Here is a 72,089-nt window from a genome sequence, read left to right as displayed (position 1 = left end):
ATTACATACATATATAAATATATCTTGTAATCAAGTGGACACAATCAATTCCATAATGAATCGAAAAATAATACATTCCATTCATCAATTGTATAATGCTTTAATAATAATATTCAGATAAGGAACCATGACATTTACAATCCAAAATTAGAATTTGCTATGCTAGGGCACACATATCCTAACAACTCTCTCTCCATATACAAATATACATATATTTATACATATATGTTATACATATATTTTTTGGGGGTTAAATTTTATTATTTGTTATCCCAGCAACCAAGGGATTAAGCCCTAAAAAGTTGATAATTTGCACTTTCGTTTGTTTGGGTCTTGATTTGAGAATAATTTACTATCCCGGTAGCCAAGGATTAAGCCATATATATATATATATATATATATATATATATATATATATAGATATCGCTAACGGACAGGAGCGGGGGCGATGATGGGTGTAGTCATTTCCCAACGTGGCGGGAATGGATTAAGAAAACGCAACCCGTCATGGGTATGTGCGTGGGGATGGGATTTCCAAAATTCCAACGGGGCGGGGACGGGTTTAGGCAAACCCGCTCGTTGCCATCCCTAATATATATGTCTAAATATCTATAGTTATGTTAGAGAAAGAAAGAAAAGATTGGGCTAGTAGTAATTAAATAGGTCTTATAGGGGTAGTTGTGTCATTTAATACATAAAATATTCCTTTAGTAAGTCCATACAAAGTCAAAAGGGTAATAATGTAATTTTTGTTAACCCTAAAACCAATTTTGATGATCATAGAACATTAACTGTGTTTTAAGGACTAACATTTGCCTTGAAAACACATAACAGGTTTGTTACTTTAAGTCTAAAAGCGAAGTGGAAATCAAGGAAAGGTAAAGCCAAGCAAGATACATACTATACACTCCAAAGACAAAAGAAAACGAGTTATTCACATCAAACTTCAAAGGTGAAACACGGAGAAGAAAAGTAATCAAGTCTAGCTTTTCAAATGGGGTAGATAGGTTTAGAAAGTGCCATAGATTCAAATGTTAAAGTAATGTATGAATGTCATGAAACTCTCACATCCTAGGATCATTCATTCTTCATATCATGATAGCATCATGTAATTATTCATATATCTTTGAAGCCTAAGAAAAAGAGGAGGATAGAGGTTCATTTTAAGTTTGGTTTGGCCAAAAAAGTGTTTCAGCCGATCGAACATGAAGTTTCAGCCGACCGATAAGGGTTTTCACAAAATTATATATGTATCAGCCGACCGAATATTATCCATCAGCCGACCGACAAGAAGCTTTTATGAAGTCCCGAGAGCAGTAACTTTTAACAATCGTTTCGGCCGACCGAAGATTGGGGATGAGCCGGCTGATGAAAGGTTTTCAGCCGACTGATGATGCTTCATTAGCTGACCAATGTATAGTCAATTTCAAATAAAACAGCTACCTGCGAACTTGGATTATTGACACATCATCTCCAACAGCTATATTGACTCATCTTTCTATAAATAGGAGCTGCAGCTTGTGTTATCACATACATCTATGGAGAGCAATTTGAAGAACATTCAAGAACGTCATTCTAGAGCATTCAAGGCAATCATTTGATTACTCATTCCATATCTCTTATTCTCTCATATCATACTAGAGTTTGAGCTTCATTTCATTCATATACTTACTCTAGTTATGAGCCTACAATTGTAAATATATCTTGAGAGTGAGAGATTCAATCTTGTATTTCATTTACATACTTGTAAAGGTTGGTGTGACCCAAAAGAAGCCTAGGAGAAAGGTGTTCTCCTAGCTAGAAAGAGGAGCAAGGGCTTGTTTCATGTGATGGTTTGTTCTCCACCATAAAGGAGAAGCTCTAGTGGATTGGGAACTCTCAAAAGGAATCTTGAGCCGAGGAGTAGGAGTTTTCGAACCTCGCTAAAATCATCGTGTCATTGTTTGCGATTTTTTATCTCTATCTCTCTTACATTTATGCTTTGAATTATCATCTACTTTAATTGATTATTGCATAATTGTTTATCTCTAGTTGAAATTGTAAATTATTTTTTAAAAATTGGCCATTGACTCTATTCACCTCCCTCTAGAGTCAATTAGTGTTTAACAATTGGTATCAAAGTCTAATCTCTAATTAAAGATCTAATCATCTTAGAGAACGATCGTAGCCAATTTTCATCAAGAAGGTCAATCTAACAATAGACCTCCTTGGTTTGATGGAAATGGTTATAATTATTGGAAAATCAAAATGAGAGTGATGAGCGCTAAAAAGTGCACTTTTAAACCCCTTACGCTCGAGTATTCTAGGACATTTATCTATCTTATTTTCCCGTTTTAGACTAATTTCGTGTTATTTTCCTTTTTAGGTCAATAATGTTAAAACGAGCTAAAAATGGCTTCTTAAGGTCTTTTTGGAGTCAAACTATGTCTTTGTGAGAATTTGGAGCAAAAAGAGGCTGATTTGGAGCAAAAGGAGGCTGATCCTGAAAAACTGCCAAGTTGGATAGATCTGAGAAAAGTCTGATAGATCTAAGAAAAGTAAGATCGATCAGAGTTAGATCAATCGAACCCAGATCGATCAGAGTTAGATCAATCGAACCCAGATCGATCAAAAGTTGGATCGATCGAACAAACTCTGATCGATCGAAGAAAAGTTTGATCGATCGAAAATGTGCTGGCAGTAAGCTGTCTAATTCTCGAGCGCGTTGATTTCCACCTACCACATAGTACGGGATTAGATATTTTTGGGGCTATATTTCTGACTTAGTGACTAAGAAAAAGACCTTCTATTTAAAGGGAAGTGACCCATTTTATAAAATTGCTTTTTATCATTTTTTACTTTTACATTATAATTTTATATTCTCTCTCTAGAAAAGTTAGAGATTAGGGTTAGAAGAAAAGATAAGAGTGGAGGTTCCAAGAACACACACTACAACAGTTTTGGCTTTTACCAGCGCTTTTGAAGCGTTGGTAATTGAATTACCAGCGCTTTACCAGCGCTTTTTCAAAAGCGCTAGTAAAGCCTGCGCCGATAGGCCTTTACCAGCACTTCTTCAAAAGCGCTGGTATATACCCTTTACCAGCGCTTCTGAAAAAGCGCTGGTATATTGCCCTTACTAACGCTTCTTGAAAAAGCGCCGGTAAAGGGTCATTTTATGGTTTTTTTTTTTTTTTTTTTCTTTACCAACGCTTCTTAAATAAGCGCTGGTAAAAGGGTTATTTTCTGTTTTCTTTTTTTTTTTTCTTTATTGTTTTTGGAAAAATATCTTCTACTTAAATATCATCCAATATAACACAAGTTGGCAATAGAAAAATACCATCCAAATTGTTTTTACATAATACAACCACAAATTAACATGTAATCAAACATCAAGTCCATTCATAAATAAAATTTACTAACAAGATAAACATAATCCACATCAAAGTTTAAAAAAAAAAAAATTTTTTAAAAAAATGAATTACGGTGCAATAATGAAATTTGATATAGAGTGTAGCTAAGAAACTCTAGCTTCAATTGTATCTCCAATAGTTTTGAATGGTGTAGAAAAGCTAGTCGTAATGGTTCTTCTCGCAGATTGGCATGGTAACACTTCCTTCCCAATTTGTACATGCGTCTTTACTCAAAATAGTTCTTCGGGCTACAATGACATCGGGTTTTTTGAGACTTAACAAAAAAACTCTCACTCATGCCCTATAAAAACAAACCAAATATTTGAGTTAATAACAAAAATGACAAGATAAACCTAATACATGTCAGGAATATTGTAATGGTTAATTAAATGCATCAACCAGTCTAGGACTTGCAATTCGACTAACATCAGGAGGCTCAACAATAATGGTTTTGGTACTTCGAGAATGTCTTTTTCGTTAGTAAGATTTCAAGGTAATAACTTAGGGAATTGATTTATTTATTTTGATAAGTGAGATCTTTTCATTTTATATTTTTCATTCATATGTAATCCTAGGCAAAAAAAAAAAAAAAAAAATACAGAAGAATACCTTTAATACTCTTTGCAATAATAGATAATAACGCATTTCCAGATTTGTACTCTTAATGATCAGGGTCTTTCTCCTGAACAGTAGTTTCTTCAATGGTTAGAATAATTCAAATCCTCTTTACAATGTCAGGAACTGAAGAAAAATAAAATAAAATAAAAATAAATTGCAATAAAGCAAAATGAGCTTTAGATATAATCATAAAACAATATTTCGTATTGAATCTACTAAAATATACCACAGAGAGGGAGTTCTAATGATTCAAACAGAGGAAATGAATGATAATGATTATCTTCCCCTACAGCTCTTAAAGTCCTAATTTTTTGAAAAATACCACAAAGTTCATGTATTCTAAATTCAAAAATGAAATATGTGAAAGATAACCTAACAGCATACTGTACAATACATATGCACATAAATATAATATAGAGACAAAAGATATAAAAAAGAATATAAAGAGAGATTCACGAAACCATCTCGGATTGTACTGATGTAACTAACTATGGATATGTAAATCTTTCCTAAATTAACAAAAAAAAACAAAGAAGTAACTAAAATACACTTAAAAGTTAACTACAACATTTCATAATCCGAAATAGCCGAAAAGAATTAATATATATAATTGTGTGTGTAGTGTGTGTGAGAGATAACTTACACCAAATCTGAGAAGAATACAAGATTTTCCGACCAAGTAATCTCCAAATGATTCATAGATTTCTGAATGATAATATACAAGTGAGTGTGTGTGTATGTATATATATATGAACGATTTCACAAAAATCCTTGCCGTTGTTAACGACTTCCATCATGGTGATGCAGTGAAAGCTCTCCAAGTTCAAAGCCGGGTGTGGGACGAATTCACCTGCCACCCACAAGCTTCTCAAATTGTATGCGAAACTAATTCGTGACTGTCAATTCCAGCAGATTTTATAAATCCAATTAGTTAAAATGTGTTCAGAAAAGTGAAAATTACCTTGTCCAGATAATTTAAGTAATCAACAGCTCTTTCTCTCATGTGTTCAGAATGTGTATATTATAAGCTGTAGACTACAGAGTAGAAACAACCTTTATAGTGTCATTAGAAAAGCACAAACAATTTAACATGGTTAGATTGACAAAATTAAGCATATGCAGCCAACAAAAGAAAGAAAAACTAGAGAGAATATAAAGGTCAAATAAGAATTATGGCAAGGAAGAATATACTTGAAATCCATTGGAAGATGCAAGAAGTCAAAAGCAGACACAATCTGTTCTTCAGTTTCTTCATGAGCGTTAAACTTGTTCGTCTTTTCATTCTCTAACATACAATGTTGGTCTACGAATTTCAATAATAGTCGACGACAGCAATCAAAGCCCCAAAAATGAAGGAAAAAAAAATATTAATCAGAATCAAAACAACATTGTATGTCAGAGAATGAAAAGATGAATCAAAAACCTCCTGTCCTTCCCATTCACAAACCCTAACTCGGCTTGCTGCCTACCATCATCACTTCCACCACATACTTCTCTTTTTCCACCGACTTTCCTCCAAAATCCACTTCTTCGAAACCCTTTCCTAGTAGGCATCCTCTTCAAAAATTGAAATCCCTAACCTATTAGTAGGCATCCTCTTTAAAAATTGAACTACTCTGCCCAACTCTAACATCAAAATCGCATATTTGAGTCATATATTCATCAAATGAAAAATAATAATAATAACAATAATTAGGAACAGCGGCTGTTAAGAGACAGCGGCTGAGGCTTGCGAACGGTTGGGGAAAAAGATGCACAAAAATATATTACCTTCGTAATGACAAACCAAATATCTATGTTTTCTTCCCATGATTCATACAGTCTTTTCAACCGACCAATCTAGAATGGAAAACAAAGTTTTACAAAATTTAGATATGGCTACGAACTAAAGGACATTACTAGAAAAACCCACAAAATAGAAATGGAGAAAATTGAAGGACAGAGGACACACCATGGGATTAGTGAGAGCATTTAGTGTAGATGGCCTGTTGAGTATAGCTGTTCCTGATTTAACACTTCCCTCAACTAAAACTTGAATTTACAGTCAGAATAAAGAACATTTCTTGGACATTGAAAGACGATATGGCTTTCTTCAAAGACTAACTTGGATACAAACAACTATAAGAGAAAGCTAAATGGGTTTCAAAATACTGACCAATTCAAATGCGCAGACACACATATACATATATATATATAGAGAGAGAGAGTGTGTGTGTGTTCAGATAAACTTGCCTGGTCTTGAAGATCATCATGTTGGGCGCAGTTGGGTATAAACTATCTCCCTTCAAAGTATTTATCTCAATAATTTACGTATCATTTATTAGTAATAACAATCATACACTTTTATCATTTTCCGAAACTAAATTAAGAATTCAAGTAGCTTTAAAATGTTCATTTTGAAAATGTTCATTTTCAAAATAAAAATAAATAAAAAATTCTAATAATACAGATTTGAGGTGTATAAAGTATAATCTAAAATGAATGCTAATAGACAGTTGTGCATGTGTTGCAATGGAGACTCTTCACTTTGAATGATGAGGATCTCACTTCACCAAATGAATGATGAGGATCTCACTTCATCATATGTATCTGGCAAAAGCACATAGCATCCTTAATACAGGCGACAAAACATGAACTAAATTGTGCTTTACAATGTTGTTGAATCCACCACTTTTTGTTTTGAAAAGTGTGAAAAAATATCATAAGAGCACATGTATTTGGTGACAATTCTGACAATTGTCTAGCCCCTCCCAATCAAAAGACAACCTCAATGAGTTGGAACAATCTCACTTTTGCCAGACACATGCAAATAAGTTGAACAGTTGATAACTTATTCCTGATGCGTCAACTTATTAATTTAACTTATTTTAAAAGGCTAACTTTTCATCTTTCACTTCTTCTTTTTTCGATTAAATAAACTTTACCCATTCAAAAATGGGAAAGTTTTACACTTTTAGTTAAAGACACAATTGTACAAGCAAAATTTACAAAAATCACTGTCCCATCATTACCCTTTTCGACCATATTGCCTAAATTTTTCCCATTTCACATTGTCTATCTCTATTTCAACATTCCACTTTCTCTCTCTACCTTCACATTCCTCTTGTTCCATAAATAACCCCTAAACCTTGTAATCTTTTAAATCCTTTAATGTCAGTTGCTATATATAAAAAAAAATTAAAAAAAAAAATTCTTGTATCATTTATTGCCAAGGACAAAGACAAATCAAGGTGTTTCCGACCCATTTAATAACCCATTGCTCTCTCTCTCTCTCTCTAGACAGCATTTCCTGAAGTTGGTTGAGCTCCTCAACCAAACACCCATTCCACGTCACATTTCAAATTAAACATACAGTTAGCCAAAAACTTAAAAAAAAAAAAATAAAACAACAAGCTTAGGAAATTCTTAGGAAATTGTTTTTTTTTTCTTTGTTTCAAGAAGGATGTCTTTTTTAATAAACTTTTAACTCTTAAAGAAGAACGTTTCTTTTAGGAAATTCTTACTACAAACTTCTTCTGTCCTAAAAAAAGATTACTCTTTTAGAAAACTGTGCAGAAAAAGTATACAGTAAGACAATTTTTAAGCCCCATATTTTTGTATCCTTAATTGTCTTAAAGAATCCAATTTCGATTCCCAACTAATCATATTGAGATTTGTTTGAATTTTAATTGATATTTATAAACAGTATTATTTTAACAACCAAACATTAAAAAATAGTAATAATAATACTATTATTAATTTTAATTAACGACAAACTGTATATTATTTATATATTGTTTTCTCAATGTTGGAACACAAAAAAAAAAAAAAAAAAAAAAAAAAAAAAAAAAGAAAAGAAAGAAGAAAGAAATTACCTGAAAAACGAAATCAGACTAATCAACGACAAAACTTGTTCCAACAATCCAAGCTACGATCGATTATTTCCTCTGTTACAAAGAAAAAAAAAAATTGAAAGCAACAATCTTAGGTACAGAATGAGATCAAATAGTGGTTGTAGAATCATTGAAATTGGGAAAATGCGTTGTCGGGTGAACTAAATTCCAATCTCAAATCAAACCCACCTGATCTTGTTTACTGCTTTGGATGTTTCCGTATTCCCAGCTTGATGACGGCACTTCTTTCCCTACGCACTCGAAGCCGAATTGCTTCAAAATCTACTTAGATGATGTCTGGAATAGGAATGGTTGGGTTGGGAATAGGAAGACAGAGAGAGTGATGGTTCAAGCTTTCACTTGAAGAACTTACATTGTGAAAATGAAGTTTGAATCGTTGACCGATGATGGAAGGGTGCGACCGGTGATGGAAAGGCGAGACCATGATGATGGAAAGAGAGCTGTGATGGAAGGCGAGAGAACGGCTGAAGGATTAGGGCTATTGCAAAATGAAATGGGAAAGTGGAGAATACAATGTTAATTCCCCACAAAATGACGTAGTTTTAGGGCCCAAATATTCTATATATATAAATCAACGGAGGGAAAAAATGGAGGGAAGGGAAAAAAAAAATGGAGGGAAGGGGAAAAATGTGGACACCTATACTAGCGCTCCTACAAAAAGCTCTGGTACTATTACACATATACTAGCGCTTTTTCTAGGAGTGCTGGGAAAATGAGGACACCTATACCCTACTATTACACCTATACCCGCACTCCTACAAAGAGCGCTGGTACGATTACACCTATACCAGCGATACTAAAAAAAGCGCTGGTACGATTACACCTATACCAGCGCTCTTAGGAAAAGCGTTGGTACTATTACACCTATACGAGCACTTTTAAAAAAAGCGCTGGTAATATTAGTCCTATACCAGTGCTTTTTTTAGAAGCGCTGGTAAAAACCTAATATGTTGTAGTAACATCTCTAGATCTACACACACTCTCTCTCTCTAGAATTCATCAAAGAAGAAGAGGAAGAAGATGGAGCCATATTTGGAGCTTACCCTTGAGGGTTTCATGACCACATCTACCTCCTCCATGATTGGCTAGATCTACACTTAGGGCTTGGATGAGTCCTAAGTCTTGTGTAATCTAAACCCTTGTATTTCTATTTTTGGGGATTTATATATATTTTTGTGATTACTATTCTAGCCTTGTTAATTTAATGAATCTTGGTATATTTTTATGATTTCTATGATTTAATTCTTCCTATTAATTCTCTAGTTTATTTACATGTCTATGTGTCATTAAATTAGGAATTATAAACTATATCCCTTCAAAGTATTTATCTGAATTATTTACGCATCATTTATTAGTAATAACAATCATACACTTTTATCATTTTCCGAAACTAAATCAAGAATTCGAGTAGTCGCTTATCTACTTTTGAAAATGTTCATTTTTAAAATAAAAATAAATAAAAAAATTCTAATAATACAGATTTGAGGTGTATAAAGTATAATCTAAAGTGAATGCTAATAGATAGTTGTGTATGTGTTGTAATGGAGACTCTTCATTTTGAATGATGAGGATCTCACTTCACCAAATGAATGATGAGGATCTCATTTCGTCACGTGTATCTGGCAAAAGCACATAGCATCCTTAATACAGGCAACAAAACATGAACTAAATTGTGCTTTACAATGTTGTTGAATCCATCACTTTTTGTTTTGAAAAGTGTGAAAAAATATCATAAGAGCACATGTATTTGGTGACAATTCTGACAATTGTCTAGCCCCTCCCATTCAAAAGACAACCTCAATGAGTTGGAACAATCTCACTTTTGCCAAAAACATGCAAATAAGTTGAACAGTTGATAACTTATTCCTGATGCGTCAACTTATTAATTTAACTTATTTTAAAAGGCTAACTTTTCATCTTTCACTTCTTCTTTTTTTGATTAAATACACGTTACCCATTTAAAAATGGGAAAGTTTTCCACTTTTAATTAAAGACACAATTGTACAAGCAAAATTTATAAAAATCACTGTCCCATCCTTACCCTTTTTGACCATATTGCCTAAATTTTTCCCATTTCACATTGTCTATCTCTATTTCAACATTCCACTTTCTCTCTCTACCTTCACATTCCTCTTGCTCCTTAAATAACCCCCAAACCTTGTAATCTTTTAAATCCTTTAATGTCAGTTGCTTTATTTTCCCAAAAAATAAAAAAAAAATAATAATAAAAACAATTCCTGTATCATTTATTGACAAGGACAAAGACAAATCAAGGTGTTTCCCATTGCTCTCTCTCTCTCTCTAGATAGCATTTCCTGAAGTTGGTTGAGCTCCTCAACCAAACACCCATTCCACGTCACATTTGAAATTAAACATACAATTAGCCAAAAACTTAAAAAAAAATTTAAAACAACAATCTTAGTAAATTCTTGGGAAATTTTTTTTTTCTTTGTTTCAAAAAGGATGTCTTTTTTAATAAACTTTTAACTCTTAAAGAAGAACGTTTCTTTTAGGAAATTCTTTCTACATACTTCTTCTGTCCCGGAAAAAGATTACTCTTTTAGAAAACTATACAGAAAAAGTATACAGTAAGAGAATTTTTAAGCCCCATATTTTTGTATCCTTAATTGTCTTAGAGGATCCAATTTCGATTCCCAACTAATCATATTGAGATTTGTTTGAATTTTAATTGATATTTATATACAGTATTATTTTAACCACCACATATTAAAAAATAGTAATAATAATATTATTATTAATTTTAATTAACGACAAACTGTATATTATTTATATACAGTTTTCTCAATGTTGGAACACACAAAAAAAAAAAAAAAAAAAAAAAAAAAAAAAGAAATTACCTGAAAAACGAAATCAGACTAATCAACGACAAAACTTGTTCAAACAATCCAAGCTACGATCGATTATTTCCTCTTTTACAAAGAAAAAAAAAATTTGAAAGCAACAATCTTAGGTATAGAATGAGATCAAATAGTGGTTGCAGAATCACTGAAATTGGGAGGATGTGTTGTCGCATGATCTAAATTCCAATCTTAAATCAAACCCACCTGATCTTGTTTACTGCTTTGGCTGTTTCCGTATTCCCGGCTTGATGACGGCACTTCTTCCCCTACGCACTCGAAGCTGAATTACTTCAAAATCTACTTAGATGATGTCTGGAATAGGAATGGTTGGGTTAGGAATAAGAAGATAGAGAGAGTGATGGTTCAAGCTTTCACTTGAAGAATTACATTGCGAAAAGGAAGTTCGAATCGTTGACCGGTGATGGAAGGGCGCGACCGGTGATGGAAGGTCGAGACCGTGATGAAGGAGAAAGAGCTGTGATGGAAGGCGAGAGAACAGCTGAAGGATTAGGGCTATTGCAAAATAAAAGGATTAGGGCTATTGCAAAATGAAATGGGAAAGTGGAGAATACAATGTTAATTCCCAACAAAACGACATAGTTTTAGGGCCCAAATATTCTATATATATAAATCAACGGAGGGAAAAAATGGAGGGAAGGGAAAAAAAATGGAGGGAAGGGGAAAAATGGGAACACCTATACCAGCGCTCCTACAAAAAGCGCTGGTACTATTACACCTATACCAGCGCTTTTTCTAGGAGCGCTGGAAAAATGGGTACACCTATACCTTACTATTACACCTATACCAGCACTCCTACAAAGAGTGCTGGTACGATTACACCTATACCAGTGCTTCTAAAAAAAGCATTGGAACCATTACACCTATACCAGCGCTTTTAAAAAAAGAGCTGGTAATATTAGATCTATACCAGCTCTTTCTTTAGAAGCGCTGGTAAAAACTTAATATCTTGTAGTGACATCTCTAGATCTACACACACTCTCTCTCTCTAGAATTCATCAAAGAAGAAGAGGAAGAAGATGGAGCCATGTTTGGAGCGTACCCTTGAGGGTTTCATGACCACATCTACCTCCTCCATGATTGGTTAGATCTACACTTAGGGCTTGGATGAGCCCTAAGTCTTGTGTAATCTAAACCCTTGTATATCTATTTTTGGGGATTTATATATATTTTTGTGATTAGTGCTCTAGCCTTGTGAATTTAATGAATCTTGGTATATTTTTATGATTTCTATGATTTAATTCTTCCTATTAATTCTCTAGTTTATTTACATGTCTATGTGTCATTAAATTAGGAATTATAAACTATCTCCCTTCAAAGTATTTATCTCAATAATTTACGCAACATTTATTAGTAATAACAATCATACACTTTTATCATTTTCCGAAACAAAATTAAGAATTTGAGTAGTCACTTTTTTACTTTTGAAAATGTTCATTTTTAAAATAAAAATAAATAAAAAAATTCTAATAATACAGATTTTAGGCGTATAAAGTATAATCTAAAGTGAATGCTAACAGACAGTTGTGCATGTGTTGCAATGGAGACTCTTCATTTTGAATGATGAGGATCACACTTCACCAAATGAATGATGATGATCTCACTTCGTCACGTGTATCTGGCAAAAGCACATAGCATCCTTAATACAGGCAACAAAACATGAACTAAATTGTGCTTTACAATGTTGTTGAATCTACCACTTTTTGTTTTGAAAAGTGTGAAAAAATATCATAAGAGCACATGTATTTGGTAACAATTCTGACAATTTTCTAGCCCCTCCCATTCAAAAGACAACCTCAATGAGTTGGAACAATCTCACTTTTGCCAAAAACATGCAAATAAGTTGAACAGTTGATAACTTATTCCTGATGCGTCAACTTATTAATTTAACTTATTTTAAAAGGCTAACTTTTCATCTTTCACTTCTTCTTTTTTCGATTATATAAACTTTACCCATTCAAAAATGGGAAAGTTTTCCACTTTTAGTTAAAGACACGATTGTACAAGCAAATTTATAAAAATCATTGTCCCATCCTTACCCTTTTCGACCATATTGCCTAAATTTTTCCCATTTCACATTGTCTATCGCTATTTCAACATTCCACTTTCTCTCTCTACCTTCACATTCCTCTTGCTCCTTAAATAACCCCCAAACCTTGTAATCTTTTAAATCCTTTAATGTCAGTTGCTTTATTTTCCCAAAAAATAAAAAAAATTTAAAAAAAATAAAACCAATTCCTGTATCATTTATTGCCAAGGACAAAGACAAATCAAGGAGTTTCCGACCCATTTAATAACCCATTGCTCTCTCTCTCTCTCTAGACAGCATTTCCTGAAGTTGGTTGAGCTCCTCAACCAAACACCCATTCCACGTCACATTTGAAATTAAACATACAGTTAGCCAAAAACTTTAAAAAAAAAAAAAAAAAAATTGAAACAACAATCTTAGGAAATTCTAAGGAAATTTTTTTTTTTCCTTGTTTCAAAAAGGTTGTCTTTTTTAATAAACTTTTAACTCTTAAAGAAGAACGTTTCTTTTAGGAAATTCTTACTACATACTTCTTCTGTCCCAAAAAAAGATTACTCTTTTAGAAAACTGTACAGAAAAAGTATACAGTAAGAGAATTTTTAAGCCCCATATTTTTGTATCATTAATTGTTGTAGAGAACCTAATTTCGATTCCCAACTAATCATATTGAAATTTGTTTGAATTTTAATTGATATTTATCTACAGTATTATTTTAACCACCAAACATTAAAAAATAGTAATAATAATAATATTATTAATTTTAATTAACGACAAACTGTATATTATTTATATACAGTTTTCTCAATGTTGGAACACACAAAAAAAAAAAAAAAAAAAAAAAAAAAAAAAAAAGAAAGGGAAAGAAATTACCTGAAAAACGAAATCAGACTAATCAACGACAAAACTTGTTCCAACAATCCAAGCTACGATCGATTATTTCCTCCTGTACAAAGAAAAAAATGATCGAAAACAACAATCTTATGTACAGAATGAGGTCAAATAGTGGTTGCAGAATCATTGAAATTGGGAGGATGCACTGTCACGTGAACTAAATTCTAATCTCAAATCAAACCCACCAGATCTTGTTTACTGCTCTGGCTATTTCCGTATTCCTGGCTTGATGACGGCACTTCTTCCCCTACGCACTCGAAGCCGAATTGCTTCAAAATCTACTTAAATTATGTCTGGAATAAGAATGGTTGGGTTGGGAATAGGAAGACAGAGAGAATGATGGTTCAAGCTTTCACTTGAAGAACTTACATTGTGAAAAGGAAGTTCGAATCGTTGACCGGTGATGGAAGGGTGCGACCGGTGATGGAAGGGCGAGACGGTGATGGAAGAGAGAGAGCTGTGATCGAAGGCGAGAGAACGGCTGAAGGATTATGGCTATTGCAAAATGAAAGGATTAGGGCTATTACAAAATGAAATGGGAAAGTGGAGAATACAATGTTAATTCCCCACAAAACGACGTAGTTTTAGGGCCCAAATATTCTATATATATAAATCAACAGAGGGAAAAAATGGAAGGAAGGGAAAAAAAATAGAGGGAAGGGGAAAAATGGGGACACCTATACCAGCGCTCCTACAAAAAGCGCTGGTACTATTACACCTATTCCAGCGCTTTTTCTAGGAGCGCTGGAAAAATGGGTACACCAATACCCTACTATTACACCTATACCAGCACTCCTACAAAGAGCGCTGGTACTATTACACCTATACCAGCGCTCTTAAAAAAAGCGCTGGTACGATTACACCTATACCAGCGCTCCTAGGAAAAGCGCTGGTACCATTACACCTATACGAGCACTTTTAAAAAAAGCGCTGGTAATATTAGTCTTATACCAGCGCTTTTTTTAGAAGCTCTGGTAAAAACCTAATATGTTGTAGTGACATCTCTAGATCTACACACACTCTCTCTCTCTAAAATTCATCAAAGAAGAAGAGGAAGAAGATGGAGTCATGTTTGGAGCTTACCCTTGAGGGTTTCATGACTACATCTACCTCCTTTATGATTGGCTAGATCTACACTTAGGGCTTGGATGAGCCCTAAGTCTTGTGTAATCTAAACCCTTGTATTTCTATTTTTGGGGATTTATATATATTTTTGTGATTAGTGTTCTAGCCTTGTGAATTTAATGAATCTTGGTATATTTTTATGATTTCTATAGTTTAATTCTTCCTATTAATTCTCTAGTTTATTTACATGTCTATGTGTGATTAAATTAGGAATTATTTCTTACATGATTCATATGGATTAATTCTTTCTATTGATTCTCTATTTGATTACATGTTGTATTATGTGTGATTATTTGGGGAATTGATTTCTACACTAGATTCTCTATGTTGGTTGCATGTCTATGTGTGATTAATTAAGGATTTAGTGATGGCTAAGCATGGGTTTTCATTAAATGGGTTTGTAGATTAATTTGATGGATTATTCTTATACTTGATGGGTTGTTCTACAATTTAATTCATGCTTGTAGGTAGGTAGACAATCTATACTTGGTTTGATTTTCCATGGCTTATTATTGCAAATTCCATTATTCTCTAGATTGATGTGCGCTACAATTGTTACTAATTTCATGTGTCATGCTTAAAATTGATGGGTTGTGCTACACTTAGTTTATTTGTTGGTTAGGTAGACAATTCATACATGAATTTGATGGTTCATGCTTAATATTGTAATTGGTAGTCGTATTTTGTTCACAAAAATGTATTCCCCATTAATGGAAAACAAGTGGTTAATTACATGAGCTTAGTGGTGATTCCAACACCCTAAGACCTTCCTTCATATCTCTTAAATCCCTATCTCTCATCAGTTTATTTTAATTGCATTTTAAGTTCCTTGCATCTTTGTTTAATCAACCAATCTCTCTTCGCAATCAATTGATACATTAGAGTCGAAGTTAACTTCTAACACTTTTAATCCCTTGGGACGATCCCTACTCACTCTTGCTACATTAGTAGTAGTGGTGGTAGTGATTTTTATAAATTTAAATTTGACCTAAAAGGCTTTTATTGAACTGCACATTCACTACATTATTTTGACGTATACAAGCAGTCTCGTCAGAGAGCATTTCTAAGAGGCTTTGACATCAATGCTTAGAAAGCCACCTAACAAGGTGATCATATTCCAACCAAAGTTGTTGATGGTCAAAGAGTTCCAAAAACCGATGATGAGTGGACTCAAAATGAGCGTAGGCTTGTTTAATGTAATGTCATGGCTATCGTAAATCTCTATTGTGCTCTAAGCAAAGACAAATTCAATAGAGTTTCGGATTGTGAAACGGCCAAAGCGATTTGGGATAAACTTGAAATTACATATGTTGGCATTAGTTATATTAAGGAATCTAAAATGAGCATGCTTATCCATAAATATGAATTATTCACCATGAGCAACAAAGAAACGATTAGTGAAATGTATTCTCGCTTTACTAACATTGTCAATCCTATGAAGGCTCTTGGAAAGTCATATACATTTTCTGAAAATGTGAGAAAAATTCTTAGGTCTTTGCCTAAGAATTTGGAAGCTAAGAAGACCACTATTCAAGAAGCCAAAAATCTTAACACACTTCTTATTGATGAGCTCATTGGTTCCTTGATGGCATATGAGCTAGAAATAAATGATGGAGATGACAACAAAGAAGCTCATAAGAAAGATCTAGCTCTTCAAGCCACTACCAAAGAAGTTGAAGTTGAGAAAGCTCATGATAATGAAGAAGAAGAAATTGCACTTATCACCAAAACCGTGAGAAGAGTCCTTCAAATGAAGAAGTACCAAAAGAGTAATAATCTCAAAAGAAGTGGTTCCATAAGTGAGCAAGGAAAAAGAAAAGCACCTACTTGTTTTCATTGTGGAAAACCAGGGCACTTCAAATCGGATTGCTATGCATACAAAAATGAAAAGGAACGGAAAAAGAAAGCCCAAGCCATGCGTACTACATGGGAGGATAATGATTCAAATGGACCCAGAAGTGATGATGAATTCAATGAATTGGTCAATCTTTGTCTCATGGCCAATGAAGATGATATAAACTCTAACTATGACTCATTTGATTTAAAAACTACTTATGATGAATTAGTTGATGCTCACAATTATTTATTTGATGCTTTTAAAGAATTGCATGATGAATTAGGCAAGATGGTTCAAAAGTGTGCTAGTCTTAAAAGAGAAAAATACATTATCTCTCAAAAGCTTAAAAAATCTCTTCTTGAAAATAAAGCATTGAAAAAGGAAAAAGAATATGAGTTAGCTAAAGAATTGGCATCTATTGATTTAGTTTCCGAAAATGAGTTCTTGAAAGACATAATTGAAGATCAAATTGAGACTTTAGATAAATTCACAAAAGGTAGAGAGAATTTAAGTCTTATGCTTGGCAAGCAAAGAAATTTTTATGCTAAGGATAGGCTTGGATATGATCCTCACAACAAAGATTCTTATTTAATAAAGAAGAGAAAACCTTTGAATGACTATTTTGTTAAAAATTCCTCTCAAAGTCCAAAATGCAATTATTGTAAAAGACTAGGACATAAGATTAATCATTGTCCCATTAGGCCATGCAAAACAAAAGAAATTTGGGCTATTAAAGGAACATATATGCCTCTTCCTAACTCCCATGGACCCAAGAAAATGTGGGTACCAAAAGAAGATTACTTAAATTCCTTTTGTAGGTTTGCTTGAAGACTTCATCATCATCCAAGGACAAGTGGTTCCTTAATAGTGGATGCTTAAGACATATGACGAGAGATCGTTCAAAATTTCTCTCAATCAAGCCTCACAAAGGAGGAAGCGTCACTTTTGGAGACAACTCAAAAGGCAAGGTCATTGGTATTAGATCTATTAGTATCTCTTCTTCCCTATCTATTGATGATGTGTTACTTGTCAAAGGCTTAAAACATAACTTGCTTAGCATTAGTCAACTATGTGACAAAGGTTTTGATGTGCTATTTAAATCGGATAAATGCATTGTTAAAAAGAAGAACAATGAAGTGTTTCATGCTCTTAGAAATGGTAATGTGTACACCTTGCTTTTAAGTGAATTGCATGATCAAGATGTTAAATGCCTTGTATCTTCAAATGAAAATAGTTGGTTGTGTCATAAAAGATTAGGTCATGCTAGCATGGAATTGATTTCAAAATTATCTAAGCATGACTTAGTCAAAGGCCTCCCAAAGACTAACTTTTCAAAAGATATAAATTGTAGTGCATGCCAAATAGGCAAACAAATCAAGTCGTCATTTAAAAGAAAAAAGGATATAATGACTACAAGACCACTTGAATTAATTTATATGGACTTATTTGGTCCGGAGAGAATAGCTAGTTTAGGTGGAAAACTCTATGCTTTTGTCATTGTTGGTGACTTCTCTAGATTCACTTGGGTATTTTTCCTTACACACAAAAATGAGACTTACACAATTTTCTTTAAATTTTGTAAAAGAGTCGAAAATGAAAAGAAGTATAGGATTAAAACCATTAGAAGTGATAAAGGTAGAGAATTTGACAACCAAGACGTTGAAAGGTTTTGTGATGAAAATGTATATAATCATAATCTTTCGGCTCCTAGAACTCCTCAATAAAATGGAGTTGTTGAAAGAAAAAATAGGTCTCTCCAAGAAATGGCTAGGACTATGTTGAATGAACATAAGTCCCCTAGATCTCTATAGGCCAAAGCCGTTAGTACCTCGTGCTATGTCATAAATAGAGTCATCATTAGAAAACTTCTCAATAAAACTCCTTATGAAATTTGGAACAAAAGGAAGCCAAACATTGGTTATATTAAAGTTTTCAGATGTAAATGCTTTGTATTAAATGATAAAGACAATCTAAGGAAATTTGAACATAAATCGTATGAAGGTATTTTCCTAGGATATTCTTCTCGTAGCAAAGCATTTAGAGTGTTCAACAAAAGAACACTTATTGTTGTGGAATCCATACATGTTGTATTCGATGAGTGTAATACCCTAATTTTAAAAGGACAATTCTGGAATTTAATTATTGTATTTAATTGCATTTTATTTGATTAGGTGTCATTGTTTTTAAATTATTTGTTTGTTTGTTGTATTTAAATTACTTGTGGGTTATTTTATTTAATTGTGTTTTATTTTAATTAATTGGATTTTGTTTTTCTTTAGTGACTTAATTGTATTAATTGTTTTAAATAAAACTATTTTTTGTTAATTGGTTATTTAATTATGTTTCTTAAGTTTGGTTATTTACGTGCTTAGGTGAATTAACTGTTTAAGAATTTAGGGTTTTGGTTTTAGCCGACAAAGGTTATAACTTAGGTTTTCTTGGGCCGACTAAGAGCTGCATTAGGGCTCTAATTATACAAGGATTAGGGTTGGAGTATTAAGCCTATAAATATAATCTTATGTAGGTTTAAGGGTTTTAGAAAATACAAAACTTTGTTCACGATACAGAGAGAGCAACAGAGAGCAAGAAAGAGAGATAGGAGAGGAAGGCTAGGTTGGACCAAGAAGGAGGAAGGAGAGGTTGCTCATAGGTGAAACCATTAGCAAAAGAGCTGGAACTACAGTCTAGGATATTAACGGAGCATTCAGAGACAGAGGATTACAGTTTCAAAATCTGGAATTGCAGGAAAGTTTCTGTTTTTCTCTTTCCCGTTAATTCGTGTTCTGTGCATGCCTAGTTAGACTCTAGGGTATTATTAAAGGCTAAAACGGATTGAAACAAACATAATTACATGTCTTCCATGCATATATGAATTTATTTGATCTCATTGTATTAACTATTTTTCATAATCATGGAAATTCTGTAATATGTTCCTTTTATGTTTACAATTAAGCATTGTTCTAATTGAGCTTAGTATTATAATTGGATGCCTCGTAATTAATCTAGGACCGAGTTTGAACTTTAAAACAAGTCCATAGAACAGTATTTAATTGCACAAAATTAATTGGAATTAAATCTGTAAAAACTTGCTTAAAAATTTCTAGCAGAGGTTCTGTGTTCGTGGCTTTAAAATTAGATCCTATACATGTTGGGATTGTATCTAAGAGATTTAAGATGAAACTAGGACTGAGTTGGAGCTTAGAACAAGGATTAAAAACATCACAGAGGGTTCTGTAAATCACCAGAATTGAAGCAGTTGAAGCTAAAACGGACGAGGACTGCTAAGAGGAAGGAGAGAAGGCTCCAAACCTCTTAGAGCCGGCTCCCAAAGGGGAGAGCCAGCTCTAGGTTGAAAAATAGAGCAGGCTCCCATTTTAAAAGCCTGCTCTATCTTGAAATGCACTGTAACGTGGGTTTTTTTAAAACTGTTTGGTTTTTTTTGGGTTTTTGCAATCAATTTAAATTGTTTAAATGATGTGTGGGACTGTATAAGGCTGGAATTATGATGGAAAATTATAAATTCACAATTGGATTAAAGAATAGAGCAAGCAAAACCCAAGAGGAAATTTGTAACTTGCTCACTGTTATGCTAATTTTATTTACTGGAATTTGGCAAGAGTTTTATATATAAACTAAATATATATAATCATATATTTTTCTTACAGTGTTCTAAGTATGGTGACTTAATTCAACTCAACTATACTTAGATTGTGTTTATTGGTACTTAAACCGTTATGAAATTTTATCAATTCATGGATAATATCGAAGGATCTGCTAGGTTTATATTCTGAAGCTTAGCAAGATTGTTATATATGGTTTAACTATAAATATAAATCATATTTCCATAGTATTATAGGTATAGGGAATTAACTAAAATTTCCTATGCTTAGGTTGGATGTAATTGATACTTAAAATCCTATTAGCGGTATAAATTCCTGGACTGTGTTGGTGAATGTGATCGCTTAAATTTATTGTAGCAGTTTACATTATTGGATTTGGATTTTTGGGCTCTATAATGAATGCCTAACATTTATGTACACGCATTAAATTTATCTTGTGCATATTCTAGAGTGTGGTTGATAACTATTTAATATTGTTTTGTTAACTGTGTTCACTGGAGGATTGTATGTACTGGTATGGAACGATGACATACTAGGTATGGACTAGTTCAAACACTAAGTTCTACCTAACTTGGATTAAGGTATGGATTAATCATAAAAGTTAAGTCCATCACCTACATGTGTCATATCAATTGTGAATTGAATGACCTACTATGGTTTCAGGATGGTTTTGTTATACATATATCAGACCACTACACAGATGGATGATATTTTGTATTAGGATGAGTACGGACTTTATATTTATATTATAGGGTGCCGTGGTATGTGTTTGAGTCTCATGACTACGGTTAGGGCACGTATATCGCCTAGAATGGATAACTGGACATAGGTGTTGTTCCATAGTAGGTCTAGGTACTCATGCCCACCCTCGGGTGTGTATTTGCATGTTGTCTCCTATTCAGGCTGAGACAGACCTACTGGACTAACGAGCGTCCTATAGTGTGTACTATATATACATCTATGGACTTCTTTAGATATTGTTGAGTCTTCCTAGGATGTATCTGCGTACCGGATTACTATTTGGATCGTAGTAGAATAGGACTTGTATGTGGGCCTGACCTACTCCTTTATTTTTCAGGTGTTCATCAGTTCCAGGGTTAAAGCTTAGACGAACAGAGCAGATACAGACTTCCACTCTACCGATGACGTAGGATTTCTTTCCAGATGTTCGATTTTGATTTTATCTTCAGTTTTTACTTTCATTTCAGTTTGGAGTTTCAGTATGGGTCCACTACAGATGGATTCCCGAGTTGTATGGATTGGAGGAGTTTGAATAAGTTGGTTTTCAATTAGTTTAAGTTAAGGATTTTTTTTTTTTTAATTTAGTATTCTTTCAGTTTTTAACTTTTATTTCTTATTCACTTTGTATTCCGTGTTCAATTTAAAATACTTTAATTGTTTGATATCCCTCGGGTTTGGGCTCGGACCTGATCAACCCGCGTCTCGGATCCTAGGGGTATCACAATGAATCACAATTACCCCCTCCTACATGTTCATTAGATGATAATGAGGATATAATTGAGATTGAAAAGAATTGTGAGAATCTTGATCCATACAATTCATCTCTCGAAGATCTCCCTAAAGTTGATCCAAAAGAAAGTTATCCTCATAAAGACACTTCTCCTAAGGATTGGAAGCAAGTGCCAAATGATCCAATAAATCAAATCATTGGCGATCCATCCAAAGGAGTAAATACTAGGTCTCAAATTAATGATATATGCAATTATGTGGCTTTTGTTCCTCAACTTGAACCAAAAAATATTCATGAAGCCGAAAATGATGAGTTTTGGATCTTAGCTATGCAAAAAGAACTTAACCAATTTGAAAGAAATAAAGTTTGGGAATTGGTTCCAAGACCTAAAGATAAGACTATCATTGGAACTAAATGAGTATTTAGGAACAAAAAGAATGAATTGGGAACAATTGTGAGAAACAAGGCAAGGCTTGTTGCTCAAGGGTATAACCAAGAAGAGGGAATTGACTATGATGAAACCTTTGCTCCCATAACTAGGCTTGAAGCCATTAGAATGCTCCTTGCATTTGCATCCCATTAAAACTTTAAGTTATATCATATGGATGTAAAGAATGCCTTCTTAAATAGCTTTATTGAGGAAGAAGTGCATGTAGAACAACCACCGGGATTTGAAAATTGTGATTGTCCTAACCATGTTTACAAATTGTCAAAAGCATTGTATGGTTTGAAACAAGCTCCAAGAGCTTGGTATGAAAGACTAAGTGGATTTCTACTTGAAAATGGTTTTATTAGAAGAAAAATTGACAACACCCTTTTTACTAAAACCATTGATGGCAACCTATTGATTATTCAAATATACGTTGATGATATCATTTTTGGATCCTCCAATAGTGTGCTTTGTGAAAAGTTCGCTTTTAGCATGCAAAAAGAATTTGAAATGAGCATGATTGGTGAACTTACCTTCTTTCTAGAATTGCAAATCAAACAAATACTTGATGGCATTTTCATTTATCAATCCAAGTATGTTAAAGATTTGCTAAAGAAATTTGGCTTGGAGAAAGTCAAATATGCCAAAACTCCCATGAGTTCATCTTTGAAATTTGATAAAGATGAGAAAGACAAAGATGTAGATATCAAGAAGTATTGAAACATGATTGGTAGTCTTTTATATTTAACCGCAAGTAGACCGGACATAATGTTTAGTGTATGCTTATGTGCTAAATTCCAATCTTGTCCTAAAGAATCTCATTTGTGTGCCGTTAAACGTATTTTTCGCTACTTATGTGGTACAATAAATATGGGTCTTTAGTTTCCTAGAAATAATTCTCTCAATCTTGTTAGCTATTCGGATGCCGACTTTATCGGATGTAGAGTTGATAAAAAAAGTACTAATGGCACTTGTCACTTCCTCGGTCAATCACTAGTATCTTGGTTTTGCAAAAAGCAAAATTTTGTGGCTTTGTCAACGGCATAAGCCAAATATGTGGCTACCAGAAGTAGTTGTGCCCAAACGCTTTACATTAAGCAACAACTTGAAGACTTCGGACTAAAATTTGATCACATTCCCATAAAATGTGATAATACGAGTGTTATTTGCATTTCAAAAAACCCTATCTTGCACTCAAGAACGAAACACATTGAGATACGATATCATTTCATTAGAGATCATGTTTTGAAGGGTGATATTGAATTAGTCTTTGTCAACACCGATAAGCAACTAGCGGACATCTTTACCAAACCTCTTCAAGAGGACACATTTTGCTTCATTAAGAGGGAAATAGGAATGGCCTTTGAAGAAGATGTGTTGGCCTCTGTCTAAATATTCTACAAAGTATTTCGGCCGATCGAAAATTCTTATTAGTCGACCAAAAGGGATAGGTTCGGCCGACCGACATTGTCTTGTCAACTGATCGAAAGTCAGATCTGTGATCATTAATTAGGGTTTCACGCCATTTTTTTTATTTCATTTTTCATTTCTAGGGTTTCTCTCTCTTCCTCACCGCTGGCTCACCTATTCTCTCCCCAAGCTCTTTACTGAATCTTAATCTCATCAAATCATCAAATTCATCTTCTTGGTAAGTTTATCTCTCTATAATTATCTCATCTTGTTCGTAATCCACTGTTTATATACATATCTATGTGAACTTTCCATAAATCTGTCAAGCTCGAATCTTAAATTTAATTTGTGGGTTAGCTCTATGAAATTCGAAATCTCATCCTATGCGCTTATCTTAGGGTTTCAATTTATCTTAATCTCATATGTGCAAAACCCTAATCTCATTCTTTCAAAGTTTCTATTTGTGCAAACCAGAAATCAAATTGGGGGTTCATCATGTCGTTTTAAAATTATTTAGTTGTGGGTATCACACAGGTCTAAATCAACTTGGGGTTTCAAAATTATCGTGATTTCAATCCTACTGTGATTTCATCTTGCTAAACCCTAGGATTCTATTGCCCAAATTTGAGGATTTTCTGTGCTGGTTTGTCAAAATTGAATTGGGAGTTTTCTTTCTGACCAAATAAAATTAAAATTTTCATTCGAAGGTTCTCTAAAATCTCTGTGATTATTCTTGAAATGGAACTCTGTCATAGTTGATTTGGGTTAGGGTCTCAAATTCTTATCAAATCATGTCATCCTTTGAGCCTGGGAGAAACCCCCCTCACCCACCTACCAAACGAAAGAAAGCTAGTCATACTGAACAAGCTGAGGCTAGTAACACTGAGTGCCTGCCAGTGTCCAACCTTACTCTCTTCAAAAATCCAGCCATGAAAAATCTAAATGATACAAAATTCCTTTATAGAAAAGTTGCCTTTGGGAAAGTCTTGTCTAAATTCGAATGTGAGGCCCTTCATCTCAACACTTACGAACTCTTAGATGCCATTGGGTTGGGAAATTTTGTATCTATGGATGTCCCTTTCTACCCTCGCTTAGTTCGTCTCTTTTATACACATCTTGAAAGAATTCCACACTCTTTGAAAATGGAATATTTTGTTGGGGGTACTTCCTTCACTCTAGACATCCCTACATTTCGCTCAATTCTTGACTTGCCTGAGGGTTCCATCAAATATTTTACCACATTCACGTGGTATCAAGGGGAGGGATTCAATGAGCTTGAGGCCGTACGGCAAATGAGCTACAATAATCAGATCACAAATACTCAAAAAGTTCACGCCAAACAGTTTACTTTGGAAGCTCGGGTTATTTACAACATCATCATGTATAACATCCTTCCAAAATCCAGAGGCCGCTCGGATGTCTCATATATGGAGGCTTTCCTCATTTGGTGCATCCTTAACGGTAAGGATTTTGATCTCGCTTTTCTCATGTTTCATCATATTCTTGATTGCTAGCAGAGTGAAGACAAACACTTGTTTTATACTATGCCCTTGAGTTATGGCCTTTATGTTATGGGGGTATCGGTTGGAAGGGAAGTAAAAAAGGATCAAGGGCCTAGAAACAAACTTAAATCCACCACTCTTAGGTTAATGGGGTTTAAAAGGGACCGTGATGGGCTGTGGTACAATCCTATTGAGAAGGCTTGGAATGAGGCTTTAGAGAGGGGAGAACTTGGGGATGATAGGGAATTTTTTATCCCTCCTAACATTCCAGCCCCTGCCATCTATGAAGATGATGATAATGATGACCCTCCTCCAGTTGATCTTCCTATTCCTATGCCACCTCCACAGACCGATCCGGCTATTCTCAAGCTCCTCACGCAGCAAAATGCTCTTCTACATGAGTAAATCAGCATCTCTCGCCGAACTGAAGCTAAAGTCAATGATATGGTTGGACGACTAGACACTATTGAGGGTGATGTCGACTCCATCAAGAAGAATCTCGAGGAACTGCGTATGGCTGCTGATCTTCCTCCCTACTGAGGATTTATCTGCATTACTTTCCTTTATTTTGTAGTCTTTATTTTTCCTCTTTATGCTATGTTTTCTTTTTGAGGATGACAAAAAGGGGGAGAAAATGTATTTGATGTTTGATTGACAATTGGTTTATTTTGGTGGTGTTTGGCTGAAGCTGTGTTGATGTGTTGTTGATAGTTTCTAGTTGTAGTTGTTGACATAGGATTATTCTGGATAGACTGTTTTAACTTTGGATAGACTATTGTACTCATTTTTCTAAATATCAATGTTATTCTCTATATAATTCTCTGGATATGTCTACTTGTCAATTTTATATATAATGCATAAAAATTGGGGGAGACTTATATGAAAAATGCCTATTTCCAGTTGCAGCCTTAAATTGTCTTTAAGTACCTGCTATGAAGTACAAATGAGCATAATGATAGGGGGAGCATGTTTAAATGTAACTCCACTTATTTCTAAAACACATCAATGTTTTGTCATCATCAAAAAGGGGGAGGTTGTTAACCTTAAAACCAATTTTGACGATCACAAAACATTAACTGTGTTTTAAGGACTAACATTTGCCTTGAGAACACATAACAAGTTTGTTACTTGAAGTCTAAAAGCGAAGTGGAAATCAAGGAAAGGTAAAGCTAACCAAGATACATACTATACACTCCAAAGACAAAAGAAAATGAGTTATTAACTTCAAACTTCAAAGGTGAAACACGGAGAAGAAAAGTAATCAAGTCTGGCTTTTCAAATGGGGTAAATAAGTTGGAGAGTGCCATAGATTTAAATGTTAAAGTAATGTATGAATGTCATGAAGCTCTCACATCCTAGGATCATTCATTCTTCATATCATGATAGCATCATATAATTGTTCATATATCTTTGAAGCCTAAGAAAAAGATGAGGATGAAGGTTCACAGTAAGTTTGGTTTGGCCAAAAAAGTATTTCGGCCGACCGAACATGAAGTTTCAGCCGACCGATAAGGGTTTTCACAAAATTATATATGTATCAGCCGATCGAAGATTATCCATCAGCCGACCGACAAAAAGCTTTCATGAAGTCCCGAGAGCAGTCACTTTTAACAATCGTTTCGGCCGACTGACGATTAGGGATCAGCCGACTGATGATGCTTCATCAGCCGACCTATGCATAGTCAATTTCAAATCAAACGGCTACCTGCGAACTTGGATTATTGACACCTCATCTCCAACAGCTATATTGACCTCCTCTCTCTATAAATAGGAGCTGCAGCTTGTGTTATCACATACATCTATGGAGAGCAATTTGAAGAGCATTCAAGAACTTCATTCTAGAGCATTCAAGGCAATCATTTGATTACTCATTCATATCTCTTATTCTCTCATACATACTAAAGTTTGAGCTTCATTTCATTTATATACTTACTCTAGTTGTGAGCCTACAATTGTAAATCTATCTTGAGAATGAGAGATTCAATCTTGTATTTCATTTACATACTTGTAAGGGTTGGTGTGACCCAAAAGAAGCCTGGGAGAAGGGTGTTCTCCTAGCTAGAAAGAAGAGCAAGGGCTTGCTTCATGTGAAGGTTTGCTCTCCACTATAAAGGAGAAGCTATAGTGGATTGGGAAGTCTCAAGAGGGATCTTGAGCCGAGGAGTAGGAGTTTCCGAACCTCACTAAAATCTCCGTGTCATTGTTTGAGATTTCTTATCCCTATCTCTCTTACATTTATGCTTTGAATTATCATCTACTTTAATTGATTATTGCATAATTGTTTATCTCTAGTTGAAATTGTAAATTATGTTTTAAAAATTGGCCATTGACTCTATCCACCCCCCCCCTCTCTAGAGTCAATTAGTGTTTAATAATTTTACATGTAAAAAGTGATATGACACAATTGAAAAGTGACATTTGGGGTGTGAGTGAAACACAGATTAAATATTTGTAATTTGAGTGATAGTTATTTTCAAAAAGTGTTTCAATGTAATATTTGGCCAAAACTAAAGGGATTTCAGTGAAATTAACCCTAAATCTTTTGATGTAAACTATTTTAAATTTAAATCTAAATTTTGCTAATGGAAAAAAAAGTTTTAGATCTCATTCAAGTGTACCACATCTAAATTTTCAGAAGGTGGATGTATTATAAGTTATAACCCTCTGAAAATAGTTCCCAAATCGAATACGACCATGGTTTGTATATAAGGCCCTATTTGGTATGTGTTTTGTCCTGTGTTGTTTTGTAGCAGGCCCGCTATAGTAGCCCAAACTCGGCCCAACACATGTTTGGTTGGTTCTGTTTTGTTTTCAACAGCTGCAAAACATTCCAATTAATTGGCCCAAAATTTTAAACACCAAAATGATGTTTTATGATGTTCTGTGTACTGTTGGCCCAAGTTTGGTACTGTAGCGGAAGGAACAAACCTAACTTTTCTCTCTATAACCTTCAGATGCAACCTCTTCGCCCCTTCTATTAAACCCCTAATTGCAAAACCAGACCCAGTTTTCAATTCCGTTAAGTCCTTTACACTAGCCACGGTCGCTAACCTCGGCCCCAGCTTTAACTTCCTCGGTTGCGCCGTTGACGTCATCGGCAACTACGTCACTTTGTGAGTCGATCCCGACGTCCATCCTGGAGAAATCTCCATCTCCAAGAAACTCAGCAAAAACCCTCTATGGAATTGTGCCGGAATCACCGCCATTTCCGTCATAAAGATGCTTAACATCTTATCGGTGGGCCTCTCTCTTTCCCTCGAGAATGGTTTGCCATTGGGAAGCGGCCTCGGATAGAGCTCCGCCAGTGCCACAGCGGTAGTAGTCACGGTGAATGAGCTTTTTGGTGGCCCGTTGTCTATATCAAATCTCGTCCTTGTCAGACTCGAATCGGAGTCCAAGGTCTCTGGTTACCATGCCAAACCTCTGTATCAAAATGTTTAGCTCACAAAGTGGTCTAAGGTTATTAGCCAATGAATGGTTAACCTAAAACGCAGGTGTGCTAGAGTCTTAATGGACTCGAATATTTCTTGCCAAACTATTCCTATCGGGTCGGGTTGCCGACCTAATGTGATTCAGGCGAAAGTTGGAGAGTAGGAATGACCCTCTCCTTAAGGTTGCTATTACCTTTAAGAAAAGACTTTAAACATTCAAGATAAATATCAATTAGAAGCAAATTAATTGAACAATAAATATATCTAAATCTGCAAACCTTTCGTCATTGAACTTGACTGATTACAATGATGAATGAATTACAAACTCTTGATTGAAATGGAAACTAAAGTATTGAATGCTGAAAATGAACTAAGTACTAAACTGATAGTGCTAAACTGAACTTGATGAAATAAAAGCTAAGTGATAAGTGATATGAATGCTAAAGGCCCTCCTTGTGAGACTTGAGTGGGTACTTATAGAAGTCTCCACCTAGTGTTGTCCCTTTCAAATAGTTTCTCTAGAAATTAATTGGTTATAAGTTGAAAATGACTTTTCCTAACCATCTTGCTGAGCTGGTCAGGTTGACTGACTTGCACATCTCTCTATGGGTAGATACAAATGTGTCTGACATAGTATTTTTGACTAAATGGTGCATATTCTTTCATGCTTGATGATTTTGGTCTTCAAGCCATTTTTAGCTCTATGTACTTGTCATGATTGGCTCGATCGTACATTGGCTTAGAATCATCTGATTATTGACAATTCTGACTTTCTTCATCAAATGTAAGTGAGAACCTTTCATCTGTAGTTCTGAATCTCTGGACCTCTGACATGGTCAAGTTGTCCCTTTCTATTTCAAGTTTTCTTTAAGCTTCCAGACCTAACTTGTTGGGTTCTTGAAACCTTGGGATTCACCGCCGGTCTTTATTTGAATTACACCAAAGATTCTTCAAGTGATTATGACCCGAAGAGGTATTAGATCCATCTTAAACTGAGCTTGTCCATCAATTTGGTGACTGAGACTCTTGACCATGACCATAGAAAATCTTACGTCATAATGGTTGAGAAACTTTCTTCAGTCATAATGATCTATGGACCTCCGTCAGTAATAATGGTATATAAGACCTCCGATAGTCTAGTGGTCGATGAACCTCCATCAGTCTAGTAATCGATAGACCTCCATTAGCCTAATGGTTAATGGACCTCCGTCAGTCTAGTGATCGATAGACCTCTATCAGTCTAATGGTCGATAGACCTTCATCAGCCTAATGGTCGATGGACCTCCGTCAGCCTAGTGGTCGATAAACCTCCATCAGCCTAGTGGTCCATGGACCTCCATCAGTCTAGTGCTCGATGGACCTCCATCAGCCTAATGGTCATGGACCTCCATCAGTCTAGTGGTCGATAGACCTCCATCAGTCTAACGATCAATAGACCTCTATTAGTCATTAGTGACCGAGATACCTTGGCCATTGTTAGCCATGAGCTCAACACCTTATCTCAGTCAAGAATTCCATTCTTCTTAAATCTCGACCTTAATTACAACCACCATGTTTAAAAATTAATTTTTTGCCCCGACGATCGTGGGCTGATCCATAGTTCAGACATCGGGTTTTTCAACCATGTGGCATGGTTACTTTGGATCATATTTTTAAGTGTTAACAACTGCCCCCCAACTCTATGAAAATGGGCTCCTGCCAAATTTTTGTAGAGTTGTATTTACTTAGGCCTTGGAGCTCATGATCGACCTGCATTGCCTACTTGCAATAAATGTCTTGTATCAAGTTCTTATCTGCAGTGACCATTTGTACCTTGGCCATATTGAAACTTCTGATCTGCATCAGTGACTTGTACCCATTTCTTGTCTGCAATGGCCATCTGTACCTTGGCCATTTTGAAGCTTCCAACCTGCTCATGCTTCAAAATCACACCAAAACAGAACACAACAGCAGCTACGGAACACTTTTAGAGAGAGAAATAGAGAAACCCATTTAACCCAATTAGCACCATAAAACCACGTCGTGTTGCACCTTTTACACTTTGATGGGTTTGATCGCTCCTAACAGTATTCCAGACAAATGGCTCAACTCTCACCGACATCTTCTCTCGACGTTAACGCATCCATGCCATAATGGTGAGAATGTATCCAGACAGATGACGATTGTGAGATTCTGGCAACCATTCCTTCTTCAACGGCTTTTGCATTTACCTTTACTTTAACGCAAGTCTCCATTGCAGGTACAACGCTGCCATCCTCGTCGGCGGCGTCACCGCCGGAGATGGTGCTCACACCGTCGTCCATCATCCATACCCGACAGTTTTGGGTTTTGGGTGAGCTTCGCACTGCCCCACTTGCTAATGTTGGTGAAGAACAGTGATTTCGACACCATTAATTCCGGTCAGAAGCAAAGTTCAGTCCGACCAAAAGTTGGCGAGCTTCCGGGAACTGCATGAGTGACTCCTCTGGTGATGGGTTTGTCCTCAAATGCTGTTTAAGTTGCTGGGTCTTTATCTTTCACGCAATGGTACGTTCGAGAACCCATATTCATTCATACAGCACAAAAGTAACAGAAGTTGTACCTTCATCTTCAACAAACTGCGCTCCCTTGTAAATATACACATATGCCATGTGAATATAAGATACACACACATATATATATATAATGTACAAAACACAGCCACTCTATCAATTGTCATGAAAAACCATTCTTTAGTGTGTAATGAACAGTGTATCATATACCAAATGAGTTTTGATCTCTTGTCGTTAACAGATGGGTTTGGAGCTCAATGCATATCTTTAATGCTGACATAGATGTTTACAGTAGATTCATGTGCCCAATTAAGTACCAACTAATGGGTACGAAGAATATTTAAGCTGAAAATGCATTACCCCATGAGTACTCAAAGGTGGCTGACAAGACGTTTCCTCTACTGCGGCAGACCTATATCTAAAAACCTTAAGAGTAACTTAAACTATTCTCACGGAGTAAAATGATTTGAACAACTTCTTCGCTTATAAATCACATCTTCAAAATTTTATTTCAGACAAACTAAACTTCACAACAGAGAAAGGAGAAAACCTTTTTTCCGAATGCCCTGCAAACCATCATTCATCACGTTTCCTCCACTAAAGAATTCAAAAAGTAAGTCTCTGTTTATTCTTCTTTCTGGTCATTTGATTTAGTTCCATCTCTTTACCGGATTTTAACTAAAGGGTGTCACAAGAAATTTAACAGTTGCCACCGCAAATACACTGACTCCGATCAGTTGACCAGTGAGTATTTTTGAAGTGAAATTTCCTCTCTGCCGGTACAATAAAAAATTCAGCCTCCATTATCCTTCTCACTGGTTCTTCTCTAATTTAGCTTCATTTTTCCTTTTCCTTAGGATCTCAACCAATGGGTGTTAAAAAGAATGTGACGGTTGTTGCTAAGAATACGTCAGCTTCAGCCAATAGCAAATCTTCTGATCACGCCGGAATCATTGATAAGCTTATTTGAGAAGTTATCGATACTCGTATTTATGGCGTTGACGAGGTGTTGGCCAGTGTCCTAGGCTCTGACTCCTCTCCTAGATTCGGCCTTGCTCCAGCTTTCAAAGATGGTCCACCAGCTTCATTTCTTCCCTGCTCTCCTTTAGCCGAGAAGCAACTCCCATTTCAACGCAAGTTCTCTAATCCCATGGACTTCACCAATCTCTTCAAAAATTGTCCGAACCCTCAAAGTTATTAGACTGATTGAGTCAATCGGGTTGAACCTCACTATAAAGCACTATGGAAGGAGGTCGGCATTTATAATGCCATCCTTCTTTCGAAATACCGAATCTTTATCGATGAAGAGGCTCTTACCTCATTACTCTTCTTTTGGTCGAGCTCGACCAATGCCTTTCATCTTTGGTGCAGAATGATTGGTCCGACGGTGCAGAACATTTGCTTTTTTACCGGGCTTAGGCCTCATGGCAAGGAAATAAATCCGTCTCCTACTATCTCTAGAGTGCCCTACGAATATCCAAAGAAACTTGAGAATTCTGAGCGTATCACTGCATAAGGACCTTTTATCAAAACCAACAAGGGTGATGGAGTTTCGGTCTCTACCGCTGAGCATATTTCTTTCCTGGTGTACTGGCTGAATAGGTTTCTATTTTGCGTCTCTTCGCTCACAGTCACCAAGGAATTTACTCAATTGGCTCTTGCCCTTCATTCAGGCGAGAAACTTGCCCTTGTTCCTTTCTTGCTTTCCTATCTTTATCGTGGTATCGGGGAGTATGTAGCTTCCAATTTCAAAACCTGTTTTGGGCCATTTTGGCTGTTACAACTTTGGGAATACGCATATTTCCCCGAACTTTATCCTGATCTTGACTTGTCGACCACTGTTCCTGTCCCTGGCTATCATTACGCACGTATTCAACCAGGAAAAAGATCGTTCAAAATCATGTTCTCCTTTTTTTTATAAACTTCACGCATACCGAGCCTCTCACATTTTCTAACCATTCTCGCCTTGACCGAGGCAACCTTTGTGGCTTTCCTATCCCCCTAACCAAGCTCCACTAAGTTGTCAAGAGGAACATGCACAAACATGGGCTAGTTTCTTGATTGCTAAGGACATCTCTTATGGATGTTCAAAATTGGGCTCTCCAAATAGCAAATGTGGGGTGGAGTATTACAATCCCCACCCTCAATAATTTAACATCAAACAGTAGGGCTGTAAATGAGACTAGCCGAACTTTAACTTGCTCAAGCTTGGCTCGACTCGCCTTGTTTAGAGAAGGGCTTAGCTCGGCTAAGGCTCGGTTGGGCTTGGCCAAGCCAAGCTCAAGCTCGGATCGTATGTGTATATTTCAAGACGGTTTGAATCTCTCATGCATTATCAGAGTGAAGAAAGGAAAAGAGAAAACATTTGTCAGTTTTGAATTCCATAACCATCGATCTCTAGTTCCATCACAATATTACCAGAGTTGAGAGTGGAGGAGACAAGAGAGAACTAGCCTTGCTGTTGCCTATGGAGTTCTGTGATTTTGTTGCCGAGTGGTTGCCAGCACAAGGAAATTTTGCCTCGCCTATCAGTTTAGGGTTTCTATCTTGTTTAAGTCTTGATGTAAAAAATTTATTCAATGGCTAAGATTAAATCATGAGTTGGGTTGGGCTATTTTGTTAATAAAATGTGCTTCTAATCTGAACCAAAAAAAAAAAAAAAAAAAAAAAATGAAGAAGAAGAAGTTTATTATAATAAGAATTGGGTGCATGAAAGATATGTAATATGGGCTACACTTGCGTGGATGGGCTAAGCTTTTACATATATAATTAATTTTATGTAAATGAGTTTGTTCATGAGCTTCACTAGCCAAGCTTACCATTGCTCAAGCTCGGCTTGTTGTAAACGAGTCTAAAAAATGAGCTCAAGCTCGGCTTATTTAGTTAACGAACGGGCTTGAGCCGAGCTCTTAACGAGCCGAGCCCGAACTGTTCATGAACGACTCAGTTCATTTGCAACCCTATCAAACAGTAATATTTCAGGAAATTAAAAAACAAAACTCCATGGTACTCATCAATCTTGATAAAAATTAGACCAATTTTATTTTATTATATTATATTTTTTTCTTTTTCAGAAACGAAAATAACAATTAGACCATAACATCCCAAAATTCAGCAAAAATAACAATTAGACCATAACATCCCAAAATTCAGCAAGTTCTTATTTTTGTCTTATTTAAGTAATAGCTGTGTTTGCTCGGTGGGTGGTTTCATGCCGTTTTGATGTTGTTTTGCTAGATCTGTTCTTGTTTGGTTGGTTTTCTGGCTCGACGGGTGGATCTGTTGTTTTGTCTGTGGCTAAATTTCTGATCTATGTCGAGTTTTGTTATTTCCGCCTGCTTGTGCGTGGTTGGGTGATTTTTCCCCAGTCGGCGGCGCCTAATGGATGCAACCTTGAAGTTGTTGCCTTGATGATACCCTGACCTTTGGGTCACTCTCGATATTACTCTTCTCCATTTGGTGATTTTCACTGTTGCGTGTTGACTTGTTTCTCAACAAATCTAGAATATGTTCTTCATTTTTTTTCTTTTGTTACTTCATGATTTGTTTCCCTGTATGGCCATTTATGGCATGATATGGCTATTTTTCTTATTGCCAGGGTTAAAAAAAAAAAAAAAAAAAAAAGGTAATAGCTGTGTTTATGCCATTGTTAACTAAAAATAAGCTAATACTATGTCTAGCCAGAAAGACCAACTACTACCAGTGTCAAAAGCTACTACTCCACAAAAGCATTTACAGGAAACCCACCACGAAGAACCGACCGACATTGCCGGCAAACTCGAAATCGAAGGTGTTATGGTTGGTGATGAACGAAAAGGAACGGCGGCAGGGAAGATTCCGATGGAGTCAATTACGTCTTCGCCGGTTAGGGTTTCGATGCAAGGAGGAGACTAAAGAGCCTTGGAGTCCGGAGAGAGAAAGAAACTAGTCATTATTTGCCCATGTCACAGCCATCAGTTTAGGCCAATAGATTGGAAAGCAAGCATGGGTCTAATTTATTGAGTGGAGAGAGATGGTTGGGTAAGCAGTTTCATCAGTTGGTCTAAGCTTTTTGGGCCCGGCCCAACTATTTTATATGTATATGGAACCTACGCTCACCATAATTGACAAATTAGTTACTTATTTTTATTTTCTATTTTATTTGTAAAATGGACCAGCCTGACTTCATTAAAAAATGCATGGACAACCTCCAATTTAGATTCACTTTAGATTCAAATTGAGTCAAGCAGAAAAATTATTTGCATTAATTTTAGTGACACCCCTTTGATTTGATTAAATATCACATTGAAATAATTTTTTTTTATTTGTATTAATTTTTTATATTTCCTATTTTATTTGTAAATTGGACCAACCCGACTTCATTTAAGAAATGGGTCAACAACCTCCAATTTAGATCCGGTGTAGTTCAAATTGAGTTAAGTAGAAAAACTATTTTATTTGTAAATTGGACCTACCCGACTTCATTTAAGAAATGGATTGTTGCATCGCAAATGGAAGAGGACTTTCTTCAAACATTTAAAGATCCTAAAAAGACTAGGCTGAATATCCAGTTTTAAGTGTAGCCGATGATGTGATCAAATTATGTGATTGTTAATTGGTCTAGAGTAATTTATATAAGTCTTAAGTCTGTTTTTATTTCATGTTTAGGATATTATCGTCTTTTTTATTTTTATTTTATAAGTCATGAACCTTTTTAAGTGAGTCAGGTAACCACTTAATGACTGTTTTGTCATTTTAGCGTCTTTATTTTGCTGAATAAATTAGATGAAGGATTAGGATTAATTCCTTTACTAGGGCATCCCTTGTGTCTTATAAAAGGGTTATTCCAAGTTGTATTAGTGGTTTTTAACGTATTTTCAATATAATCAGCCTGTTACGATAGCTATTACCTCACCCTTTCTTTTGGGATTGAGCTGCAGGTGTTTAAGTTATTATTTTAGCTTGAATTAGCTCTCTGTTTTTCCTTCTTAACATTTATTCGTTCTCTTTCATAACTGATTGTATTATGGACCAACAACCTCCAATTCAGATTCGGTGCAGTTCAAATTGAGTAAAGCAGAATAACTAGGATGCGCTCATTTTTACAGTGTGATAATATAGTTGTTTGCAAATTTTTTCTGAATAAATACCGGGCTTTCATTAGGCCCGCTCACACTTAAAAGATTAAGGACCTACCAAAAAAAATTAAGAAAGAAAGAAATTTTCTATTTGAAATATGTAAAGACTTAGGAAAGTGGACTTATTGCAGTTTTGAGATTAAGAACGGACTATATATAACTCCAAGTTGGTATATCAAATACCAAAACACAACAAACAGCTCCTTTTTTGAGCACAACATAATTTATCACGGAGCACACGTAATTAATATTTTCGATCAACCTTCAACATTTATATTTAAAATGAACCGTCTTATTTGAAGAAGCACAGGAAAATTAGGAATGTACTTAGCCTTCTCGTTATGTAGAGTTTTACCAATTTCATCCCTTTTAAGACAAAAGTGTCATTGTATATATTGATAAATTTAGTGTCAAAAACTTAAAATTGTAATTCTTTTGAGAGACGATTTTTGCATATCCTTTTTCTACAATTCAAACAGGTCACTACCATATTACATCATGCAATGACTCTATCTTCAACACTTGAATAAAATCATAGTATGTCTCAACCACTGGTCAATTGTAGTGATAGTAGGGTTAATCCGAAGATTTAATCATTTCATCTCCAGACAGACTTGTTCCAGGTATCCCAAATTTAATCCTCCTGCATTTGCCACGAGTGAGAATGTGGTCTTAGATAAGCAGAACACTTTTCATTCAGAAAACCCAAATTTTTATTCTTGTCTGGAGGCCATGGCACTCTCCTTCTCTACGTTTACGTACACTTCCATTTAAAATTGTGCTCTTTTCGGGTTAAAAAACAAATTTATCGAAATCATCTACATAAACTTCTGTCCAGAGTTCTTTCCCGTGTACCACTCCACGAGACTCCCTCTCATCATCAGTGGTCACTTTACCAAACCCGAAGACCACTCCACGATATTCATTTTTGTTCTCATTTTTGTTCTCTTTTCCCAACACATGAAATGGAACATATATAAATTAAAACTCTTACTAGTCAAATGAGTAATTTACACAATACCAAAATCAAACTTACCATCTTTTGGCCTTGGGTTCATCTTTCATCAAAATATTCTCCAACAGATTTACTCTTACGAGAGCTTTGATTAGAGGAAGCTGATGAAGATCTCCTAGCTGATTGAGGCTTGGGATGGTTATGATCACCCTGGTAAACAATCAAGTTTATTCTTCATTGGACAATTGGGATTTGTACCCTTGTAATAACTTCGAAGGTCGCTCCCTTCCCTCCAATTGTACCCATCAGCTGATTTTCTCTGCTCTCTCATTTCAGATCTTACCACAATCTTTTGTGAAGACAGACCATCTTGCTTGCCGGATCCCTGTGTCCCTTTATTGCTCCTGAAAATTATGTATAAATTTCAAGTGTGTCAATGCATATTATGACTGGACCAAAAACACAAAAAAAAAAAAAAGAAGGATTAAACTTAAAAAGTACAAATTCGAGACATACTGTTGGAATTGTGTTGTTTTGAGATTGAAAGTTTGACATGGATGATGTGGGGATTCTTGTTTGGGGGTGGAAAGAGAAATCAGAGTGAATTTCTTTTCTCTTCTTGCTTGTTACCCAGCTGGTGGATGTTAGAATTGCCTCTCCAATGGAAGGATTGACAAGGGAATGTCCCAGTAGTGGGAGATGGTGGAATCTGCATATAAATTCAGACATGGAACAACCCTCCAACCGTAAGTAAAGTTCAAAAAGCCAACGACACTTTCCAGATAGTCAATTAGCTCCAAGCAAGAAGATCTATCTCCAATACTAACCCAACAAAAAACAAAATAGAAGAAAAAAAATAGAATCCCTATATTCAAAACAGCCTCCAAGATTGAAATGTCTAAAACAAATGGAAAGGAACCAGTAAGTACTGAACAAATGACATAATCTGAACCCTAAACCTTAACTTGTATATTGCTTAGAGGGAGACAGACAAAAAAGAGTTCCTAATAGACACTTGTTATGCCATTTAAGGGCTTTTAGCGTTCATGGATGTGGCTTAGCAAGGGATGCTCTGGTATCAAAACTTTTACAATGATAGTTTTTCAATATCAGGCTTCTAAACATGAACATTTATACTAAAAGTAAATAAGGAAAATAAGGATTGTACTTGAAGGAACCCTAGCATTCTCTTTATGTGGAGTTTTCTAAGCCTTAATGATGTGTGTGACCATCATTAAGGCTTTTCTTTCCATTGGATAAGTTATGAACAGATATTAGAGGAAGCAATCACTGAAAGAATGATATTTATACTGAAAGTAATTTTCAGTATTTGTTCTTCTTAGCTTCAGCATTTGTACTGAAAATGAATGAGTCAATTTCGCTAGCTAGACCCACCCTTCCACCTCGAGAAACCGAGAACTGTCCAATCTGAACAAGCAAAGGAAAATAGGGGTTGTACTTGAATGAATGAACCCTAACCTTCTCTTTATGTGGAGTTTACTAACTTCATATTTGTTAAGACAAATGGTCATTGTATATTGATAAATTTAGTGTCAAAAACTTAAAATTTCAAAAAATTTCTATTTTATTCGAGGCTTGAGTTATTTGAGAAACAATACATTGGTTGATGACCATTGAATAATTTTTGAAGACAATAATGATATAATTTGCATTTGGATAACCTAATTTCTCCAATTTTGTTTTTGCAATGTGTGAGATTTGTGGTCATTGTTTACTCAAAAGTTGAGTGTCAATACTTGGAGTGAACAACTCTGATTTTTCGCAAAGCTGCGACGTCTTGGCTGGTTAGGGTTTCGATGCAGAGAGCCATGGTGTCCGGCGAGAGAAAGCCTTCGGCAATCAAATCTTGGAACACCAAGCAGTCGCAGCAGAATGTCTCTCAAGAAACTTGGTTTACCGATTCTACCATGGTGTTACTGAATGTAAGCACTGCAAAAGTGGTGTGTGTGTGTCGTCCATCATGGAACTAGCTCTGAATTCCTCTGCGCAATCACCTCAGGAAAGGACCAATATTGGCAATGTTGTAGCAGAACTCAAGAAGATCATACTTTGGTTCCTAGATAATCGTGCAAAGTTCTCGCAGATTGTGAATGGAGATGAAGTATGAAAGTATGTTTGATTATGCTTTTTAGAGTTACCAATGACATCTTTGGTTTAAATTTTTGATGAGACATCCAAAACCTGATGGACCTTTAGTAATTTAGAGAATCAATTCCCACCAGATGACCAATTGGAGAGTAACTAAATGTGCACAATGATGTTCCAAGGTGTATGCTCAACAATTTTTATTTCCTAATGTGTGCTATCGGTAGCAAATGTCTTGTTTAACATTGCCGATATCCTTAACCTAAATCAAAGATGACAGTTAAATAAATTAATAAATATAAAGTGTAGTCATTGTATTTCTTGCTAATAGACTCATCATGTTGCTAACTGGTGCAGGAGTTTTAGAGATGCAGACTGTGACATGCTTAAAACATAACTATGTTCTGCATTTTCCAAAGCAGAAATAAATCCTAAAATATTCTAAAAGTTTACAGAGTTAATACAACAAATTTGAAAAAACACCCTTTATTATATAAAATGAGTACTAAACCCAAATGTTCTTAAATCTTAATATTCACTCTTAAGAATCTGAACTCATGTCAAAACCGACCATTATGGCTACACTCATTAAATAAGGAATTTTAAATATAGATTCGGCAGTGACTACATAGAGAGAGATCATAAAAGATGGCTTTTACATATGAAAGAAGTAAAATTGGAATAATAATAATAATTCCTAATCCTAAAGGTATGACGTATAATCCTCAATAATTTAACATCAAACAGTAATATCTCAGGAAATTAAAAAACAAAATTGTATATTTAAAAAACAACACAACCCCATGGTACTCATCGATCTTGATAACAATTAGACCACAACATCCCAAATTAAGCAAGTTCCTATTTTTGTCTCATCTAAGTATTAGCTGTTAACCATTCAACTAGTTAAAAGTAATCAGAATAATAAGCTGATCAAGTCCTATGTGTGTCAAGCAAAACCAGTGTAAAATTAAAACAGGCTGCAATGACAGCATATGCTTTTGTATGGTATATGCTTCTCCTTCTATGTTGTTTTTAATAGCTCTATATTTATGCAATTGACACAAAACACAACAGAGAACTGAAAATTAAATCAATTTTCATTTTTATATATGTTCTTATTTATGGGGTAGCAGAAGTCTAAGATGCCAACAAATGAAATTAACTGATACAGGAAACTGATTAGAAGAAAACTTGCCTTGCATTTACAGGAAACCAACCGACATCTTAGACTGCTGGTCTTTGGATGCTGTGTGGGCCACGAAGAAGCCTCCCTCCCGGTTTAGGCGTCCTTCGGAAGCCGGATGAACCCAACGACATCGCCGGAAAACTCGAAATCGAAGGTGTTATCGCTGGTGGTGAACGGAAAGAAACGGCGGCGGGGAAGATTCCGATGGAGGGCCGGTTACGGTTTCAATGCAGTGAAGAGAGCCTTGGAATCCGGCGAGAGAGAGAAAGCCTTTGGAGATCAGATCGGAGTGTCTGACGGTGGTGTTAGAGAAGCAGCACAGCAGTGATGGATAGAATATTCTAAGTTTAATTGGTCCCACATTGACTAAATATATACATAATTACTTGTATATAATTATTAGCACGCAACTTAGCTATCAGCTTCGGCCAATGGATTTGAAAGCAAGCGTCGGGTCTAATTTATGGAGTTGAGAGAGTGACCCGGTAAGCAGTATCGTCGATTGGTCTAAGCTTTTTGGGCCGGCCCAAGTTGATCATTTACGACATTGATTTTTATTTATCGTATTTGGACATTGGACCTACCGACTTCATTTAAGAAATGAACCAACAACCTTTTTGGGCCGGCCCAAGGACTTCATTTACGAAATTGATCTTTATTTGTTTTATTTTTCTATTTTATTTGTAAATTGGACCTACTAACTCCATTTAAGAAATGGACCAACAACCTTTTTGGGCCGGCCCAAGTTGACTTTTTATTTTCTATTTTATTTCTACATTGGACCTACAGACTTCATTTACGAAATTGAACTTTATTTATTCTATTTTTTTTATTTTATTTGTAAATTGGACCTACCGACTTCATTTAAGAAATGGACCAACAACTTGCAATTTAGATTCGGTGCAGTTCAAATTGAATCGAGAATAACTAGGATGTCCCCTCATTTTACACTCTGAAAATATAATTGTTCATAAAAATTTTCTGGATAGATACCGGACTTTCAGTAGGCTCACTCACACTCAAAAATAGCAAAATTGCTATAAAAATTATTGAGCCTGCCCAATCAATTTTTATTTTTATTTTTCTCTTGCTCATTTAAAATATTTCAATTAAAAAAATGTGACACCAAAAAATAAAGAGAAGGTCCTACCAAAAAAATAAAAAAGAAAGGAATAAAATTTTTATTTCACATATGTAAAGACTTAGGAAAGTGGACTTATTACACCTTCCAATATGGATTCTCAAGGGATAGACCATGTGAAGTTTTGAGATTAATAAGGGACTATAACTTCAGGTTGGTAGCTCGGTATCAAATTCCAAAACCCAATAAACAGCTCCTCAGCGTAGTGTCAGGTGTTTTTAGTGTACCATATAATTTACCAATGATGAGCACTTGCAATTATCGAAAAAAATGCTTTAATCTGTAACATTTATACTTAAAATGAACTGTCTTCTTTGAAGAAAGTAAAGGAAAATAGGGAATGCCTTTGAATGAACCCTAACTACCTTCTCGTTATGTAGAGTTGACCAAGTTTTTTTCTTTTGAGGCGAAGTGTCATTGAATATATTGACAAATTCAGTGTCAAAAACTTAAAATGGTAAATTTTTTTTGAGAGGCATATTTGCATTCTCGTTTTCTACAATTCAAACCAGTCACTAGTCACTACCATTGTATCCAGAAACATTGGTCAATTATAGCGATTTTAGAGTTAATTTGAAGATTTATTCATTTCATTCTTCTAGCAGGAAAGAATTTCAGATTCAATTCTCCTAAAAAAAAAAAAAAAAAACCCAAAAATATAAATTTTATCTTAGTAAAATAAATTATCTTTATGACATTACAGAATTCACTAAATCACAATCACTATATACACCTAATTATTTTCTTATTTAAATTTGATATGGGACAAAACCCCAATAACATTAGCCCATTAGGTATGTATGTTTTTTGTCACCATATATAAAACTAAATAAATAAGTGTGCCCTTGTTAAGCTAATAAAGATAATGAAATAAATGAATTTTCTTCTTACATATAGGCGAAACATTTATGATTTAAACCTTTTTTTACTAGAGGCCACCTTTTATGATTTTTTACTATTTTGGCATGATATAGAGAGAGAGAGAGAGAGAGAGAGAGCCTAATCTTGAAAATGAAGTAAACAAGTATTTTCTAACCCTAATTTACTCCTGGTACGTGCTCCGCGTCTCACATAGTCACATGCGAGGGTTGACTAAGTGACACAACTCACTCCTAGAAGGCGCAACATAGTCAACATACACATGCATTCATAAGACAGAAACAGTAAAAAAAAACACAAACATTTTCATTAGAGAATGATTTAAATTATCAAGTTATGTCCAAAGAGACTCCCTCTTTGGAGGATCTTGGATTACATTGCCAGAAGAATTAGCGAAGTTGAGATACTGTTGAAGATTACTGAAGTTATGACTCGAAAGAACAAGTGATTTCTCATCATCAGCTGCCAGCTCCATCTGCACCGGCACGGTAGGCTCTTGCTGCATCTGCATGCAAAGTAGCTCCGTTTGAGCAACCGCAAGCTGCATTTGCAGCTGAGACACTTGATTCTGTAGGTACGAAATCGCCCCAACGCATCCATACACCGGGTCTCGCGCTCTTGCATTTGCTTCATAAGCTAAACTGCTCACTGCATCTCCTCTCTGATGAACCGGAAGCTCCTGTTAAGATAATCAAAAATTTATAATTTAAAAACAATAGATTGTGTTAGCTACATACATATATTTGCTTATGTGTGTGTTTGTGCGTGTAGTATATACTAAAAAGAGAGGAGTTAAAATCCTCTCCACCAACTTGTATTTGGCAATGCAACGAGGACGGCTGAGATCAACCCACCGGCAGGTATGACCTACTTTTAGGTTGATCTCCCCTGTCCATTGTATACCGCATAATACAGGTGTACTGCAGAGGATATGCTAGTTGAAAAGCGAGACCTGCAACATTTTACTGATGTTGCTAGCACCGAACACCTTGTGAACAATGGCAAACTTGTAAGGGTCATCGGAAGGGAAGTATGGGGCAAAGATGCAGTCTCTGGTGCAGCGGCGTCTCAAAAGCTTGCAAGAAGCACAGGGTGAGCTTCCTCCCATTTCACTTTGGTGCAAGAGGAGGAAGATAAAGAAAGAAGAGAGTACTAGTGTAATACAAGGTGCTTATTGTTGAAGAGAATTAATGAACTTGGAATTCCTATATATAAATATTTAGGAGGTGGTGGATTAGTGTAGCGTGGATACAAATAATATAATCTATACATAATGTTGGTTCATTTAAACAATAATTAAAATCACAATTAACAAATAGAATTGGAATGTGTGTGTTGTGTGTGGTGAGTGAGAGAGTTGGATTTTGCTGGAGTTTGAATGAAGAAAAACGCTTCTCTAATCAGTTTATACACGGTTTTACAGTTCTACCCCTGCTAGATTGAAGACTTATTGGTGCTTGCCAAGGGCAAATTGGTCATTTTACCAAGTGAGACAGATTTTCCCGGAGAGCAGGGGTGAGGGTTGACCACCGCCTAGGCGCGTGATGGGTTGGCTATTTATGCAATTCTTTAGGCTCTGTTTGACTCTTCTATTAATCCTACAATTCAAAGAGTTTTTGTTTTTTCAATTCTGATCATGTGGGGTGTGTAGAAAAAGAAAGCATAGAAATTATAAAATTCAACGTCGTTGTTGTTATTATTATTAAGGGTTTAGTTTAGACTTGAGAGAATTCATTAAAAAAAGGTTTTAGTTTATAGTAATAGCAATTAATTTTAGAGAAAGCATCTATAAGCTTATAGGGTTTTGTAAATGGTGTGAAATTATGCTAAACCCAAAAAACCTAACCGAGACGGAAAGGTGTGCTCGACGTGAATGTTTGTTGAGCTCACACGGATACATAAATTGATGCATACATTCGTCTCTCTTCCTATATATAGATATATAACACACACATGCATACACGTATACATTTGAATCATCAACAAATTGGGTAGACTTTTCTTAAACTTGTGGTCAATTTTGCATCTACCAATGCTTCTATTTATTTAAATATAAAATAAAAAATTCGTAGAACTTTATATATATATATATATATATATAGCTACTAGGGTGATAACATAGACACATATTTGATTTGTTAAACCCTTTCTTTCTTTCTCAAACTATTTGCTTGATAGTTGATACAATAGTCTTAAAACTCTTAATGCTCTCCTTATAATCTTCAGATAAAATATTATCATCTTAATGAAAATAAATAAATAAAATTTTAAAAATCAAACTGTATCACATGAGGCATATTGCTACACGTACCCATGTATCTACAGTCTGTCATCGTGATAATTGTATTTATATATCTATCTATCACAAGGTTTCTGAATCAATCCCACTAAATTATAACAAGAGGTGTAGAACCCTAAGATGGATTCCCACTCTTTAGCATTTAATGCTCTCCACATGATTCCAAGCTATAATCTTCTGTTTCGAGGAAAACAGATCTCTTTCCTTATTGTCATGACAATATATATATATATATATATATGTTCTTTTGTAATCACTTGTCTTATAAATCAAGCCAATGTTTCCCTTAAACTCTTATCTTATACTGTAGAAATAAAAGAGTAAAGTTATAATGAGGTGCGTCTCATTATAGCACTCATGAGCTCTTTCTCTCTCTTTCTTTCTTTCATTCCTCTTTTTCTCTTTTTCTTTTTTTTTTTGCATCAAAGGCTGTAGTTAAACTTTTATATTTTCTCTGGACGAAAATTTAATCGGCCTATATCATTTTATTTTGAGATATTTTGAAGATTGGACTATTTAAATGTGACACCAAAATGACATGATTCTTGCACAATTTTTTGTAATCAAAAGAGAAAAGTTATGAGGTGCACCTTATAATTAATTAGAGATGGGAATGGGATTTGATACCAAAGATTAAACCGATAAAAGAGTTAGGGGTATAAGATGAGCTAGTAAGAAAAACTACCACTCATAAGTTACAATGGAGAAGGTAATAAAGAAGTCTCGAGCTCGAACACAATTATGAATTCTCAAATACCTAACTATAAAAAGGAGGTACGGCAAAACATTAAATACGTACAAGTTCTTTCTTTATTATACAATGATAAAGTACTAACTTAACCGTCAGAGTGTATCTAGTCGGCATCATGTCGATTTCAGCCTCGATCACCTCTTATCATCTCTTACAAGTTCTTTCTTTATTATGCATCAACATGCAGTTAGGCCGCCTTGAATAAAAATTTGGTGGTTAGTAATATGTCAAAATCAATCATTGAAGATTGCTTCAAAGGAGGTTGAAGATTGAAAATTCGTACCTTAAATTTTTTCAGCAGTTGTTGTTTTGGCCATATTTTCCTCTATACAACTTTGATTGACATGAAATTAGCGATAAAAAATTTTGGAACTTAATAAGGGCGGTCCAATTTGCCTTCAAAGTCGCGATTTTCTAGCGATGTCACAATTCAAAATATGTATTTTGAGCATATCTCATAAAATATTTGAATTTTAAAGTTATTTAAATTGGGTTAAAAAGCTAATTTAATTATCCAATGTCCAAAAATCATAATTTTTAGAGTTCAGTAAGATAGTGGAGGAGTCTCACAATTTGCCTCGAAGTCACGGTTTTCTGATGACTGCATATTTCATAAGGTACTTCAATATTTTGAGCTTATTAAATAAAATAGTTTTAAAGTGATTCAAATTGGGTTGAAAAACTAATTCAATTATCCACTTTGTGTTTTAAAATAATTACTTTTAGAGTTCAGTAGACTACACAACTCAGAACATACTTCAATATTTACCGTTCGGAAAAAAAAAAAAACATACTTCAATATTTACCGTTCGAAAAAGAAAAAAAAGAAAAAAAAAACATACTTCAATATTTTGAGTATATATTATTAAGTACTTGAAGTTTTGAGGTGATTAAGTTAATTAAGTTATCCACTTTAATGCTTAATTTTTTAATTTATCAAACATCACCGGTCTACATTCAAGGCAAACAAGTGATTGTACGATAATTCACTAACCTACCTTTTCGAGGAATCCTTCATCAGTGGTTGTAAATGACTGATTTTTTCAATCTTTTCGACCTTAGTTCTGTAGGAACCTTAGTTCTGTAGGAACAAGTCAGAAAGATTGTGTACTTTGCGTTAAAGATGCAAAAATATATCTCCAATTTCGTAAGTAAAAGGTAAAAATAAATCTCCTGCATTACCACGGCAAGCCTCAGCCGAAAAAATGCAGCAAACTGAACCTAACGATATCGAGAAACAACCGTGCCACAATCCAATAAAATAAAATAAAAAACCCTACTGATGCCAGTTTATTTAAATTTTTTTATGTTTTACTCAGTATAAGTGCACTTGACATGAGCTGTTTCAACACTATAAAAGCTGCTAACATGGAACTCCCAAATACTTGGGCAATACCAAAACCACCACTGCTTGGTCATAATTATTCAAAAATAATCATATTATGTTAACCGCCGCCACCACCACCTGATCCATATTTCTTGCCAAGCACAACTTCCTGCAACTTGTCATAACCGGCAAGCACACCAGCTCCTGCAACGGCACGAAGGACATTTGCTCCAGCACCCTTGAAGAGTGATTTAGGACCTTCATTCTTGATGATCTGCTTGAATGCATCCATGGAGCCCTTGTACTTCACGGCTTCTCCTGATGTCATCATCATTCTTCTACGCACGGTATCAAGTGGGTAAGCAGCCAGTCCAGCACCAATGGTGATTCCCCATCCCAGTAAGAAACTTGCCAGAAAACTATCCTGCAGATACCAAAGCAACAAGCATAATGAAGAACTTATAACCTAAAAAAATTATATGATTAGACTGCAGTCGGGAACTATGACAACTAAATTATGTAGCACTGAAAATCAGATTGGTCAATGCTCTAGCATAAGGAGCCAATTCAATTTCACACAGAAGGTCCATAGGTGCGAGCTAGATGACATAGTGACCTTTAAAAGATATCAAAAAGGCACGAAACAAAATTAAATTAAGAACCATGGATTTAAGCAGATGACCCGGGATCATCTGGATGTTACAACAAGCGTTGAACCGGGGGCGGAGCCACAAATATGCAGGTTGTGGATTTTAATATATATTATTACGAGCATGTCTAACACCTTCACTAGGATGTATCCTTATAACTGTTAGAATTTATTTTTCTTTTTTTATTTTATTATTACTTTTTCACTAAATGTTAAGTTGGGAATCTAACCTTTACAATGTGCAAACTTAGTGAGAGAATTACTTTTACCTTTTCTTCATACAACCCACATAATGAAGAACTTATAGCCTAAAAAAATTAGAATAAAACAATTTAAATAAATAAGATGAAGAAACTAATACAAAAAGGGATGGAGGGAGAGAGAGAGCTGTAATGACCCGGTCATTTTCCTCCTTTTTCATTTTCGGTGATTTTCTTTTTTTGTCTTTTTCCTATTTTGTCTTTTCTCTATTTCATCTTTTTCCCGTTTTTCGTTTTTCCTTGCATAACCTCACTTGTTGTACTCGGATTTAATTCCGGTTTTGCATGCATTCATGGTATTTGATTTCCATGACATTAGTATTTTTACCTTTTTTAAAAAGCATGCTAGATTAGTTCTTTTCTTGTAAAGGGCATAAATGCATACTTTAGTATAATTATTCTTAATTTTTGGGGTTTTAGTGTAATTATGTAAAATAATTATTTTTCGTTTTAAGGACCTTTTTGCAATTTATTTTGGAAGATATTTTGAAAAAGTACTATTTTGCAATTTTTGGAAAATGTGACAAGTATCACATTCTCATGGTGCCACTTGTTGGCAATTGGGTGGAGAGACTTGGTACCATAGTTTCTTGACAATGGGAAGGTGGAGAATCATCCATGTGTTGGCCTAGGATTGGTGCACATGTAACCATTGATTGTTGACAAGTGTGGGTCTAGGATTAAGTCTTGGAAGAGGCATTGGATTGGTGACAAATGTAAGCTCAAGATTTAGTCTTGTATGTGTGTGTGAGAGAGGTAGTGTAAGAGCACATAGTGAGTAGAGGTTCTCTAGACACTCCACTCACCATTTTCACCTTCTCCTTCATCTTTTACACTTGTTCTTCAGAACCTAGCAAAGACTCCATTAAAGAAAGTTTAGTAAAGAGCTTTGACTTCACTTTTGGCACTCTTCCACTCACCCTAGACTTTTGATCTTAAGAGAGAAAAGATTCCTTTCACTCTCCTCTTCAAGAATCCTAACCTTGTTTTCCATTTTGTGCTTGGTAACTTAGATTATAGAGATTCAATTCTCTATTGAGATAGGGGTGGTAGTATGTTTATATTCCAAGTGTTTTATAGTCCTTGTGGTTTAATATATATTGTGTACATGCTTTTGATATGATAGTATTGCATATTATAGGAAACCCTCACTTCTTGACTTAGGGTTTATTGATTTAAGCATGTATGATATGTGTAAACCATGTGTAGAAGGATTATATAATTTGGTAGATGTTAAATTCTAGTAAATTCACATGTGATAGTAATATAGAACTCTAGTAGAATTATTAGTGTTATATGCAATTCTTATTGACTTGAATTGCTTTATTTTTGTGATAATAATTCTATGTTCTTGTGAATTACAAATTGTGACTAATTTATGAGCCTATTGCTAAATGTTGATAATTAGTATATAGAGCTTGTTATTGAGGCATGACTTGAATTGATAAATTTGTGATATTGTATTGTGCATAATATCATGATGTGAATTTGTCATTTGGCATGCCATTCTAGATTTGGAATCCTCAGACATGGTTTGTATGGTTTCAAAATACTTGTACTTGGAAGGTGGTTTGTATGCCTTATTATATATAAGAGACATTATTACATGTGACATGGCTAAAGTTCGGCTTTGGTGTGGGAGGTATGAGTTCTCCCCAATTGAGATAGTACGCACTAGGGTGGTCTTCCCAGTGGGTTAATGCCCAGAATAACCATAATGATCTTGGTTAAGTCCGAGACGTGATGTCCAAGTCTTCCATTACTTGTTTTCGCATTAAATTTCAAGTTGACAACCAATACTTAATTGTAGCTTGAAATTCTTGTTATTGGCGAATTGATGTTGTCAAGTACATTGATATTGATTTGAGTTGCTAAAGAAATATTTAAGTTAGCTTAAGATGATTCCTTAGCACACCTTGAACATAGACGTTAAGTGGAATGCTCCCTTGTATTCGTCTATATTGATCTTGCAATTATATTGAAACTTTAAGGTATACGCGTATGCTTCTCCTACGAGTAACTTGATTACTCACCCTAGTGGTTTGGATTGTTTTTCAGGTAAAGAGACTATGTTCATGGATGCTCATCATCCTTAGAAACTTTTGAGCTTGTTGAAACATTTTTGTATTTTAACATGCAAGTGTTTAGCATGCTTAACTTTTGAAGTTATATTTTGTATACCATGTGTGTATGGTACTTTTGAAGATTATGTAATTTCCTTGATGTGTAAAGATATTAAGTAATCACTTTTGACATTTTAAGCATGTATGTAATGATGCCAAGGGCCAAGCATGTCTACTTTTGTACTTAGACACTTTTGGTATAACATTTTTGCTTCAATTGTCTTTTAATCAAATTTTGAGGTTTGAGAAGTCAAAATCTTATAAATGAAGTGTATGAGGCCATGGGCCATTGTTTTATATTCATTTACTCATATCAAACTTGTTGACATGTTTACATTCTCAAAACTCATGAAAAATCAGTTTTACACATCCATTTTGAATTAAAGCAATCATGGGATTCAAGTTGAAGTTGGATCGTAGCACCTTAGGCTGTTAGCAAGTTCATCAGCAGCTTTTCGTGGTGTTTCGGTCGACCGAAACTCCATTTCAGTCAACCGATAGCATATGGTTTTGTTTTGGCACAGTAGCATCACATTCCAGTAGCCAAAAACACTGTTCAAGGGTCATTTCGGTCGACCGAACCCTTATTTCGGTCTACCGAAGCAACACGAACCCTTTCTTCATGATTCCAGGTCTCAGCATCTTCATTTCAGTTGTCCGAAACTTCATTTCGGTCGACCGAAATAGCTTGAACCCGAGCCTAGCCTCTGTTGAGTTTTAGCACTGATCATCCGATTTCAACGGGTCATAACTTCTTCGTTTCTAATCCAACTAGGGTGGTTCTTGAGCCTAAACTCAAGGATTTTGAGTCAGCTTTCCAATGGTACCAATCTCATTCTCAAATTCCAAACACAGTGGGAGTTATGTATATTTTAGTGAAGCAGTGTCAGTTTTCACTTCAACCAGGACGGGGCATTTTGTGGGATTCTTAGCCAATGTTCATGGAACCTCTTAGAATGTTTCAAAATGATTAGATTAGGTTGTATTCACCTTGTTTGACTTGTTTAGAGTCAAGTTTCTCCTTTTAATTATGAATTGACCTTTTTGCCCCTTGGATGACGAATTTTGTCCTTTTTGACCTTTGTTTCTGTTTTTGTCCCCTTTAAGTTCCATGACCTCATGAAGGGTTACATTTGCGTCTTAGGAGTGACTCCTATCTCTAGAGACCTTGGTTTACCTTTAGCTTTCGCATTTCGGATCCGTTATCGGATCACTTTCGGTTCATCACTGATGCACCGGATTGAAAAACTTAGGCCGTCACAAGAGCAATGCCAGCCAAAAATGAGGCTGCCAAGTGCTGAATATCCCTTTTTTTTTCTCTTGAATTCATATACTCCCTCTGTCCCATATTAGTTGTCAACTCCAAAAATTTTGACTCACAATTTTTGTGAGTCAAAATTATCAAAATAGACCTCTAGTATGGAATATAGGTAGTATATAAGTATATTAAAGGAATATGACTAAAAATAATATCAAATGATTCAAAAATAAAAGGTGGTAGTGAATCAAAGTTTTTTAAATTGACAATTATTATAGGACGGAGATAGTAGATAATAGGTGTATATACAAATATTTGAATGTAATACTGATATGTTGGGGTAAGTACTACCACTATAATGAAATTACTTCTCCTTATCGCTAAATTTGAATTTTCTAAAGCAAGAATAAAAAGGAATTAATGGACTTTGGAGGGGAGACATGTATTTTTAAACTCAACCTTGATAATTATAAAGAGAGCTATAAAAAGATTTTTCAAAGAAAATTATGGGGGCCAAATAAAAGTTTGTTTTTAAACCCACCATATAAAAAAGAGGCTTACTTAGTCCACCCTTGGCTCTGACCACATCTTTCTCATAGTTTTTGCTTTTTGGCTTAATTTGCGGCTTTCTTGTGGATAAAAGATTTTACGGATGTATTGTTAGTTAAAGGGGCTTCCTCTAGTTTTATGGATGTTCTAGAATGGTTCACTCCAAATCATCAAATTATGCGCTACGCAACAATTTGATTCAATAGAGTTACAATGGGAGAGACTATGTGATCAAGGAGAAAAGCGTCGCCAAAAAGAAGACGAGCAAAAAGAATGCTGCTAAATAATAATTTGAATTCAATATTTGGAAAGAGATAAAAGAACAAAAAAGTGAAAGGTCATAATGCAAGTTCCCATAATTTCACTTACCTGCAGCTGATCAACCAAGACGACTGGTTTCAGAGAATCATACATTCCAAAGTAGAGCCCACGGTACACTATAATTCCCACACATGAGATGTTGAATCCACGATAAAGCCCAGCAATTCCATCCGATTTGATGGTTTTCTTGTAGACATCAACCATACCGTTAAACTGCCTTTCACCACCCTTTTTAGCAGCCTTAGCGTCGTTTGCCAAACGAGTTCTGGCATAATCCAAGGAATAAACAAACAGCGAAGATGAGGCACCAGCAGCGCCACCTGATGCCAAGTTTCCAGCAAACCACTTCCAGTAGCCATCCTTGTCTTTTTTGAAGTTAAATTGCCTCTTAAAGTAATCTTTGAAAGCAAAGTTCAACGCCTGGAAAGTGAGACATGTATAGTTTAAAGAATCAAATCATGACAACGGCATGACAAAATAGAACAGATATGAAATATGGAGTAGCAAATTCTACAACCAACTCCCAAATTGCCCTATGATATCCATGTAAACGATAGATCAACATGAATACAGAATCAGTACTAATCAGCAAGCATCACAAGAAAATTTTACTCGGAAACCAATTCGACTCTGCATGTTTTATTATTATTATTATTGGTATTATTTTTTTTGAGAAGAGGAGGGGGAACCTTTTGGGAGAATAGTCTCTTCCTTTCACCAATCAAGAGCATAATGAAGAAACAAAAGGTAAAGCAAGGTTAAGAAACATCAAATGGAAGTAGAGTATGGAAGTAGAGTGACCTGGGTGGGGAAGTATCTGATAACATTGGCAGTGTTGCCTCTCCAGAGAGCAATGACGCCCTCATCCTTCATAGTTCTACCAAAACAATCAGTAATTCCCTTGTAAGGTTCAGAAAGCCGACCGGCTTTGATCATCTCATCTTGATTCTGAATCAAAAGCTTAACTCGCTCGATTGGAGCAGCAGCTGTCTTGGACACGGCTGCAGAAACTCCTCCCATGAGAAAATCAATCATAAAACCACCTATACCTTTTTCTGATGGAGCTTGTACGTAAATTGGAGATAGTGGCGATACAAATTCCAGGCCAGTGCCCTGGCGTGCTGACAACAAAGGACTCTGCAGACCTCCATTTTTGTATGGACCAGTCAGACTGTTTAAATCAGTATTCCTCGAATGCAAGTTGGGAGAAATTCTAGAAAGGAGATTAGATCGCCCATGTATCTTCTCAAATGTTGATGGATGTTGTGATACATCCGCCATGTTAGCAATTCACTGTGGTGACCTACAAGAAAATGACATTAATTAGGACCTTGCAAGGATAAACTTGAAAACAAGTACAAGAACAAAATCAACTTATAACAGTTTTACAGCAAGGAAAACAATGGACAAAATGGAATTTCGCTTAGCAAGCACGGACATACAAAGTTGTATTTCTACTTGAGATACCCCTTCTAGTAACCTTAAGGACATAAAACAATAGGCAGATAAGATAAATGTGATGTGTAATGTACTTTCAACCCAGCAAGTGAATACCAGTACTGAGCATCTGTGGCATTGTTGTCAGTTGGTTTTTATGAGCCTGTGTATCGCAAGACTGTAACTAAACAAATGTGTCCCCTTGCCCCAACCAACAAGGAAAGAGGTAAATAGGAAAAAAAAGGGTAAAGAATTTACTCCAGTTCAACAAAATTATTTGAATCTTTTATATGCCCCATGAGTAGTTGCTGTGTTCTTTCTTAGATATACTTATTTAACCCCCACTGACCCAGAAAATAGATGTTGTCTGAAGTTATTAATACAGAAGCTCAATACCTTGCATATTCTGCGAACTTAAATTGAGCATAAAGAAAGTGAATGAGCCTAAAAATAAATAGGAATATAGAATCCAGTCCAGAAGAATAAATAAAAAATATTGAATGTATTTTCTTCATTACCATAAAAATTCCTCTTTTACTAACAGAAGCTATACAAACCTTGAAAAGTATTTGTCCAGAAGTGAATGTTCTTAATCTTAGCAGCATAACTTCTGTGCATAATTTCAAAATATTTAACAATATATACCAAATCTTAACAATATGAAGCCAACTGAATCATTTATTAACCTATTGAACATATGGGATAACACAGAAGAACAAAAACATCCCCTTTATCAATTACTAGAAAAGAATGAAGAGAAGACAAAAAACAAATATGAATCTTAGATTTTTTTTCATAGGAATCCCAAGTAAATAAAATTCTTCATTGGCATGGGCCTATGGAAACCTTAATCAGACAATCAAAAGTAATTTTATTCTCATTTTCCTTGAGTTTTTTTTTTTTTTTTTTTTCTCTAGAAACAAGGTGGGGCTTTCTTCCCCTTTTATACACGAAAATGACTTTTCTTTTTCAAAACAAGTATTCCTTAGAATATGGGAACAAAATATGCTGCCAAGAACAAATTTTTTTTCCCCAAAAATGTGATCCGCTAGTTACAATCTTCCATGACTATTTGCTCATGATTGTGATCGCGAAGTTTGAATAAACTTTATGTTTAACAAATCATTTCATTGCATTTTTCAATTTTCTTGGCAACCAAACAAGTATCAGAAAAAGACTCAATATTCACAAAGAATCTATCAAACTCATAGAAGAACCCATCTCACATTTATCGCCTTCAACAACTCATTAAATGATCAGATGATTCAAAATATGAATATAACTAGTATCCTATTACAAATCAACACCAACCAAGCAAGAACACACAACAATCATGGGTTGAATACAGTAAGATACAAGACCAATCTCAGAAAAACGGATATGCGACTTACACTGATAGTTGCCAGAAAAATGTAAGAACTTGAAAATGAAAATTTTTGGATGGTTGACCCAGTTACACACTGGGCTTAATTGAAGTGGGTTTTCTTCATTTCTCAAAAACATCAATACAAAATTCATTGACTTTATTTTGCTCATTTTTTTTTTTTTTACTTCTGTTTAGTTTCATAATCAACCAAACAGATGCCAAAAGAAGATGGTATTGAATGGTAACGAAACGTAAAAGTACCAAACTATAATTAAAATGAGTGATGGAATATTGATGAATGATGAGAGAAAGAGAGTAACCGTGAAAAGTCGCCAAGAGAGAGCAACGCTTGAGCCCGTTCCTATTGGGAGGAGAGAATAACGAGAACAGGGAGCGTCACTTCATAAACTGTCAAAATGAGTGTATGAGAAAGAGTAGGGTTTCTAGCCTTGTTATTTTTCTCAATTACTATTCTGCCACTCTTTTTTCCTGTGATCCCTTAGATGAAAATTAAAATTAATAGTAAAAAGTGAACCGTATGAAAAAAAAAAAAAAAAAAAAAAAAAAAAAAAAAAAGTGTGAATTAAACGGATGGAAATCTCATATTAATAATTCATTTTTCTATTACGTGATGTCTCTTATTAGTTGGCTCATTTGAAAATTCAAAGCAAAATAAGACTATTTTTTCATAATTATTTTTTAAAATTTCAAAATTTATTATTCACTCCGTCATCTATCTTGAAAGGAGAGAATAGTACATACTTAAATTTAGGAGAATAACTTGATAATTTTTAAAAAAACAATATTAATTACATATCTTTTTAAAAAGTCCTAATATATAAAGTGGACAATATATAAAGTGGACAACTAAAATGGAATAGATAGATAAGTAAATTTTTTTGATCCTTTATTTGTTTAGCATGAATTTTTTTCAAAGATATTACTGATTTGAATTGCATGAAATTTACTATAAAAAAAAAAGGTTGAATGGCATAAAACCTACCATAAAAGAAAGGGGATTATTATTCTTTAAAAAAATTCTATTTCCTTTTTTTCATGTAATTTCCAGCTAAGCCAAAAGTTTTAAATTTTTGAGCGTGAAAAATATTGTTTGATATATAGTTTAATGAAAGAAGAAATCTCTTTCTTTATTTTGCTTTATTGTTTTCTTATTAAATGATGATCAATGCTAATGTGCAAGTATTTTAGCTTCATATCACACAAATATGTTACATAAATTGCTGTAAACATAAATTGCTGTAAACACACTTTGACAATTATACCCTCAGTTAACTGCGTCTCTCCATCAATTTAATTTTCACCAATGCATTAAGATTCTTAAAATAATAAGAAATGCACTTTTTTTTTTTTTTAAGCCGAACAAAACAGAACCAAAAGAAACACTACATGGAAAAAGAGCATCAAAAGACAGAGCACCCACACCTAGGGAACCAGCACATCGAAGAATTGACACACCTCTAAAACAGAGCGTTTGCATCATCCAAAATAATCCCCAAATCTTCCTCCTTTTACTAGCACATTATGCACAAATTTAGATGAAACTAAGGTGCATGTGACTTAGTTAAGTTTAAATAGAGCAATAGAGAGACATATTCACATAAACTTTTTAGTGATAAAATCATAAGGTTGAGTCCCCTGGGGTAAAGACAAAATATTAAGATACATGATTTTAATTTTGTCTAGTCAATTCTTTACTTGGACGGTTGGAATCTTTTTATTCCGTACATACTCGTTCCTGAGCTTTTTGAAATAAATAAAGCGGGTATAGTCTTTGAACAATATTATGGGTGTGTTCGGCTGCGTGAAATTTAAGCCTTGAAATTAGAATTGGTGAAATTTAAAAAAAAAAATTTGATTCAATTTTCTTAGTTGCACCACCTTTGACTACAATTCACTTCTGAGCAATTTTGTTTAAATTCATCATCGTCATTTTCTTCTTCTTTTTCCTCTTCAATTTTTTTTTTTTTTTTTTTTTTTTTTTTTTTTTTTTTTTGTGTGGTGGAGGTGTTAGGTAAGGCACAAATACAGTTGTGTATTTGAATCCTTCCAAACACAACATTAGTCTGCTTATTTTTGAAGTGAAATTTAAAAAAAAAAAAAAATTGATTCAATTTTCTTAGTTGCACCACCTTTGACTACAGCAATTCACTTCTGAGCAATTTTGTTTAAATTCATCATCGTCATTTTCTTCTTCTTTTTCCTCTTCAATTTTTATTTTTATTTTTGTGGGGTGGGGGGTTAGGTAAGGCACAAAAACAGTGTGTATTTGAATCCTCCCAAACACAACATTAGTCTGCTTATTTTGAAGTGAAAGTTTGTAAGCTTACAGGTAAAATATAACAACATTCTATTAGAATACACCTTACATGAATGGGTTATAAGTACAAAAGTTGGCACTAAAAGAATGATTTTACCAACACAATACTCTTTTCTCCTAGTACTAGAACTGGTGCAGCCTAAACTAGGTTGGGGGTTCAAGTGTTCTTGAACAGTAGTCAGTCACCAAGCCCATCATCATCATCATCATGACAATCACCTCATAAGACAGGCTGCACTGGAAGCTGCTGCTACAGTACTGAACATTTTTCGTCTTTCCTTTCTCTGAACCACTTTCAATTTTGGAGATTTCGGCTTTGTAATTTCTTTAGAAGATCTGCGCGCAAAAATTGTGATTCTAAAAATTCAAAACCGATCTAAATATGGCGTAATAGTATGCATCAGATGAGAAAAAGAGTCCATCTTACTTCTGTGGGATAAAAGGGTGGTTGAACTTGGGCACCCGCCTAGCATGGGGCACTAATGTCCTTCTTAATTGCTTCAAGGCCTTCTCTTCTTCCATCTGCGGATCAGTTTAAGAAAATTCAATTTATATCATCATTATCATTATCATCACTATTTATGATTACATTTGCAGAAAAATATGTCTATACCATCTTTTCAGACTCTGCTTCTTCTCTGTATCGTTTATACATCATTTCTTTCTCCTTAATCTGTAAAAATCCACAATTTTTATGCAAAATTAGAAAACTACTAGTGGTATATATGCATGGCATAAAAGGCCCCAATTTCAAGCTTTATATTAGTGCTGACCCCTAAGAAAACATCATATGTCGAATGATTCTGGATTCAAATACAAGTACACAGGAGATATAAAAAAATTAAAATGGTTGGTTACCTTTTTGTCAAATTCTGATCTATCCACTGCTCGAGTATCTAGATGCAACTTGAATTGTTGAACCTCTGTGAGGGGTTTCCGCTCTTTTTCAGGAACTGGAATTGGATCCCTAAAATTTGTAGCCATGGGGCATTAAATTTTTAACAAAAAAAGAAAAGAAAAGAAAAAGAAGGCATGTGTGCAGCAGAACTTGAATCTTTTAGGTTACTCACTCTTTCAGGATCGGCTGAGCCTTGAAAATCCTCATCTGAGCTTCTTCCATCTCCATCCTCCGCCTTTCTTCCATTTCCCTTTGCATTTCCTCTTCATGTCTCACCAGACTCTCCAATTGGAAAGGTTCTGCTTTTGTGCATACCTTTGGCTCCGGTTTTGGTGGAATCTGCATAGCGAGTGACAGTAATAATCAACTCAAGCCTTTTTTTTTTTTACCTTAATATGAAGAATGGGGCAAAAATAAAGCTAGCAAGACAAATTTTGTACCACAGGATAATCAGTAGTGTAAGGATAAGGGTTAGCCTTTGGAATCCTAGCTCTCTCCTCTTCCAACTGTTTATGAATGACTTCCATCACGAACTTCCTCTCTTTCTCTGCCCCTCTTTCCTGGAGTCATAAAATGCGCGGCAGAAAATAAAATATGAGCACGAACAAAACTCAGCAGTCATCCTATATTTGTCAATCAAGATCATTTGAAGTGGCAAATTACCTCGGTGTGAAGATGAAAGGGATTTGGTGTGGTGTTCCTTACAAGCTGTTTCTCATGTTGAGGTTCTGAATTCAATGAAAGCTGGAAAGGAAATAAAAGATAAATAAATATATATATTAAGACACTTCCAATGATTAGGACTCGAAGCAGAAACATTGAAGTGAATGAGACTTCCTCAATAACCTTGTCAAACAGATCAGCAATGGTGGCTGGTGGGGGAAACCTCTCGTCTGTTGCAAAGTGAAATCCTTGTGGTACAGTAATGTCTCGCTTTGTGTTACAATACATTCCCAGTTCCCCTTTGCTTTCAAATATCTACAAGAGTTGAAAACGTCAAGTTTAACTGAAAACAAACTTTTTGCCAAGAAATAGTAGTAAATTGACTGGCGAAATCCTACCTTCGGATTCAAAGGCCTTGCCTTGAATTTTGGAACTTTTTCAAGTTCTTCCCTTTCCAGTTCTTGAGAACTTTTAATCCTGGGTGGACGTGCCCTAAGTAAAGTTTGTAGAAGGGGTGACTTGGGTGCTGTTAGATGATGAGGCTTCCACTGATGATTCTGTTTATTCACAAAGTACCAAGTTGTACTCAGTATAAATAATTCATTTTCATAAGGACAGAGCAATTTTAAGCAAAGAACAATTTATAAGCATACTTGAGGAGCAGATTCTATTGAGGCTACTGTAGATGTTTCTGCATTCTGAATGGCCCTTTCCATTGTCTCTAAGTGGAATTCCTGCAACAATTTAGAAAATTTTAGTTTTAAATCTCAATGTTGCACTCTTCTTCCTATCCACCATCCACATCCAGAGTGCAGAGCTCACCTGAAATTCCGGTAGCTGGGGTGTGCTTCTTGGTAATGCCGGTAATGTTGGAGCTTCCAGAATCTGCAACAAACAAAAGAATCAGTCACATACTAAGAAGAGGAACATTTTAAAAGAAATCAATCAAATCAAAGAAAAATTAATACCTTTTTGTTTACTGGCCGAGCCTTAAATTTTGGAATTTTAGCCATCATTTCTTCCTCAAGTTCAGCAGAACTCTTAACCCTAACTGAACGTACCCGCTGGGACGTTTCAAATTCTGGTCCCTTGGGCCTTGTGAGCGTGAGTTTTGGCCTCTGCCTTGTTGAAGCAGCATCATTCTGAAGTTGGGGGGAAAAAAATAAGGGATTATAACATATTAATGAATGCACCAAGCCAAAAAGGCCCTTTAAAAAGGAAAATTTGTGGTATCTTTTTTCAATTACATGCGAAAGAGAACTGCTAATGCGGGGCAGAGACATCCCTCTTGTACTTGATTGAAACTTTTTCATCATTTCCGCCATTGAGACAAAAGGAGCTGGTTCCCGAACATAAACCTTTACATTGAACAACTGGAGTCAGAATATCATTCCCAAATTCAGCAAACATGTTGAGTTTGGATCAGAAAAAGAGAATCTTGTTAAAAAAAACATACCTTTCTGTCCTCTTTATGAGTTTTGTTAGTTGAAGAGTACAAGTTGGAGTTGGTGCTCATTAAACCAGGTCTTGATTTGTGGGGTAGAGTTTGAGTTTTAATATTAAGGATCTATGAATTTTGAGAAAAAATGAAATATTTCAGGTTAAATAAATCATAGAACTACGACAAATGGAAAGAGAAAATAGTTCAAAAACACTCACCGGTCTAGATTTTCCTCCTTCCAGTTTTTGCCTCTTTATGGCTTGGTTTTCTTGAGCAAAATTAGGAGTCCCAACAGAGCTTTTCATATTTTTGTCTCTATACATTTGAACCAGGTATCCTTTTCGATCAGTAATTCAGCATAAAAACAATTTTCAAAACAAATATCAGGATGACCAGAAAAAGTAACATGACAAATAAATAGATAACCACCTTCTCACACTGGTGGGTTTTATGCTTTTAGCTTGTGCTGACTGCCATTGATTTTTTGACTTCAGAGCTGATGGGTTCCTGACCATGCTAGCTATCTTTTTGGCTGTCTGGTTCTTCAAATGAGTTTGCTTGTCAACCTTCTGAGAAATCGTAGATGGTTTAGGAGTGCAAATTTCAACTCCTAGTAAACCAAAATATCAGTAAATAAAACCTATTTAGAGCAAAAATTGCAGAAGAAAAAAGAGCCAAATCAAACAAAAGGAAATCTGAGCTACATGGAACACAACCAACCTGGGGCATTCGATGCATTACCCTTATCATTTGGAAGTTCAACTTTGACAGCGGAAGAAGCACTTCCATTTAGAACACTGAAATCCGCAAGGGAAAGAAAAAAAGTCTTAAGATTGAGGGTTACAGTAATTACAATTCTATTTCTTTATTAGTAATTATTTACTAGCCTAGAATCTCTAGAGAAGCATTAAAAAGAAGAGACCTTCCATTTTCTTGAGTTTGAGTGCATGCACCCTCCTTGGCTTCACAAATCTTCTTATCAGCAGGGACCTAAAAGGTTTGTGAAACATGATAAGAAACGGAACCCAAAACACCATAGGTGATTTGATTTCTAACAGGGGATTTTTGAATAGTTGTTTTAACTTTAATGTATGTACTAACATACCGGATTAATGATGCTGGTACTAAGTTCTTCTTTACCCTGATTTGGGTTTACTTTATCCTCACAGATTTCAGCAGGAATGGACTCAGATTGAGGCCTGTTTCGTAAACCATAACATATTTTCAGTTTACAAAAGAAGAAAAAAAAAAAAAAAAAAAAATCAAGTAACTTCGCATCAGAATGGTGGTTTCCACAGAATGGTGATCCACTGACCCTTTATCTTCCTTCTCCGGCTCTAAAATTGATGCCTTTGCGCTGTTTACTATAGTTATTGTTTCTGATGGCTGCAGCCAAATAGTTGCATAATATTTTCAGTCAATTGTCATCTTTTCCCTCCATGCATCATTTCGATGCACAGGTGAGTCATCTAAGTCCTAAACAAGAGAGATGAAATATGAAAAAGAGGTGTCACCTTCTGCGAATGCTCGGCTTCAGTAAAATCACAGAGGCTCTCAAGCTGAACCGATCTACCTGCCTTAATTTTTGGCATAAAAGCTGTAATAGTTCAATGAATAAAAAAAAAGGATCAAATGTCAACCCTTATCTTGAACATGCATATCATCTTCATCAACATCATATCCATTTCAATTAGTCATTTGACCCAAAAAAACACAAGTCACTATTGAAAATCCACTGACAATGGATCTGCGATTCTCCAACATCTTATGAAGTAAAGTTTCATATAACTATAATGCTAAAAAATAGAGGTTTCACTTGGTATCCTAGGACTTTCATTTAGAAAGAAAAAAATAAAAAATAAAAATAAAAATTTTATGAACCTCCCAATTAATCAAGAACAGAAATTTTCATACATTGTCAGCCTCACCTATTAGCAAATCTAATAAAACTGATCTCTAGGGTTCACTCCAAATGCTTCATTAATGCACTCTAAAGCAATTACCACTGCAGAAACCCGCAGCTATCATTCGAATCATAGCAAATAATGAAAAAGGCAGAAACCCTAGGCTTACTAATTTTAGGAACTGAGTCCTTACTCAACTAAGCTTGATAATACAAAGCATAACTCCTTTCTTAAAACAACACATATCTCCAAATAATCTAAGATTTCAGAGAAATTATAGAAAACCCTAATCTAAAACATTTATAATTGACATCAGACCAAACTAAAAAAACACCTTTAAGGTAAAAACCCTAGAAATTTACGGTCTGCAATTTAGTTCATGTAATTGGAAATCTCATGCTTTTTGAACAAAATATTAAAACTTTCTAAACTTATTCCAGATTGAAGATAGTTTAATTCGAAACCCTAAATCTAAGAATAAAATCGGAGCATATTCCGATCAAAATATGCATATTTAATTTCACATTTAACAAACTCAGAATGCCTAAAATCCTAATAAATTGCAATCAAAACATGATGATCTAATTTGAAATTCAAGAAAAATATAGAGAAAAAGACCTAAAAATTAATTTTTTTTGAAGAAATCGATTATTTTTTTTATATATAATTCAAGAAATACATTTGATAGTGATCAAGAAAAGGGGCCTAAGACGTACGTGATGGGGCGTAGCTAAGAGCGGTGTCAAACCAGAGCTCTGCCTTGCGCATATCCTCTTCGGACTCGCCGTCGATGAAGTCAAAGAATCGAGGCGCCGAGAACTCGTAGGTCTCGTCGATCATAAACATGCTTGGGTCGTCCACCACCGACATTGATGATTCGGTTTAGCTTTCTTTGTAGAGAGAGAATCTAGAGATGGTTAGAGAGAGAAAATACAATTTGGGGAGGAGGGGAGCGGAACGGAAGAGAGGGGAAAACAAATGTCAGATTTCTTCTTCCTCGCAAACTGTTTTCCTTTGGTTGATGAGAGAGAGAACGCAAAATGAGAGTGGGAAGTGAAGAGAGTAGTATTAACGTTGGGATTCTAACGGTCGAAATTTTGAAAAGAGGGAGCCGACGACTGTTGGAATGAGGTGTCTTTTGTTTCCATAACGGCTATAAGTGACCATGGATGCCATTTAGTAATTAACGGCCTTCAACGCCGCCGTTTTGCATCTCCTTGCTAATTAATATGCCAAAAATTTACAATTTGCACCCTCATCTTGAAGTTTTTGTCAAAATTATGGTCAATCTATTTTCTGATTTCTGATTTTAATTACAGTAGCCCAAGACCTTAGGGGTTAGTTTAAGGTCGGTAATGAATCTCCTTTAACTACCGCTAAATGGAAGCTCAGAGAAACCTACAAGAAAACATCTTTGAAGTTAGTAAAATGTCAGGATTCAAGTTTTCTTGGAAAAAAAAAATAAAATAAAACCCTTCAGTCTATAATAACGTTTTAATCCAAAAAATTATGAATATAAAATGACCAAATAACCCCTGCTGATTAACCAAAAAGTCAAAATCCGCTTAGGTTCTCATGAGAAAGTGCTCAATAGAGAATCTAGTACCTCAAACCATATCAATTTGTTTTTTTATAAAATCAAAAGAAATATGGTGTTTTTATTGGGCGTTACTCTTGAAATATTTATTGAAATTTTTTTTTCACTTGCAGAAAATATTGATACCACAGTCAGGAAAAAAAAAAAAAAAAAAAAACAAATTGGGGATGCAATTGCCCTCTCTAAGTCCCCAGCCAGTGAATAATCATTATTTTTCTTGATAGTAAGAACTAACAATTCACCATTGTCGGGGTACTGTTTTCTTTACTTCTCTGCTCATAATTTCCTTAATAATACGAGTAACACTTTTTAATAAACGAACTCTACTTGAGTATGGACAAATATTTAGTGTCTGTCTGTTTGTATCCTGGTGCATTACAAAGAGAGAGAACAAAGCAAAGATGGCTTATTCATCTTTGATTTTATGTACCAAATGTGCTCAAGTCAGGAATTTTTTTATTGGAAAAACAAAAATTGCGTTTTCGTTACTGTTATTTTTATTTCTCAAACGGAGAGTTTTATGAATCGGGAGCATTTTTACTTTATGATCTCTGCACTATTTGCAATGATACTTTTGCTTATTGAATGCACAGCTTTTGCAGTATGTAACTTTACTACTTTGTTACATGTGTCACTATTGATATGGTCTTCTCCACGTGTCACCACTATTGCCCACTCCTTCTGGCCTGTACACTTGTCATGCTCTAACTGGTGCATTGCCAGCCCTGTTGGATTGAGCAAATTGGTGGGAAATTTTCCCACCACGAGTACTTTGCTACATCTTTAATAGTATGAAATCCGGCTAAATTTATATAAGTAGGGAATGATGTCATTCTCTATTCATAAATCAATGAAATATTTTTGATTTTTAAATTATTTATCATTATTATTACCATTAATATATACTTAATAAACTTTTGAATTATTTATCATTATTATTAATATTAATATATACTTAACACTTATTCGGAAGACTAAGTTAGAATTAGAGTGTGAAATAATTCGCATTATTGATTATGGTTACGATATCGGTTGTGGTAACGGTATAACAGATTTGGATAAAGTCAGGACACGTGTCGCGTATCAAATTTAAAAAAAAATAACATATTCAACGATACGACGGACCATACTTTCAATCCTTTTGTATTGGACGGTTTGGAGGCACTTTATCCTATGCTATAATGTTACCATCACAATAGAATGGTATTTTTCACAAAGTCTCAATTACATTTAGACCGATTTGATCACCTTGTCAAAGCATTTACAAAAACTGAAAGTCCCAGCCCAAATGGCTAGAGACAAAACAAATAAAATGGCAAACCCAAAAGCCCACAATCATGTCAGTTATACCAACACAATTTCCAATCAAATCTGAAGGGGTAACAAAAAAAAAAAATATGATAAAGTATAATAACACCTAATGAGGTTTGTCAGAAGGGCATTTAGATACAAATTATTTTATTTTGGGATAATGACACTCCTTCAAGTTTAAAAAAATAAATAAAAAAATTCTAATAATAATAAATTAACTTTATTACCTTTTGATAAAAAATTAACATTTTATTGACTTAAAAACTCTTGGATCAAACCAAACCCAAACCCAAACCCAAAAAAGCCTCTCTCCATATACGGCAAAATTACACAAATCATTCGTCAAAACCAATTCTAGTACCAAGAAATCAAAATTAAATTTGTGTCCCTTTCCAATCCATCCCTCATAACCAATTCGTCTGAACTTCGAGCAAGGAGTCCGGTGGCGGTAAGGAAGAACCGCACCGGCGACGCAAGGAGGAAACGCAGTGACTCAACTCCGGCAATTCTCTCCGCCGTCCGACTGTGCATACATAAATCACCGATCGGACTCAAAACCCTTCTCGACATCATCATCATAAATCAATGAACTCTGTTCCCGCGGAGGGGATGACCACCGACAGACCAAAATCAATAAACTCTGTTCCCGCGGAGGCGATGACCATCGAGGAGGTGGCGGTGGCAGAGAGCTCCTATTCGGCTCTTCTTTGGTGCGCATCTCTGATTCTCATTTTCTTATCCTTGCTCAGATCTCCCATCATTGTTTTGTTAGAAGCGAATTTTGTGAATTTCTTCACTTTCACTGTTTACAGCCTCATAGGCAAATTGAAATTCAGGGTAAGGGTTGGATCCATGGGGGCAGAAAGCTTGAGAAGAATCTATCACTCAACAGGCGCTTTTCTTTGATTTAATTAGAACGTGAGCACTATCAGATAATAGAAGTCAAGGCATTCTCTTCTTCTTCTTCGTACTATATCGGTAGTTTTAGATGGGTGGGAAGATGGGTGGTGGTGGCGGTGGAGGGGAAGATGGGCGGTGGCACCGTCTGTGTGGTTATATATATATATATATATATATATCTATATATCTATGAGAAGGGTAATTTGGTTATTTAATTATTTTGATATTTTATAATTAAAATTAATAAAATGGTGAAGGGTAAAGTGGACTTTTTATATGTTTTAAGGCTTTGTTTGAATTGCAAATATCACGAGAGGGTGTCATTGTCCCAAAATGGAGTAACTTATATCTAGACGTCCTTTTAGCAAACCTAGGAGGTGTTGTTGTACTTTACTAAACTAAAATTGCTCGGAAGGCTCCAAGCAGCAGCAACAGCTCTAGACTCCTTGCTATAACGAAGCTTGCAAAGCATTAATCTCTTTGGATGCACAGGTGATAAAAGAAAGGAATTGATAGTTCGAAAAAAATAAAAAATGACAGCAATAAGGAAATAAGGTATTCTTGTTGGGATAAAATATAAAAAAAATAATAAAATAAAAAAATAAAATAAAATAAAAACCAAATTACTAATATATCTTTTTACATATATGGGATATAAGACTATGTTTGGTGTGAGTGAAGAAGGTGGAATGAAATGCATTTGTTTTCATTCTCTTATTTGGTGTGTAATATTAAAAGTGGAATGGCTATTCTTAAGGAATGACCATTCCATTCCCACCAAGAATTAATAAAGTAATAAAGTAAAGAGGAGTGTTAATTGCAGTCACGCAAGCAACTGCACATTCACAGCACCAGTTATGATTGGTTAGTTTTGAATGCATTTATTATTTTAAGTTTCTATTTTTATAGACTCTACTAACATTACTTTTTAGACAAAAATACTCTTTTAAATTATGACTTTCTTCTTATTTCCTCTTTTAATCGATTCATATAAGGATGTGTGCGTATGTGTGTAATATATATAAATATATAATAATAATAATAATAACTTATGTGATATGAATGGATGCTGAAAAAGGAAAAAAAAAAATTAGATAGAATAATCCATTCACAAGAAATGGATCCTAAGAAAAAAGAAAAAAAGAAAGATAGAAAAAAATCCGAAAAAGAATAAGATAGATTCTGAGATTTAAAATATATATATACAAAATTAGTTTAATATACTTATATATTTCTTTTTTGGTTAAGGAATTATTTCCTTTTCTTTTATTTCCTTATTTTAAAAAAAAAAAATCCATTTATACAAGGATAGTTGTAAAAATAAAAATAATCAATTTTTGGATATATAATCAAAATAAAAATAAAAATATATAATCAATTTTTTTTTTTTTACCTTTTTTTTATTCTTTTTGGATTTTTTTCTTCTTCCTTTTATTTTTTTTCCGAATCCATCCATCTCTTTTGAATGAATTATCCTATCACATAACTAACATACTTGATTAAAAGAAGAGAGAAGAAGAAAGTTTAGATAATTTAAAAGGGTATTTTTGTTCAAAAAGTAATGTTGGTAGAGTCCATAAAAATAAAAATTTAAAGTAATAAATGCATTCAAAACTAACCAATCATAACTGGAGACTGTGAATGGGCAGTCGCGTAACATTCCTTTAAAGTAAATTAAAGAGATAATTCACGCATACACACACCATATAAAATATTATGTATATATATATATATATATATATATATATATATATAATATGTATTTATATTAGGGCTGTAACTCGGGCGGGTTGGGCGGGTTAGACACTAAACTCAGGCTCAGCCCAACCTACAAACCTTCAGCCCAAGCCCAAACCAAACCCAGGTATAATTTCACCTACTGAGCCAAGCCCAGCCCATACTTAATTTTTAAAACACGGGCTAAACTCGGGTTCTTTATTCGGGTTACATTTTCGGGGTTTTTTGGGCTTTTAAATCGGGCTCCCAATTTTATTTGCGAGTTGGAGTAGTTGTATGACACAACTCCAGAAGCTAATGATGATAAAGTTGCAGTACCACAATCCAGAAGGCCTTGAATCTGTGTGATGTAAGTTCATGATGCATCCATTACAAAACAATAAAACATACAAGTTGCTACCACAATCCAGAAGGCCTTAAATCTGTGTGATGTAAGTTCATGATGCATCAATTACAAAACAATAAAACATACAAGTTGCAATACCACAATCCACAAGGCCTTGAATCTGTGTGATGTAAGTTCATCATGCATCCATTACAAAATAATAAAACATGCAAGTCCAACATTAATAATAAATAAGTACAAAGTTAACAAAATAACAAGCCACATTCCGACAAAATATAAAATTCATAACCAATACTAATAATAACATTCATCCTCCAAAACAACAGAAAATTGTTGGTCATTCGTCCTCCAATCTCCATGCTCCTCCTTCCTACAAAAGGGATATGACAATATCAAATTATAAATAAATCATTTGTCAAAACTATCTCATATACACATAATTGATAATATTACCTCTTAAATTTTGCTAGATGATGTTGAAGTGGTGCAAACTCTAGGTTCTCCAACTTTGATCTCCAAACCTATATGCAAATGAGAGTATTAATTATTTATCAACTATAGAGATCACAAAAACAATTTTATATACATATAAAATTAATAAAGAAAGTGAAGGAAAGTAGTACCTTTCTCTAAAGCTTCCAGTTCCTCTAATTTTTCTTCCATATCAATAGATGTTGATGAACTCCTTAGCCAATCTTGGGCACAAATCAAGCACTCAACAATATAAGGAGTTAAGGAGCTTCGAAATGAGTCAAGTACTCGTCTTCCAGTGCTGAAAGCCGACTCAGAAGCCACAGTTGAAACTGGAATGGCCAAAATGTCTCTAGCCATTTCTGAAAAGGCAGGATATGAAGAGGCTTTTACTTTCCACCACGCCAAAATATCAAATTCTGGTGATCCCCCTTCAACAGCATCATACAAGTAACGTTCTAAGTCTGACTTAATCACCTCCCTTTGCTCATTTTTCAAGTGAGTACGCCAATTCCTCCTATGCTCATCAAGTACATTATCCACCCCCTCAATATCATCCATTTCAACATCAGCATTTGTTTTAGTTGACTCAACATTTTTTGCCAACTCAATTGATGAATAATATTTATAAAGTCCAGCCATAGCATCTCTTATCTTCCCCATCAACTCTTCAACCTTGGTATCCGAACAAAATTTTGCAACACAAAATTTTACGAATGCCAGCTTGTAACGAGGATCTAAAACCACTGCTATGATTAACAAAATATTAATTTTGTCAATATTGCAATACTTCTCAAACTTTATGATCATTTTTTTCCCCATATTACTAAAGAAAACATTTTCATTTTTTGACTACTTTCGTAGCAAAGTTTGAATTCCAGTCACTTCTTGAAAATAAGTGTTAGAGGTGACATACTTGGACCCCGATACACGATTTGTGACAATGTAAAAGTGTTCCAAGAACTTATGTAAGTTCTTCCCCTTCAACCAATCCTCTTCAAATGGAGCATCCTTTGCAAAAGTTAAATCTTGCTTCTCTACTCGTTCAAAGGCTTTTTGATACTCAAGTGCTGCACAAAGCATTAAATATGTTGAATTCCATCGTGTTGGAACATCCAAACAAACTGTTCTTTTAGATGTGATCTTCTCCACCTCAGCACACTTTTTGAAACATTGATAACAAGAAGGAGAACTCCTAACATACTTCACTGCTTTACGAATCTTAATGATGGAATTACTCACCTCATCAATTCCATCCTTCACTATCAAATTTAAGATGTGTGCAAAACACCTTATATGAAACATCTTACCCTCCAATAACAGCCCATTGAGCTTATTGAACTTCCTCTTCAAAGTTGAAACTGCCGTATCATTACAACTTACATTGTCAACAGTTAACGTGCAAAGTTGATCAATTCTCCACTCCAACAAACAACCTTCAACAGCTTGTGCAATGATGTCACCATTATATGGAGTTGGAACCACATGAAAATTAATAATTTTCTTTTGTAACCTCCAATTTTTATCAATATAATGTGCCGTAAGACACATATTGCCAAGATTTTGGATGGAAGTCCACAAATTAGAGTACTAGTTCCATTCTTAGTAGGACAGCTATATAAGCCCCCACAATAATTGCAATTAGCCTTATCAGAAGCCCCCCCCCCCCCCCCCCTTCTTTCTTCTGTTTTGCGAAATGATTCCACACCTCAGATTTTGGTAGATAACTCTTTTTCTGCAAAGTTGGCATAGTTTTTATTGTGGCTTCATTTGTTGCCTTTGTGTCTCTCTTTTTCACCATCCCAAATTTTCAATACTTCTAGAATGTATGTGTGAAGAAAATAAAAATAAAAAATGCTCAGTAAATTATTGAACAAAAAAAAAAAAAAAAGGCTCAGTAAAGCAATAATTACTATATATATATACGGGTTTTGATTTTTTGAACAATTTGAAATAAAGCAATGGATTCAACTAATTAAAACAAAAAAAAAAATGCTCAGTAAAGCAATAATTACTATATATATATATATATATACGGGTTTTGATTTTTTGAACAATCTGAAATAAAGCAATGGATTCAACTAATTAAAACAAAAAATAAATAAATAATCTAGTACCTGTCCTGGACGGTGGCGAATAGGGGTTGGAGATCTGGATCTAGAAACTGAAAGATACGGGTTTTGATTTTTGAACAATCTGAAAAATAAATAAATAAATAAATAAATTGCAAAACAAGAATTACAGTCTTATAACCTTGATTAGTTGATTTAGAGAAAAAAAAAAAAATTAAAAAAAATTTTTTTTTAACAAAACCCATACATACAAGTTAGCAATTGCAGAGAGAGAGGAGGGCAAGCTTGAGAGTTGAAAGACAGCTGCCAACGGCTGAAGCTTGCGACGGTTAGTCCGATCTGGAACAACGGGCGATGGAAACTGAGAAGAGGGGAGACGAAGTTTTCTTTTTTCTTCTGGAAAGTAGGGGAGGCAGACTTTGGGAGTAAAGGAAATAGGAAAAGTAGGAACTAAGTAAGGATAAGGAACCTAGGGTTTCTATATACCAAAAAGTAAAAACAGTGTTCGACTTTTTCTTTTCTTTTTTTTTTTTTTTTTTTTTTAAGTGTTCAACTAATTCTTTCTTTCCTGATTTTTATTTTATTGCTTTTCTTAATTTCCTTAATAATATAATAATAAGTTTTTATTTTTATTGTGTATATATATAATTATATATATAGCCAATGTTTCAGTTTTGATTATTTTTTGTTGATATATGTTTTCATTGTGACATGCAATGCTTATTACGAGATACTATATATATATACATATATATATATATATATATGTATATATATATGTGTGTGTGTGTGGGTGTGTGTGTGTGTGACTATATGAGTCCTACTATTTGTCTTGATAAATAAAAATTTACTACTTCACATAGTTTACGTGGCTATGCGTGACTGTACGTGTCAAATATAATGGGACCTATTTAAAAATAGAAGGTAATTAACTATTTAGAAAGTTGTAAATAGAAGGTAATTAACTATTTAGAAAGTTGTAATCTCCTTTCTAGATTTCATCTTAATCTAGTATTTTTGTTGTTTATTAAAGTTTCAATCACTATGTATATCAAATTATATATATATATTTGTTTTATGTATACATCAGATTGCATATCTATAATGACTCTTTATATATAATTAGATTGTGTATCCCTTTTGTTTATATGTAAAAGATTGTGTCTTTGATCATTAATAATTTAATATTCATTTGTTACTTTGATAGGCATATATATATATATATATATATATATATATATATATATATATATATATATATATGTTTTATGTATACATCATATTGCATATCTGTAAGGACTCTTTGTATATAATTAGATTGTGTATCCTTTTCGTTTATATGTAAAAATTGTGTCTTTGATTATTAATATATTATATACATTTATTACTTTGATAGGCATTGATATATGTATATTTGTTTTATGTATACATCACATTGCATATTTGTAAGGACTCTTTACATATAAATGATATAATTAGATTGTGTATCCCTTTCGTTTATACTTTATATGTAAAAGATTGTGTCTTTGATCATTAATAAACATCTATTACTTTGATAGGCATTAGTGATTAAAATTTAAAACTAATGATCTATTTGACTATCTGACACTCATAAACAAAAAAACAAA

The 72,089-nt window shown here is 34.7% G+C and overlaps 3 protein-coding genes and 1 long non-coding RNA gene across 4 annotated transcripts; all 4 read right to left on the bottom strand.

The window, feature by feature from the left end:
* Positions 1–37,136: 37,136 nt before the first annotated feature.
* On the bottom strand, positions 37,137–37,837 carry LOC132306460 (uncharacterized). The gene is made up of 2 exons (XR_009482000.1): positions 37,645–37,837; positions 37,137–37,532 (listed from the first exon to the last, which is right to left on the bottom strand). It is a non-coding gene; the product is annotated as an uncharacterized LOC132306460 (long non-coding RNA).
* Positions 37,838–42,777: 4,940 nt separating this feature from the next.
* LOC132306459 (LOB domain-containing protein 12-like) lies at positions 42,778–46,511 on the bottom strand. The gene is made up of 3 exons (XM_059803843.1): positions 46,492–46,511; positions 43,396–43,555; positions 42,778–43,122 (listed from the first exon to the last, which is right to left on the bottom strand). The coding sequence occupies exons 1-3, from the start codon at positions 46,509–46,511 to the stop codon at positions 42,778–42,780; spliced, it is 525 nt and encodes a 174-aa protein (XP_059659826.1).
* Positions 46,512–46,688: 177 nt separating this feature from the next.
* Positions 46,689–55,470, bottom strand: LOC132306458 (ADP,ATP carrier protein 3, mitochondrial-like). Its single transcript, XM_059803842.1, has 4 exons — positions 55,104–55,470; positions 52,782–53,283; positions 52,029–52,400; positions 46,689–47,244 (listed from the first exon to the last, which is right to left on the bottom strand). The coding sequence occupies exons 2-4, from the start codon at positions 53,259–53,261 to the stop codon at positions 46,939–46,941; spliced, it is 1,158 nt and encodes a 385-aa protein (XP_059659825.1). The 5' UTR covers positions 53,262–53,283; positions 55,104–55,470; the 3' UTR covers positions 46,689–46,938.
* A 1,599-nt stretch (positions 55,471–57,069) lies between these two features.
* On the bottom strand, positions 57,070–63,063 carry LOC132306457 (protein TPX2). Its single transcript, XM_059803841.1, has 22 exons — positions 62,744–63,063; positions 61,638–61,720; positions 61,439–61,509; positions 61,229–61,322; positions 61,046–61,113; positions 60,844–60,920; positions 60,553–60,733; positions 60,342–60,438; positions 60,139–60,249; positions 59,930–60,040; positions 59,651–59,824; positions 59,505–59,567; positions 59,336–59,416; positions 59,081–59,239; positions 58,866–58,997; positions 58,683–58,763; positions 58,460–58,579; positions 58,192–58,358; positions 57,980–58,088; positions 57,735–57,794; positions 57,549–57,643; positions 57,070–57,457 (listed from the first exon to the last, which is right to left on the bottom strand). The coding sequence occupies exons 1-22, from the start codon at positions 62,895–62,897 to the stop codon at positions 57,337–57,339; spliced, it is 2,409 nt and encodes an 802-aa protein (XP_059659824.1). The 5' UTR covers positions 62,898–63,063; the 3' UTR covers positions 57,070–57,336.
* Positions 63,064–72,089: the final 9,026 nt, after the last annotated feature.

Source organism: Cornus florida, unplaced genomic scaffold, assembly GCF_030987335.1.
Source record: "Cornus florida cultivar Cherokee Brave unplaced genomic scaffold, ASM3098733v1 CherokeeBrave_3.0.0_Hap2_Chr05, whole genome shotgun sequence".
Taxonomy (NCBI): Eukaryota; Viridiplantae; Streptophyta; class Magnoliopsida; order Cornales; family Cornaceae; genus Cornus; species Cornus florida.
Note: the sequence above shows the minus strand (reverse complement) of the source record. Positions and strands in the feature narration are given on the sequence as shown.

Excerpts from the sequence above, each read along its gene's own strand:
- LOC132306459 (XM_059803843.1), bottom strand. The coding sequence starts at position 46,511 with ATGAAGGATTCCTCGAAAAG. Across the intron at positions 43,556-46,491 it reads ATGAAGGATTCCTCGAAAAG|TGAAATGGGAGGAAGCTCAC; the intron begins GTAGGTTAGTGA and ends CTTGCACCAAAG. Across the intron at positions 43,123-43,395 it reads ACATCAGTAAAATGTTGCAG|GAGCTTCCGGTTCATCAGAG; the intron begins GTCTCGCTTTTC and ends TTATCTTAACAG.
- LOC132306458 (XM_059803842.1), bottom strand. The coding sequence starts at position 53,261 with ATGGCGGATGTATCACAACATCCATCAACATTTGAGAAGATACATGGG. Across the intron at positions 52,401-52,781 it reads TCAGATACTTCCCCACCCAG|GCGTTGAACTTTGCTTTCAA; the intron begins GTCACTCTACTT and ends CTCACTTTCCAG. Across the intron at positions 47,245-52,028 it reads TCTTGGTTGATCAGCTGCAG|GATAGTTTTCTGGCAAGTTT; the intron begins GTAAGTGAAATT and ends TGGTATCTGCAG.
- LOC132306457 (XM_059803841.1), bottom strand. The coding sequence starts at position 62,897 with ATGTCGGTGGTGGACGACCCAAGCATGTTTATGATCGACGAGACCTAC. Across the intron at positions 60,734-60,843 it reads TAATGCATCGAATGCCCCAG|GAGTTGAAATTTGCACTCCT; the intron begins GTTGGTTGTGTT and ends TTGGTTTACTAG. Across the intron at positions 59,240-59,335 it reads CAATAGAATCTGCTCCTCAA|AATCATCAGTGGAAGCCTCA; the intron begins GTATGCTTATAA and ends GTGAATAAACAG.